At 43.9% G+C, this 60,948-nt stretch overlaps 2 protein-coding genes across 11 annotated transcripts; one reads left to right on the forward strand and one right to left on the reverse strand.

Moving 5' to 3' along the window:
* The first annotated feature begins 7,160 nt into the window (after positions 1 to 7,160).
* On the forward strand, positions 7,161 to 35,143 carry CAP1 (cyclase associated actin cytoskeleton regulatory protein 1). Of its 10 annotated transcripts, none has more exons than XM_047793499.1 (13): positions 7,161 to 7,315; positions 21,064 to 21,188; positions 22,085 to 22,188; positions 23,919 to 23,996; positions 26,298 to 26,441; positions 26,543 to 26,628; positions 28,499 to 28,604; positions 29,917 to 30,094; positions 31,912 to 32,096; positions 32,286 to 32,409; positions 32,552 to 32,634; positions 32,951 to 33,094; positions 33,969 to 35,143. In XM_047793499.1, the coding sequence occupies exons 2-13, from the start codon at positions 21,077 to 21,079 to the stop codon at positions 34,050 to 34,052; spliced, it is 1,428 nt and encodes a 475-aa protein (XP_047649455.1). In that variant the 5' UTR covers positions 7,161 to 7,315; positions 21,064 to 21,076; the 3' UTR covers positions 34,053 to 35,143. The 10 variants fall into 10 exon arrangements, with proteins under 10 accessions (XP_047649455.1, XP_047649463.1, XP_047649461.1 ...); XM_047793507.1 differs by having other exon boundaries at positions 23,919 to 23,990; XM_047793505.1 differs by having other exon boundaries at positions 22,088 to 22,188.
* Positions 35,144 to 35,475: 332 nt separating this feature from the next.
* Positions 35,476 to 55,681, reverse strand: PPT1 (palmitoyl-protein thioesterase 1). The gene is made up of 9 exons (XM_047793510.1): positions 55,528 to 55,681; positions 48,446 to 48,555; positions 48,138 to 48,265; positions 47,187 to 47,257; positions 43,955 to 44,057; positions 42,397 to 42,487; positions 40,536 to 40,634; positions 38,399 to 38,470; positions 35,476 to 36,871 (listed from the first exon to the last, which is right to left on the reverse strand). Exons 1-9 carry the CDS (start codon positions 55,649 to 55,651, stop codon positions 36,749 to 36,751), a joined length of 921 nt encoding a protein of 306 aa, XP_047649466.1. The 5' UTR covers positions 55,652 to 55,681; the 3' UTR covers positions 35,476 to 36,748.
* Between the last annotated feature and the right edge of the window lie 5,267 nt (positions 55,682 to 60,948).

Below are 60,948 nucleotides of genomic sequence, written 5' to 3' on the forward strand. Positions count from 1 at the left end.
CTTCTTCCTCCCTCTCTCTCTCTCTTTTTCTCTTTTTAGGGCCACATTCGTGGCATATGGAAGTTCCAGGGATAGGGGTGGAATCGGAGCTGCAGCTGCCGGCCTACGCTATAGCCACAGCAACGCCTGATCCGAGTCGCATCTGTGTCCTATGCAGCCGCAGCTTGTGGCAACACCGGATCCTTAACCCGCTGAGCGAGGCCAGGAATCAAACCCGCATCCTTACAGAGAGTGTGTCGGGTTCTTAACCCACTGAACCACGACAGGAACTCTTGCTTCTCTCTTTCTCTTATAAGGATCTATGTGATTGTATTTGGCCTACCCTGATGATCCAGGATAATCTCCCCGCATCAAGATCCTAATTTAATCACATCTTCAAAATCCCTTTTGCCACATAAGGTAGCATATTCACAGGTTCCAAAGATTTGGATGTGGACACCTTTGGAGGGCCACGAGTCCACACACCACAGTACATTTTTCTCCAGTAGTACAATATTTGTAGCTTAAAATTGGCTATGGTGGGAGTGTTTTCAATTCAGAAATTGGCAAGTGCTACAAATCAGGAGTTCCCATCATAGCTTAGCAGAAATGAATCTGACGAGTATCCATGAGGATGCAGGTTCGATCCCTGGCCTCACTTAGTGGGTTAAGGATCTGTCATTGCCATGAGCTGGGGTGTAGGTCGCAGATGAGGCTTGGATCTGGCGGTTGCTGTGGCTGCAGTGTAGGCCAGTGACTACAGCTCTGATTCGACCCCTAGCCTGGGAACCTCTGTATGCTGCGGGGGGAACCCTAAAAAAGACCAAAAAAACAAAAAAGCTACAAATAGCTATTTTACCCCTGGAGGGCATATTATTAAAGTTTACCTGCATAGCTCTGACTATGATTGTTGATTGGGGTGAATGAGCCATTATTAAGACAAAAGAGAATTGTCACAATGCAACAGAGGGAGGGAGGATTGTGATATAATCCAGAGGATACCCGGCCACCTCCTAGTTCTGCCATGCCTAGTGCAAAAAATTGTGGGAATATTATTATATAGGCAGGAACACCCAGGTCCTCAACCTTTCAAGAAAAAAGGTTTGCGTGATCTATAGAAAATCAGTGATAGCCCCAACTAGAAGCTATGTGATTAAGTTCCAGTCAATGCAGTGGAAGTGACATATGCCACTTCTGGACCAGAGTCTTTAAGACAGCAGCAGGCTTCCTCCATGTCCTCTTTCTTTTCCCATCACTATGACCCTGATGAACCTAGGTGTTGGTTGACAACAAAGAGTATACAGAATGGGTAGTAGATATGTGACGTCAAAACTACCAACTAAGGCCTTGTGATCAGTTACAGAAAGGTTTCTTGTCAAGTCAGCTCAATAGTTACCTAGTTTTTTTCTCCCCACCCTCCAATATATATCGGGTGTGATATGTTATAGTGGTTGAATTTCAAATTCCATCCATAGGCTGAAGAACATTGAAGAAGGGTCCCTATGGAACTGGAGGAAAATGGACATTATTCTGAGATCCTGGACTCGAGAGAGGGATGAAGTAACTGATGGGTACTTGAGTTGATTCCTTTTTGGGGGTTGGGGGAATGAGTGTAGTGATGACAATTTAGGTTATAAAAGAGAGCATTGTTTTAGTTAGGAGTTTGGTTTAGCTTCTTTCTTTTTTTGTCTTTTGTCTTTTTCGGGCTGCACTCACGGCATATGGTTCCCAGGCTAGCGGTCAAATCAGAGCTGGAGCCGCTGGCCTGCACCGCAGCCACAGCAACGCGGGATCTGAGCCACATCTGCAACCTACACCACAGCTCACGGCCATGCTGAACCCTTAACCCACTGAGCCAGCCCAGGGATCAAACCTGAGTCCTCATGGATGCTAGTCGGGTTTGTTAACCACTGAGCCATGATGGGAGCCCCTGGTTTCATTTTTTGAAGTGTAAGTATAGAAAGAAGGATATGTGTCTCAGTATCAGCATCCCCGCCATATATTTGGGCAAAATCCCAAAACAAAGAGAGAGTGCACTTTATACCATCAAAGCTGAGGAGCTCACTGTCACTTTCTTAGTGTAGCTGACAAGCCAACTCCATTCTCTTTTGTTAGGGTTCTCTGAGATAAGTGAGTTGGGGAAAGGAGAAAAGCCAATTAAGGGTTCATTCGTGAATGGATCTCTACTGTGGGCATGGAGTTCAATCCCTCTGGGGACTCTTGAAAATGCTGCTTAAACTCTTACCTTGAAAGTTTCCCTTCAGAGGGACAAGGAAGCTGTTCCCAGACCAGGGATAAAATCCAAGGCACAGCTGTGACCCATGCTATAGTTCCAACAATACCAGATCCTTAACCCACTGCTCCAGGCCAGGTTCTGAACCAGCACCTCCACAGAGACAAGCTGGGTCACTAACCCACTGTACCATAGCATGAACTCCCAAAGCCAGATCTTTATCACTGTATTTATTTTACTGCCAATATCTTTTTTGCCAACTTGTAAGTTTTGGACCTGAGAAATTAACTCAGGTTGCAATCTGGAGCTCTCTCCTAGGAGCAGGGAAAAGATAGGCTCACGTAGATTGTTGTCTGTCATCAGCCCCTTCTGGCAGGGGGATACAGGATCTGCTCAAATGTAGACAGGCTCCGGGCCAGGCAGCATGATGCAGGCACATCTCTGAGCCAGGATGAGAAACACTCCAGATGAACCACCAGACTTCTGTGTCTGAAACTCTGAGAAGGAAGAATCTTGCATGGCACCCTCAAAGACAAAGCGATTCTGCAGGTTTAGAATGTGCCGAAATCCAGGCAAAATAAGAAAGTGGCAATATACGTAAAGAAGGGGTGTGTGTGAGAATTAACTCTCTATTAGCAATTCTTGTTTGAAAAATGACTATCTGGAGTTCCCGTCGTGGCTCAGTGGTTAACGAATCCGACTAGGAACCATGAGGTTGTGGATTCGGTCCCTGGCCTTTCTCAGTGGGTTGACGATCGGCGTTGCCGTGAGCTGTGGTGCAGGTCGCAGACTCGGCTCGGATCCCATGTTGCTGTGCCTCTGATGTAGGCCGGCGGCTACAGCTCCGATTCGACCCCTAGCCTGGGAATCTCCATATGCCGAGGGAGCGGCTCAAGAAAAGACAAAAAGGCAAAAACAAAACAAAACAAAAACAAACAAAAAAAAAATCCAAAGATTTAAAAAAAAAAAGAAAGAAAAATGACTATCTGAACTTTTTCTCCCTTCTTTTTCCCAGTCTGGATTTTGATGGTCAGAAACTCAAAACCCCAAAACCCTGGTCCAGTCTTCCTCCCACCCACCATTTGCCCATTTCCACATCCCAGAGCCACCTTGGCCTCTCGAACCCTTTTCATTTAGTCACAATTTCCCATAAATATCAATTGAGTATCAATTTTGTGCCAGAGAGGCAAGAACTCTAAACTCAAGGTACTTAGAAAGAAAATATTAAAAAATAATTGCAGGAGTTCCTGTCGTAATGCAGTGGTTAACGAATCCGACTAGGAACCATGAGGTTGCAGGTTCGATTCCTGGCCTTGCTCAGTGGGTTAATGATCCGGCGTTGCTGTGAGCTGTGGTATATGTCACAGATGTGGCTCGGATCCTGCGTTGCTCTGGCTCTGGCATAGGATGGCAGCTACAGCTCCTATTAGACCCCTAGCCTGGGAACCTCCATATGCCGCGGGAGCAGCCCTAGAAAAGGCAAAAAAAAACAAACAAAACAAAAAGATGGTAAAAAAAAATTGCGCAAATAATTTTTTAATTAAGATTATGAAACCTGCCAAGAAGGAAAAATAATATTCAACAGGAGATCTAGTCTGAAGGCTCGTGTTCAAATCACCCCTTTGCCATCTGTCTCCCTCCTGTCATCCTCCTCCTCATTATCCCCTTTCTAAGAATGGTATCTCCTGCATTAACCCCTTCATTGCATCACCAGAGCACAGCCTTGATTCAGACCTCACTATATCTTTGTATCTGTTTTTCTAAAAGGTCTCCCTGCCTCTTTTTTTACTGACTCAAGCCCATGCCCTATACCGCAGCTAGAGCTGTATTTCTAAAATATAACTCCCTGGTGGCTCAGTGGGTTAAGGATCTGGCACTGTCACTGCGTTGGCTCAGGTCGATGCTGTGGCATGGGTTTGACCCTGGCCCTGGAATTTCCTCATGCCTCCTGCATGGCCAAATTAAATAAATAAATTAAATGTGATTTGACCAGCTCCTTCTTGCTTTCACATTAGGGTTTTACCTCTCCTGCCTTGCTTGGCCTCTTTTTTTCACCCTTATCCCCCTTTCCTCTGCTACAGGAACCTCTCACCTCATCCAGGCACAGATTCCCATTCTCCACTACTTTTTGCTCATGTTTGCTCTACAAAGTTCTATCCATCCATCTCAACCCAGGAAATGGCTGTTCTGAATTCAAGGGTCTCACTGAACACGGGCTTGATGAGAGCCCACCGTGGATGAGGCACTGAGTGCCGGGCACTGAGCAAGGTCAGAGAGGAGGAAAAAAACTAGAAGCCAAAAGTCAGCACATCTTCTGATGATGACCTCCCCAGATTGCAATACCTGTTTCCACAATAGATTATAATAAGTTCCATGAGGGCAGTGACAGGATCTGACTTGTCCACTGCTGTACCACTAGATGTGCCTGGTACAAAGTAACATGGTGCTTAGTACAGAAGAACTCGGGTTTTTTCCAGTGTATAAATAAATGAATAAAGGAGTTTGTGTTGTGGCTCGGCAGCAAAGAAACTGACTAGTATCCATGAGGACACTGGTTCGATACCTGGCCTTGCTCAGTGGCTTAAGGATCCAGCATTGCCGTGAGCTGTGGTGTAGATCACAGACATGATTTGGATCTCAAGTTGCTGTGGCTGTGGTGTAGACCGGCAGCTACAGCTGATCTGACCCCTAAGCTGGGAAATTCCATATGCCGCAGTTTTGTCCATAAAAAGAAAAAAAAAAGAATAAATAAATTCCCTCCCAGTGGAGTTATAAGTGCATGTGTTCAGACCCCTTAAAAGTTTAGAAGTTTTGGCGCTATGACATGTGTGCACTCTTTATAAAGAATCACTTTATTAAATGGTTTCACACCCATTATTGTTTGTTTCTCATTATAATCCCATTAATTATCACCAATTTATTTATTTATCTATTTATGTATTTTGCTTTTTAGGGCTGCACCTGTGGCATATGGAGGTTCCCAGGCTAGGGGTTGAATTAGAGCTGTAACCACCAGCCTACACCACAGCCACAGCAATGGGAGATCCGAGCCGAGTCTGCGACTTAGACCACAGCTCAAGGCAATGCCAGATACTTAACCCGCTGAGTGAGGCCAGGGATTGAACCCACGACCTCATGGTTCCTAGTCGGATTCGTTTCCGCTGCACCACGATGGAAACTGCCCCAATTTATAGATGGGGAAATTTTCTTCCTTCTCTTCCTTCCCTTTTCAGTTTCCTTCTTTTTCTCCCCTTCCTCTACGTTGCACATATAGTCTAGGTATTTCTTGTCTCTAACCCAAAAAAAGATTTGGAAGGGCTAAATGTAGAGCTGATTGCAATGAAGGCCAGGAGGCTATTTACCCTGGGCTTCACATATATGAAGCATCAAATAGAACTTTTTCGTATTATGGCTGAGTAGAGTTTCTGTGCAGGTGAGTGTGTGTGTGAGAGTGTTGTTTTTGTTAAATCTAAATATTTTAAAAATGCTACAGTTTGTATACCACATTTTGTCATATGGTCACTTGCTTTTAAACATCCTGGGAGTCATTACATTTAGAAGAGGCCCAGGTTCAGAGAAGTCAGGTAACTGGACCAAAGTCTGCCCCCTAGTAAGGTGCCAAAGCCAGGACTGGAACTCAGGATGTCTCTCTACCCAAACGCATGACTGCCTCCAAATTGCTGCAGACGATTCCAGAATGGTCTAGCATAAGGTTTAAGCTCCGGGATTTAGTCAGATAGATATGTTCCCTTCAAAATTCTGACAGTTACTTTGTGAACTTGGCAAGTAATTCAACTCCATTTAAAAACTAGAAGCCATAATGGTACCTACAACAGAGAGTTCCTATTAGAATTAAATGAAAATGCACAAGCATTCAGCATAGCCCTGGCATATAGTCAGCGCGCAGTAAATGGAAACTGTTATTACAAGAACTGTATTTATTGAATGAGTGACTCTATATAACGCCTGCATTCAATTTGAGGATTGGAACTGACAGAGGCGTTCAGCTGAACGGGTGGGACCTGTAGCACTTGCCAATTTTTTTCTGGAAATAAATCTTTGTGGGAGGATAATCACTGGTTGGAAAGTGTGAACCTTGAGGGAACAAAGCTCTGATCTCCAGGCCTGAGGGGCACGGAAGCGAAGTCTTCCCTGCGTGCAGCGGCCGCGGTGCGGAACGTCCCCCCAACTGAGCGGCATCCGACTAGGGCAGGATCTCTTCTAATTCCGCTCATCTTAATCTTGCGGACCACACCCTTCGCACGGAGAAGTAGGACTCCCAAACCGCGGGGCGGAGGCTGCTGCGCGGCATCAGACCTGACCATCTATGGTCACAGAGCGCACCGAACAAACAGGAAGTGGGGCAAGCTTCCACCTTCCCAGCCGGGGGCAGAAAGAGCAGGGTGGCGGCGGCACGCCCAGAAACCCCGGGCTGGGCCAGAGCGCCCTCGTGGACCCCCTCCCCACACCCAGCCCCCGGAGGTCCTCCAGGCACAACGTCCAGATCAATGGCCTCCTCACGTCACAAACGGGGAAATCGAGGTCTGCACGCCCAGAGGGAGGCGGGGTTTAGCTTTCATCCCCACGGAGAATGGACGGCCACCCAGAATAGCCGCCCTCAGAGAATCCTCCCCTCTAGTCCCTAGACCCCTTTCGGAATACTGCGAAAGGGCCCGGCCTTTGCTATTAAAGCCAAACTGATGGGAGAATTAGCCACTCATTAGTCCTCCTTCTCCGGGGGTGGAGTCAGTAACTTCGGTCCTTCATTGGCCCTGGCGCTTCCGGCTTCTACGGTTGATAGAGGGGCGTGGCTTAGCCTTAAGTACGCCGGCCTGCCCCTCCCTCAATGGGGCGGGGCTTTTTCCCCTGCCTAGAGGGGATTCTCTCTCTTAGGCGTGGCGGATAGGGGGCGGAGTCACGAACGGGGCGGCCAGACATCCTCCCCGGTCCCTCCTCCGGCCAGGCGTTTCAGCCGGCCGTTCATTTCCGGTGGGGGTGCCGCGCCCAGTGAGGGCCCGGAAGTGGGTCGCGCGAAGATTGCTGGGCGGTTCTTGCCGGAAGTGGAGAGCGGCTGATCGCAGTCCCGAGGTGAGGAACTCTGAGGTGAGTGTGCGCGTCCATGTACGGACTGGGGTCCCCTCCGAGGCCCACTGGCCCCTGGCTTTGTTAATGGTTTTTCTGGCCTAGGCGCGTGCGGTGAGCCCTCCTGAGGGGCTCCGCGGCGAGGCCCTCAGGCCGACCTGAGAGCCTGGGCGCGGTCTCGTGAGGTGAGGCCGGGGTGACCAGCTGAGCTAGGCTCTCCTGGGGAGGCCCCCTCCGCTGGACCTCGCAGTTCTGACCATCAGCTTCAGCGGAGGCCTGGTTTCTGAGGTGCTCGTCCTGACTGAAAGGAACCTTTGAGATCTGTTTAGTCTTCCTTATCCCTGGTCTTGTCCCATTGCTCGGATGGGTAAATCGATCCCCGGAGAGACGGGCTGGTCTAAGATCTTACAGCGAGTGAGGGAAACAATCGGAATCTAGACCGTAGTTTTTCAGATTATCAGCCTCAGATCCTTCCCGCGTTCATTTCCCAGGACCTTCTCTCTCTACCTTGGAGTGGTCTTCCAGGAGGTGTCGTCTCGTGGACTATTGCAGGTTAAAGGTTCTCCGATGCGTGCAGCCTGTTTGGATTGCCTGGGGAATTGTTTTTTTTTTTTTTTAAGAGAGGGGCAGATCTTTGTATTTGTGATCAGATAACCTCCCGTTTCTCCTAGTCTATAGCGCTTATCCGAAAAAGCCCAGTTAACTCTGTCAAAGGTGTTGCATACTTCTGGACTTGAAACCCTTTGGCTCGTGTTTGGTCTGGCCCCACTGCTAAGCATCGGTAGCCATAGGTGCTTGATTTACCTTTGAGCCTCGTTTTTCTCATCCTTTAAGTGGGGATCTCTGTACCTCAGGGGATGAAATTCAGTGCAACAAATTGTGTTTATTCCGTGTCAGGCACTCTGCCACGTGCAGAGAATGCAGAAACAAAACAAGGTAGACCCTGCCATCATGGAGCTGACAGTGTTTGCAGAGAGTTTAACAAGTAACTATAAATATGATGAGTGTTAGGGAAGAAGAACAGGGTGCTTTAGAAGTATGCCACAGGGGCGCAGGAAAATCCCTTCTGCAGAAGCAGAGTTTAAGATGAATTTTGAACAATGAAAAGTTCTTTGAAAAGAGAGTGAGAAACTTAAGGCAGAGGTTAGTATCAGAATGGTGTCGGTTGAAGCTCTTTATAGGGATCCCTGTCCAAGTAAAAACCAGGGACAGCCCAGCACTTTCATCATTCACCAGTCATTTATTGAGCCCTTAATAGGTGTGAAACACATATTAAATGGGGGACTTGGCGCTGGTGGCTAAGAATTCAGACGTTCTCATGGAGTGGAGGAGGGGGCAGACAAATCAGAGGTGACTTTCAGTGTCATGGTGCACTGTGTGAGCGCAAGGCTCACACAGAGGAAGAATACTTGAGCCAGGTTTCCAGCTTTGGGGAGGAAGTTGGAATTGTTTAGCCATATAGTGAATTTATTTAGGATTTATTCAGATTTATTTAACCATATAGTGAATCTGGAGAGTCCAAATGCAAGGACATGAAGATCCGGACATGCGGAAAACCATGACAGGAATTCCAGTAATGTTTGGAGAAACCGAGGAAGTGGGTAGTGGTGGGAATTTATATGAAGACCCTTGTAAGCCATGCTAAGGAATTTGGAGCTCACCCTGAAAGCTGTGGGGAGGCTTAGAAGGCTCTATGGAGGCAAATAATGTGGTTAGATTGATGTTTTAGTTCAGCCTGTCAAGTGGGAAGAAACATAATGGGGAAGTAGACCAGTGTTTTGGAAGCTTGAACATGACTTGAACCAAGACAATGAGAATGGGAAAGAGAGGAGGGATCAGATTTGAGCAGTATTAAAGTGATGGAATCCATAGAGTTGGAGGCTGATTGTTTATGGGAATGAAAAAAAAATTGGAATAGTCTAGAACAATTATCTGTTTTTCTGGTTTAGAGAACTGGGTAGTACCATTCATCAAGATAAGAGAGAGGAGGGTTAAGTGGGAGAGGTGACATGAAAAGAAAATGAATTTTGGACATACTTAGTTTGAAGAGTTTACAGCATGTTTAAGAAAAGATATCTAATAAGGTATCCCAACTAGAAGAAACCACAAGAACAACGATGTGGAGGCAGGAGAGGATTTATACTGTTCATGGAAGTAACGGAGCCTGGAGTTTATAGGAGAAGATAAGGCCGAAAAAAAAAAAAAATAGATGCTGCCAGATTGTGAAAGGCTTTTGATGACTTGTTTGATGCATTTGGATTTTATTCTGTAGTTAACTGTTCGCTACTTGTTTTAGTTGCTGTGGTCTAGTATAAAGAAATTTCTGCAGAAATTTCCCACCTTTTTCTTCCCCAGAAATACTTCATCAATCAGATGGACATAACTTATGTTTTGGAGGAGTTTAAATAAAAGTACGTTCCTGTTGTGGCTCAACAATAATGAACCCAACTAGAATCCATGAGGATGCAGGTTCAATCCCTGGCCCTGCACAGTGGGTTAAGGATCTGGCATTGTTGTGAGCTGCCATGTAGGTCAAAGATGTGGCTGGGATCTGGCGTTGCTGTGGCTGTGGCGTAGGCTGGCAGCTGCAGCTCCGATTTCCAATTGGACCCCTAGCCTGAGGACTTTCATATGCCTCGAGTTTGGCCCTAAAAAGCCAAAAAAAAAAAAAAGAAGGAAAAAAAAAGTATTTTGTCAAATATAACCTACCTTGAAAACCAAAAGTAGTGGTATTGTTAAGATGCAGTGTATTTTTGCTTTGAGGAGGTTAGCTGCTTAGTTTATAAGAATGTTTCATTTCCAACCTGAACAGTGATCTTTTTTCCCCACTCCTTTTCTTGCTTATACATAACATTTGTTTATTTGCAGTTATTTTTTTTAAATCAGGGACTAAGCCTTTAAAAAGCGACTTCCTCCTTTCAGTTTTCTGTGAAGCATGGTGAATCAAAGATTCATTTTACTTAAGCAAACGCTATGTCATTGGAAGTTGAACCCTCTGGTTTGAAATTTAATCCTGAGATTTGAAATTTGAGGATGCTCAAGCTATATCTTAGCCAATCCTAATGATTATTTATTCCCGTGACTTATCATCAATTTCTTTCTTTATTTTCTACTGAGCTGGCTTTCTTACCTGTACTTTAGCTTCTCTACCACAACTAGACTATATTTTGAAAAGAACCATTTCATTTTGGTTAACCCTTCACTGGCTTCATTTTCCCAAAGAATCAAGTCTAAACTCTGTTGTCCAATTTAAAAGTTCTCCACAGTCAGACTCTTATCTTAGTTTTGGGTGGTAAAGATTGACATTCTAATTTAGAAAGCCCTAAACTATTACATTAGTATTTTATTTGTCCCTCTCAAACTTACCTTTTGCTCGTTATTACATTAGAACAGGGTTTTTCAACCTCGGCATAATTGGCATTCTGGGCCAGATACTTCTTCATTTTGTGGGGTTGTCCTATACATTGTAGGATTTCAGGAATATCCCTAGCCCCTACTCATTATTTGCCAGTGGTACTCCCTCAGTTGTGACAACCAAAAATGTCTTCAGACCTTGCCAAATGTGTCCTGGAGGACAAAACTGCCTTATTGAGCACAGTGCATTAGGAAGTATCATGTCTATGATTGTGTAGTGTCTTATCTCTCCAGCTCAATTATGTGAGGGCAAGCTCCATGGCAATAGTTAGTTAACACAGTGTATGGTACACGATAAGCACTGGGCACCCTGCAATGAATGAACCATGGGTTTCATTGAGGCATCAAGAATTGTTCATAATGTTAGTGTTAGTTGACAGCACAAGTCAGCAGATTTATATTTCCCCTGTATTGGAGATCTATAAACTCCTGTTTTGTTTACCTGCATTTAGACAGCTTGGTTTAGTGGACATGGATTACCATTTATTTTATTTTATTTTGTTTTGTTTATTTTTTTTTTTTTTGTCTTTTTGCTATTTCTTGGGCTGCTCCCGCAGCATGTGGAGATTCCCAGGCTAGGGGTCCAATCAGAGCTGTAGTCACCGGCCTACGCCAGAGCCACAGCAATGCGGGATCCGAGCCGCGTCTGCAACCTACACCACAGCTCACGGCAATGCCAGATCGTTAACCCACTGAGCAAGGGCAGGGACCGAACCCGCAACCTCATGGTTCCTAGTCGGATTCGTTAACCACTCCGCCACGACGGGAACTCCTTATCATTTATTTTAAATAGCATATATATATGATGTTGGTATTCAACATTTATTTTGACTGGTAAAACTGTTACACAGTTGGCTCTTTAAGAGGAGTTTGAACTGAGTGGGTCCACTTAATACGGGCGGATAAGGAGGGTTGACCGTAAATTTATTCTGGGATTTCCCACTGCACTGAGGGCTGGTGCACATATATTTCCCCCCCCCCCCCCCCCCCCGTTGTTCAAGGGTTAACTTTAGTTTCATCATCTTTAATGAATGCAGCTATAGTACTCATCATGAACTTATTTCTTCTTGATATACCACCATGTAAACCTAATAAAAACTATCACAGCTCTAAAAATACTTCTCAGCTACAATGCAGCTTTGTTTGCCTTGTGTTACCAGACCTTTTGTATCAAATTTTTCCATTTGACTGGAAAATAGTTATAGTTGAAATGTTTAATGGTAAGAGTAAGCTTACTTGCTTGCTTTTTTTTTTGTCTTTTTGTCTTTTTGCCTTTTCCTAGGGCCGCTCCCGTGGCATATGGAGGTTCCCAGGCTAGAGGTCTAATCAGAGCTGTAGCTGCTGGCCTACATCAGAGCCACAGCAACGCAGGATCCGAGCCACATCTGCGACCTACACCACAGCTCATCAGCAATGCCAGATCCTTAACCCACTGAGCAAGACCAGGAATTGAACCTGCAACCTCATGGCTCCTAGTCGGATTCGTTAACCACTGAACCACAACGGGAACTCCTGAGCTTGCTTTTTTTGTTTTTTGTTTTGTTTTGTTTTTTCTTCCTCCAGAGGTCATTAAAATTCCTATACTTAAGTTAATTATAGACTTACAGTCACAGATCTTTTCATATCCCTAGCTGTAACTGAATCATGGCTAGGGACAAGTGGCATCCTTGAATCTGTCTTTATGCATGAGAATGGGAAATGCTGTTCTGTTTAAAGCAGCTACCAGTTAAAATCAGCCAATGCAGTTTTTCCTTATACAGTGTAAAAGCTACCTGCTAAATGTTCTTATGCTGTTAGTCTTCGTAATATTCCTTGAATGTAAGCAAGAGGGGAACCTATGACCACACAAAGTTATCTATTTGCCCTAGAGCATTGAAGCAGCTAGTTCCCAAGTCTGACTTCAGCTTGTACACTATTACTAGCTTTACTCACTCCTGGAGTTTCAGATAGAGGACCATGTTTAAGGAGGAAACAGGAGACATGTGCTGATAGTGGGTTGGATTCTCTCCCCCTCCCCAGAAGATAAGCCTTTCTTTCTTTCTCTTTTAGTCAAAACCTCAGGTAGCGGTGACTCAGGCACTAAATGTCATTGGTTTCATCAGCGAAACCAGACACTTGGGGAAGAACAGTGGCTCCTGATTTGGGTTAGATTTAGATGGCATCTTTACTGGGGCAAAGTGGTGTCTCTTCTTTGGTTTCTGGGTTAAATCAGCCAACTTGTACGAATCCCATTAGCATGTCTAGGTCTTACTTTGTAACATGTTAGAGCCTATGATGAACATTTCTATATTGTTAGGAATAGAATTAACTAATGCCTTAGAGTTTAGTGGTGCCTTAGAGTTTTGGGATGGGGAGATATCCAAGTGGAACTGTTTTATTTGTTTTATTATAAAGAAATTACATAACTACTGTGTTTTTTAAAAGTTTAGAAAACAGGGAAATTGTCCAAAACTCCATCTCTCAAATGTGACTAAATATTGTGAATTTTGTGTTCCTTTCAAATCTGTTTTCACATTGCACTTAGATATTCCCCTATTGTTAGAAGTCGGTGCTAACGTTGCAGTGAACATCTTCATGCCTATCACTTTCCTGCGTTAGGATTACTTTCTCAGGATATCATCTCAGGAACAGAATTATAAAGTAAAGGCCAACAGGAGCGTTTTGAAGCAGATCAGTTAGGTTACCACAGTGTACAGGGTGACTTGTGTAGTTGTTTTTCTTTTCAACTTTATTTAAGGGCATGACTTGGAGGAACAGCTATCAAAGTAGAAAACATTTTAAGCATAGCATTTTCCTACAAGTAGAAATTCATTCCACTGCCTTAATTGCCTGGTGAGATGAGGCAAGAACTGCAGAAGTAACCTGGTTCCATTTACTTCTGAATGACAGGCAGAAGGAATTGGGTTGTTTGAATTGTTAGAGTGATGAAAGTATGAAGCAGCTTTGGCAGGAATCACTGACCATTTCTGATTTTTCTTTCAAATCACAAAAGAAATTGCTGGAGAATCAAGCTTACGGTTTCTTTTTGCTTTGCATGATATCCCTTCAAAAACCTATCCATTCTCATGACTTTCTGACATTTCTTGCTGATGACTTGTGAACATTGATCTCCAGCTTTGATCCTTCCCCGAGCTTTATTTCTAACTAATTACTGGACATTTCCACTTGGAGGCTTCATCTTCTATTCAAACTGTGTATCCAAAATTGAACTCATCTTCTTACCTTAACTAGAACGTGCCAGAAACCTGTTTTTGCCTATAGTGTCATCATTCTCTTATGCCCCTGGATTTGTAACTCTAGAGTCGTCTTTGACTCCCATCTCTGAATGCTACTGTACTCAGTAGTCAGTACCACACAGTTAATACTTGTTCTCTGTTTAATGCTCACTTGTTCTATGTGACCTCCAAGGGCAGAACCAAGATCAGTGGGTGGAAATTGCAGGGAGACTGATTTTGCCTCCATATAAGGAAGAACTTTTAAATACTTTGAGCTGTGTGAATGGAATGGGCTGCCTCCACCAGTCTTGAGTTCTCCACACTGAAGTTATTTGAACAGAGGCTATCTGACTAATTAATTGCTGAGAATGTTGAAAGGTCTGTTCTCTGATCAGATTGTGTTTCTACAAGGTGATTTTCTAGACTCCCTCTTAATCCTGAGAGCCCGTGATTTGGTGGAAAGTAGCTTTGTTGCTCCAGCTAGACTACCTCAGGGCAGAAAAACTATTTTACCGTTATACCATTAATTCGGGTGCTGGTCACTTAGTTGCCTAAAAGTGATTCTTTTTTTCCTTTGTAATATCAAAAATATTTTTTGCAATAGCACTTTTATTTTACACCTAGATGAACAGCTTTCAACCTAACTAACCTAGACTGTAATTTCTCTCCTGATCCCATTCTATAAACAGTCTTATAAAACTTTTACTTTCCTTCACCCAGAACCTTTGAATGGGTTCACATTTATCACAACATCAAATTCAAATACTGCTTGGCTCTCATTGCTCTCCATAACCTAGCTCAACTTGCTTATGATACTAAGTGGGCTGACTCACTCATGCTTTCTGTATATAGCCTTCTTGGTCTTTTTTGGTTTTCATTGCTCTGGATGTCTTCCTTTTTCCTTTTACTTTTTCCCTCCTGCGACTATCTCTAGTCCTCACTGATCTCTTCTGAATTCTCCACGTATTCATTTATACCATATAATTCAGGACTGTACAACATTCTACAAAGAAAGGCTCCAATATATGGATTGACTTTTAACTTTTCCCAATCCAAATGAAATTATATTATCTCTCACAGAACTTCAAAAATATAGTCTTCAATATTTATTCCCCTGGCCTATTTCATTTGTGTTGTCCTTCCCCAAAAGAATGAAAGCTTCTGGAGGGCAGAGACCGTGGGTCTTCCATTTCTTCAGTAGCTGCCATAAAACTAAGCACTTTCATTTTATGAGTGTCTTCTGTGTGCCAGGTTGTTCTAGGTGCTGCACATTGTGTATAGGGTTGGGAAGAGTGGTTGGGAGATTGAGGGTGGAAAGAACGGATAAATTCTTATGCTTCTGGAGCCTGTATTGTAGCACACAGTATGCAGTGATAACATTTCACATTCGAACTGCATTTTAAGGCTCCTAAAGGGACTACTCATCTATAAAATGATCCTTTGATCCTTACATCTCTGTGTGCTAAGTGAGGATCCATTAAATGACTGTCCTTAAGTTACACAATTAATACATAACAGAATTGGTATTCCTGAATCCTAGTTTTATTTAAACTTGTGTAATTAGAACTGCTTCTCCTTCTGAAGCTTTTATGACAAATGCTTAAATAAGTGGGAATCCATGCATTCATTTATACAGGCTTACGTGTTGTTCTTGGCTATTGTCATTCAGAAATCATAGATAGCAAGATTAGGCAGAGCTATAGTTTTCTGCTCTGGCAGTTCCATATTCTTGGGAAAAAACCTTATTTTAAATATTTGCCTTTAAAGTATGCCTAAGCTATATTGAATGTGAAAAAAATACTGGCCTTCATGGAGGAAACTGAAATCAGAGAAATTGAAAGCTGCTAGTAATGTGACTAAAAACACCATAAAGAGGCCTTGAACCCACAGTGCTGTAAAAATAACTGGGGCTGGATGCTGTGATGAATGGACTACTTAGTCACTTAATTGTGGAGTGGTGGGAAGAGCCTCAGAATTTCTGCTCAAGGCTTAGGTTCTGTCCTCACTGGTTGTTTAATATCTGGCAAGCTTTTTAACTTCCGTCAGTTTCTTCATTCAAAAGATGGGGATCAATAACTTTATAACATAACTCACAAAATTATTTTAAGTCTCAAAAGAAGCAACAGTTTGATGATGTAAAGCATGTACAACTATAAGGGAGTTTTGTTTTTAGTTAATATTATATCATCTAATAAACAAGGTTATCAAGGTACTTGGTTTGAAGATCTCTATATCAGTGAATGTAACTTGTGCCTAAGAAGGCAACATTTATTTGAAAGATGAGAATGTTAGCATCTACAAATAACCCCCCCCAATTACTTTAAGAAAGGGAGGAAAAAAAAAAAAAACAACCCATACTACTTCCTAGATCTGACAGAGTGGAGGCAGCCAGACTTGTGTTGAGGAGAGAGAGGGTAAAGGCCCTTATTAATTTATTTTTTCAAGGACCCTTATTAACCTACTATATTTATATTGCCTACCACATTTAGAGTACTGGAATTACAAAGGGAAGCCATGGTCTCTTCTGTATGGTGACTCATTGCCTCTCGATTATTAAATAACTTTAAACCAGTGTTTTAAATGTGTGGTAGAAATAAGTGCACAATGAGATGTGGGAACACATACTGGAAATGCTTCTTGTGTGGTGATAGCTCATCTAAGATTCAATGGACAATAGGAATTCTGGAGAAGGGGGCAGATTGAAAAGGGAAAACATACCAAGCCGGAAAAGCTTCCTAGAGGAGGCAACACCTTAGCTAAATCTGAAAAAGGCAGTACGAGTTATGAGACGTGGAACAGATTGAGAAGAGGAAGGAACTGAGCAGAGTGGATAGCATTATAAAGGCTCAGAAGTGAGAGAAAGCATAAAATCCTTATGGAAAATACAAGTAGTATATTCTTTTTCTTTTCTTTTCTTTCTTTTCTTTTCTTTTCTAGGGTCGCACCCGTGGCATATGGAGGTTCCGAGGCTAGGGGTCTAATTGGAGCTGTTGCTGCCGACCTACACCAGAGCCATAGCAACACGGGATCCGAGCTGCATCTGTGACCTACACCACAGCTCATAGCAATGCCAGATCACTGAGCAAGGCCAGGGATCAAACCCACAACCTCAGGGTTCCTAGTCGGATTGTTAACACTGAACCACTCCAAATATAAGTAGTTCTGGGTTGCTGTAGAATGTTGAGGAAAGGTGTGGCAGGAGATAAACTACCAGAGTGGTAGGAGATAAAACAGGGCCAGATTATGGCAACCCTTATTTGGAGTTTACTCTGAATCACTGTGGATAAAGAGGGTGTGATACTGGAATTAGAGAAGACTAGCAAAGATGTTATTGCAGTAATCTAGGCAAAGTGATGATAACCAAATTTTAATCAGTCAGGATGAAGACAAGGGGCATTTATTTATGAGATATATAAGATAGAGCCTTTGAATTTTGATGACTGATGAGATTAGTAAGAAGATAATTTAGGTAGTGTTTGTGGAATCCTAACCATTTTTCAGTGAATCAAGTACTTCTTTGTGTATTTCCTCATTTATTTCTTACTACAGCCCTTTAGTTTTTATACTGTTGTTATCCCAGTTTATAGATATGGAAGCTGAGGTTCAGAAAATTTGGTAGCACTTTCACAGAGCCAGTTGAGTGCCATTATTCAAACTCCCAATCTATCTAACTTCTCTAAAGAGCAACATTCTTTTTTTTGTTTGTTTTTTGTCTTTTGTCTTTTTAGGCCCGAACTCGAGGCATATAGGCATATGGAGGTTCCCAGGCTAGGGGTTGAATCTGAGCTATAGCTGCCAGCCTACACAAAGCCACAGCAGCTCGGGATCTGAGCCGCCTCTGTGACCCACACCACAGCTCACAGCAACACTGGATCTTTAACCCAGTGAGCTGTGCCACGGATCGAACCCACGTCCTCATGGATATTAGTTGGGTTTGTTAACCACTGAGCCACAAAAGGAACACTCTTAACCACTGTACTGTACTGCTTAACAGTTTCCAGGTAACTGTCTTGATCAATCACGTGATTGCTGATGGTGATGGGTTACTGAGACAGTAAGAGTGGGGTCTGGGGGAGCAGTGTTAGGGAAGATGATGAGTTTTACACATTTCAGATGTCCTCTGGGACATCCAGGTGAAGATGTCTAGGTAGAAGCTAGATCTAAAATTCTGAATCCCAGAAGGATGGCTTGAGCTGGATACACTGCTCTGGGAGTTGTTAGTTATAGCTGATTGTGGTGATATCACAAGTGAGCTAGATGGTAATGTCGTAATGGTAGTTGACAGCTTTGGAGTGGACATGACCACCTACAGAATGAATGTATATACATAGGAAATAAGACAAGCTGTATCTTTGATTCTGGACATTCTTTTCCATAACATCTCTTTTTTTTTTTTTTGTCTTTTTTATTTAGGGGGCGGCGCCTGCAGTATATGGAGGTTCCCAGGCTAGGGGTATAATCAGAGCTGTTGCTGCCGGCCTATACCAGAGCCACAGCAACGTGGGATCGAAGCCGCGTCTGTGAACCACAGCTCACGGCAACGCCAGATCCTTAACCCACTGAGTGAGGCCAGGGATCAAACTCGCAACCTCGTGGTTCATTTCCACTGTGCCACAACGGGAACTCCCATAACATCTCAGATTTCACTCCGCTCCCACCAAAACCAAAAAACTAGGTACTGTTATCCTATATTTGATTAGTGGTAGAATGAGATTAGCTATAATAATGTTTGTATTGTCCTTTTTCATTCTGCTTAAGTCAAACAGCTTGTTTAGCCATTGAAAGCTTTCAGGTACAAGTGAAAGAGGGAAAGAAGGAAGCAAAATCCCATGAAGCTATATTATTAAGCTTTTAAGATTGGTAAGTATTCACCAACCCTGGCAGCCTTTAGAGACACTTGTACTGTGTTACCATTTAACACTGGCCTCAAACTGTAGCATCCATTATGTATGAAGGAACATGTTTTATAACAGAATGGGTGGTGTCTATTAATGGAAGGTGGCTTGGGAGTTTATTGCGTTCACTACTGTTTCCCTTGGGATTTACAGTGTGTGGTGGATTATATGTGAGTCCCTGTTAGTACCCAGAATGAACAGGGCAGCAATTTGGATACTTGGGTGATTGTGCCATAACCTAAGGGAGAGTATTTTGGATGCTTCTAGTCTGCTCCGTAGTCTCTTCCGTTTGTGTGTGGGGTAGAGATTTGGAGGCTTCTGCTACCTCTCCAACCCAGGGAGTTTATTTGGTTCACATTCTCATTTTTTTATCTTTGATTCTTTTCTAAATAACATTCTCTGGCAAATCACTGGGCCCTGAGAGATCAGAGCCTATATCCAGAAAACAATGGGATTATATTTTCTTCCTTAGTTTATCTTGTAAGTTGCTTATCTCTTCAACAGGGAAGACAATATGTTAAATTGAGATATTCTGGCATGTCGTCATCTTTGGGAGATTTGTAATTGCTATGTTCAGTTTAGGTGGCTTCAAGGGAGCTGAGTTCATTCGGCTTCAGTTATCTGAACTAATTAATGCTTTGAAATGGGATCTCTCCAAGTCAAGTCTTTGATTGAAATTTCACTGGCTGATTCTCCCCCTACCCTGACTCCCGAACCCATGGCATGTGGAAATTCCTGGGCCAGGGATCGAATCCACGCCACAGCAGTGACCCTAATCGCAGCATAACAACACCAGATCCTTAACACACTGAGCCACAGAGGAACTCCTTCACTGATTGATTTTTAGGAGATCACTCACAGTCTCAAGCACCTTATGTCAATGTATATTGATAACATTAACATTTATTTATGTGTATTTGTGGGTAACTTTCAGACCCTTGTCCCTCTGGAGTCCTGGGATATTATACTTCAGGTTCACCATAACTTCACAAATATATTGAACACCTTCTACCTGCCAGGTGGTGGTCTGGATGGTAGAGTATAAACTTGTTTAGGGAACAAGTCAGAGAGAAGGTCCCTTCGACTTTGGAGTGTACTTTCTTTAGGATAGTAGACATTGCTTTTTTTTTTTTTTTTTTTTGGTCTTTTTAGGGCCATACCTGTGGCAAATGGAGGTTCCCAGGCTAGGGATGGAATCAGAGCTACAGCTGCTGGCCTGCACCACAGCCACAGCAACGTGGGATCCAAGCCGCGTCTACTACCTATACCACAGCTCACAGCAATGCTGGATCCTTAACCCACTGAGTGAGGCCAGGGATCAAACCCGCAACCTCGTGGTTCCTAGTCGGATTCATTTCTGCTGCACCATGACGGGAACTCCAGATATTAGACATTGAATGAGACTAGTTCGATAAGTTAATACTTGTGAGAGAGCTATAACAAGCTCTTCTGGATGTGTCTGTTCTCCTCCCCCACTGCACATCCAGATCCTGCCCACCCTCATTTGAAGCCTGGCTCAGTTGGCAACTTTTCCGTGATGTCCTTATCTGATCCTTCTAGCTGACATATTCTTTCTCTGAAATCTTATGTAATTCTGTCTGTGACTTACGTCACCTTAAATTTTTTTCTATTTATTTTATAGTTGTTAGTGCACATGTAAAGTTTCCTCTATTAGACCAAGTTATTGGGGGCAGGATAAATAGCTTATTCATCTTGGTTTTGGGCACTCCACATGCAGGCAGCAGGATGTTCTAGGAAAAAAAAAAAAAACACTGGACTTGAATTTGAATACTGGCTTCTTTACAAGCTAACTGTGTGACTAGAAGCAAGTCATTTAACTTCACTGAAATTTTTTCCTATCTCTGAGAGTATAGTAATTATCCTTCTATTCCTAAATAGTTGTTGAGGGGCTCAAACTGAGATAATATATGTGACTGTACTTTGTAAAATCTGAATTCTTACACAAATATTTATTTGGTGATATCATAGTAAATATTCAATAAGTATTTGAATGAGCAAGCCTTTGCTTTCAGTGAACACTCTTTCCTGGGTAGTTCTTTTGCTTAATGAGGTCTCTGTGTTTTTGCAAATATGTTAGACTATTTTCCATCTCATTTTAATATAAAATGATTCTGTTCCTCAGAACTAGCATCCCCTTCACACCCAGGGTATTCAGGGTTTTTTTTTTTCCTCCCTAGGTCTTATGTAATACTAAAACAATAAATGACATTTGATCTTTTTTCAGCAGGTGGTACATTATGGCTGACATGCAAAATCTGGTAGAAAGATTGGAGAGAGCAGTGGGCCGCCTGGAGGCAGTCTCCCATGCCTCTGACACACACTGTGGATATGGAGACAGTGCTGCAAAAGGTAAGCAGTATACAGTCTAGCAGAATACTTTGAGTGAAGACTTGGTGTCTTGGCCTGAAATTTTTCTATCACACTTATTATCTCCTTTGGCGCTAACTTCCAAAAACACTTACTTAATCTAAGAGGTTCATCGCCTTTCATTTGTGTTGCTATGTACAGATAAGGGAAGAAGTGACTTGTGCAAAGAGGCCTGTGGTTAAGTTATTTTAATGCAAGAACTTCCTGCTTCTGTGAGATTTCCTGTTCTTTCTTTAGCAAAATGACTCCAGTATAACTCAAGTGACAAGTGGTATTAAAAATTTCCTCTCTCCAGGGAGTTCCTGTTGTGGCGCAGCAGAAACGAATCCCGACTAGTATCCGACTAGGATACAGGTTCAATCCCTGGCCTTGATCAGTGGGTTCAGGATCTGGCATTGCTGTGAGCTGCAGCGTAGGTCACAGACGCGGCTCAGATCTGGCATTGCTATGGCTGTGGTGTAGGCAGGCGCTACAGCTTCGATTAGACCCCTAGCCTGGGAACCTCCATATACTGTGGGTGTGGCCCTAAAAAGCAAAAAAAAAAAAAAATTTTCCTCTCTTCACATAATTGGCAAATTGGCCATTTTGCACATGTACCAATTGAATCATAGAATGTTAGCATTAAAAGGAACCATAGGGGATCATTTTGTTTATTTTCATTCTATTGATGAAGAAAATTAAGCTCGGAGAGGAAAGGTGACTTAGCCAGGGTCACACAAGCTGTTATGGTGGTCCTGGAACTAGAACAGAGGCTCCTGACTCATGCTCCAGCCTTATGTTTACTGTGTTACTTTGCCTTTCCAAGTTCGTATGGAAGTGCTTTTAACAAAACCTCTCTCTGATGTGTGACTGATTCTTCCTGGTGTGTCTGTCTTCAGCAGGAGCAGCTCCGTATGTGCAAGCATTTGACTCACTGCTGGCCGGTCCTGTGGCGGAATACCTCAAGATCAGTAAAGAGATCGGGGGAGATGTGCAGAAACATGTAAGGAGCTTTTGCCCTTTTTTTTCCCTCTTAATGGATTGGTGACTTAATCCTACTCTTCCATGGATTAAGAGCCCCTTGAGAGGCTCCTGGCAACTGTTCTTGTATCTTCACTGAGGAGCTCAGTCTGTGCACTAGAATGGTTTCTCCGAATTTTCCAGGCTCCCTGCTTTTTAGCACATATTCTCTATGGGCTTCTTTTATACATATAGCTTGTTTGGTGCATAAAACATGGCTCAGATCATCTTTGTAATGAGAACATGCTACCAGTCTGATCCCAACATATTATATAACCAAGCCTGGGTTGGCTTATTCAAAGGAGTCATTATCATGACTTAATATTTATAAAACTGTGCTTGGTAGTTAGGCTAAAGCTATGCTAATGTGAGTTATTTTCATTTAGCCCACAGTAAGAATAGGAAGTAGGCAATGACAGGTGCCTCTCCACCCACCTTCCTTCATGTGCTGCTACCCACATTGTCACCATCACCCCACACTCTCACTCTCTCTTTGAGACCCAAAATCTTCCTGCAAGTCTTCTCAGTGATCCTTTGTAAGCAGTAACCATATTGACTCTTCAGCAAAACTGGTTGTTTGATCTTTGGAAGATCTATTTGGAGCCTCTTAACATACCATCTGTTGGCAGTGGTGTTAACTCTAGAGAGTGGGACTGGGACTTAGATGGAGTGTGGGGGCTTGCATTTTTACTTTCTACAGTATGTAACATTTGAAAAGGTTTGAAACATGTATCACTTTTATGTTTAAAAAATACAAATCCAGAAAAAAACATATGACATCAATTTGAATTTTTGCATTTGATAATACTTATATAGCCTCATATTTCTTAAACTTTTTTGACCATGACCCTCAGTAAGAAATACTTTGTAACTAAGATATATTCTACTTCACTTAATAAAGTGCTGGTTATGGGTTGCAAAGTTGATTTAATTATCTTTGATGGGTCATGGTCCAACATTTGAAAAATAGCTTTAACCTGAAGGAGTAAACAACTTGAGAATTTGAGGCATAACTTTAGGCTTTTGCTTTTCTTCTTACCTCTAGTTTTTTGTTTTTGTTTTATCTCTAGTTTTTTGAGAACAGATTTTTGTTGGGGGGGATAACGCAGTGTCAGAGGGACTTTTCAGTGCACTTGATATCACTGCATGTGCAGTTGCTAACTTGATATTGAAAGCTATCCCCGGAGTTCCCGTCGTGGCACAGTGGTTAACGAATCCGACTAGGAACCATGAGGTTGCGGGTTCGGTCCCTGCCCCTGCTCAGTGGGTTAACGATCCGGCGTTGCCATGAGCTGTGGTGTAGGTTGCAGACGCGGCTCGGATCCCGCGTTGCTGTGACTCTGGCGTAGGCCGGTGGCTACAGCTCCGATTCGACCCCTAGCCTGGGAACCTCCATATGCCGCGGGAGCGGCCCAAGAAATAGCAACAACAACAACAACAAAAAAAAAAGACAAAGAAAAAAGAAAGCTATCCCCGATTATTTTCATTTCCAACTCTGGATATATACCCCTGATTAGTCCCAACAGGAACAATGATATATATAATTCTCCTGTCAGTCCCTAGAATCTGGAATGCTTGAGAAAATCAACATGAAGTGCCTGGGTTGCTACCAGAGTACACGAAAGTGGCGGTTTTCGGGTTATTCTTCTTGGGATCTCTCCAGTTGTAAAGTATCATCGATAGCTGATTCTTCTCCTTTCCTCTCTTTTTCAGGCGGAAATGGTCCATACAGGTCTGAAGTTGGAGCAAGCTCTCTTGGTTACAGCCTCTCAGTGCCAGCAGCCTGTAGGTGTAAGTTCACTACTAATTGGTTTGGTTTTGGTTTGATGCACAGAACAAGTTGAGAGCTTTCTGCTAAGCTCTCACAACATGTTAAGATAGGGTAGACCTATTGTGGAGTCCCCTGGTGGCCTAGCAGTTAAGGATCCAGCGTTGTTACTGCTGTGGTGCAGGACCTACCAGGCTCATGTACATTCATATCAAGTCCTACAGAGAGTCAGATTTTAAGCCCTGCTATGGGAATATGCCATTGAGTATATATTGGACTCTACTGGCTTTTTTTTTTTTTTTTTTTTTCCCTGTCCGTTTACTTAGGCCTGTAGTTACACCTGGGACTTTGCTAGTCCCAGTCTTTTTTAGCCTCCTGGCTTTGGCCAAATTCATCATATTGTCCGCTAAACTCTCTGGGTCATAGAAAGTGGTTCTCCTGCTTCACCGTGCGTGGGCTTGGTAAGGCTGTTGTGGAGATCTAAAATTCCTGAAGGGAGTTCCCATTGTGGCTCTAGAGTGTGTTAAGAACCCAACTAGTATCCATGAGGATGCGAGTTTGATCCCTGGTCTTGTTCAGTGGGTTAAGGATCCAGCATTGCTGTGGCTGTGACTCCAATTCGACCCCTAGCCTGGGAATCTCCGTATGCCACAAGGGCAGCCCTAAAAAGAAAAAACAAGAAATTGCTAAAGTACTACTTCTCCCCTCACTCTTCGGTGGTTGGGCATCTCTTTATTTCTACCTCAAAATTTTATGCTGCTAAAATGTGAAAATAAAGAAAATTTAGAAATATCTTAGAGCCAAAACATTTTGTTTTGTTTCTTCATTTTACATTTGGCTCTTTTTTTTTTTTTGGTCTTTTTGCCTTTTCTAGGGCCACTCCCGCTGCATAAGGAGGTTCCCAGGCTAGAGGTCAAACTGGAGCTGTAGCTGCTGGCCTCCACCAGAACCACTGCAACTCGGGATCCGAGCCGCATCTGCAACCTACACCACAGCTCACGGCAACGCCGGACCCTTAACCCACTGAGCGAGGTCAGGGATGGAACCCGCAACCTCATTGTTCCTAATCGGATTCATTAACCACTGAGCCACAATGGGAACTCCTACATTTGGCTTTTATAGGCAGAGGGATAATTAAATAAGTCTTCCTGCTAATGCCATATTAAAACCTGTGAACCCTCGGCATGCCTAAATAATGTTAAAATAGCATAAGGTAATGTTAAATATGTTAGACTCTAGTTCTTAGTCTTAAATGGTTAAAGCATTTTGTCTAAACCTTTTTTCCAGCCTCACACTTTCCACGAGAAATCAGGAAGCTGACACACAATTATATTTCCCTTGCTTTGGTTCCAGGATTGGCAGGCTACAGTCTGCAGGCCAAATCTGGCCCACCACCTATTTTAAACGAACTTTTTGTGGAACATAGCCATGTCCGTTCTTTTACGTATTATCTATTGCTGCTCTGTGCACTATAGCAGCCGAGCTGAGGAATAGCAGCAGACCGTATGGCCTGTAAAGCCTAAAATATTTTGGTCTGGCTCTTTGCAGAAAGTTTGCCGACTCCTGCTTTAGTCTGTTTTCATGCTAAGATCTGAGGGTTGAGATGTTTAGGAAACTGAGCTTTGGAGAAAGGATGAAAATACAGAAACACAAGATTCATCCATTTTGCTAAGCTGCCTGCTCAAATGCCAAGCCCTCTAATTGTATTTGATTCAACAGATCTCTTCTCAGCCGCTGCTGTATAACTAGCAGTGTGTTGAAGGCTTTAAGGATTATAAAAGAGGGCTAAGACAAAGCCTTTGAAGAATGAATGAGAAAGAAAAACATGTCCACACATGGGTCCATTAATAAATTGTGCTGATGTGTGAAAAGGTGCCGGAATTGGTTATGCTGATGATAGATGCTGTGAGAGGCCAGTGAGGCTGGAGTGGGGGGCTTTTCCTCCTGAAGCAAAGACGCACATGGATAGCTGGAAAAGGAAGAGCCCATCATGAGTGAAGGCCCAGAAACGGGCTAGTGTTTCCTGTGGGACAGAAAAGAGACAAGTGGGAGAAATGATAGAATTTTGTAGTACAGCTGGAGTATGAATGGGTCCTGATCATGAAGGAACACGAAATCCAGCCTGAGGAGTTGGAACTCTGTGGGGAGTGTGAGATGATGAGCAGTATTGTATCCATATGAATTTGTGCAGAGTGAATACAGAGCTTATTTGTGTGCTCATTGTAGTTAGTGAAGAATTCTTGCCTTCAGGATAAGAGTTGAGTAACATGTAAAGCTTTTATAAAAAGACACTAAGCTCAGTTTTTTCCTACATCTTTTTCTAGAATAAGCTTTCTGAATTGTTGGCACCCATCTCCGAGCAGATCCAAGAAGTAATAACCTTTCGGGAGAAGAACCGAGGCAGCAAGTTGTTCAATCACCTGTCAGCTGTCAGTGAAAGCATCCAGGCCCTGGGTTGGGTGGCTATGGTGAGCAGCACCGTTTCCAGGGGAGAGAAGGGGCAGAATGAAGGAGGTAAGGAGATGTGGCTAGAGAAGCGCTGAGTCACTGACAGCTTCTCTTTTTCTAGGCTCCCAAGCCTGGTCCCTATGTGAAGGAAATGAATGATGCTGCCATGTTTTATACAAACCGAGTCCTCAAGGAGTACAAAGATGTGTAAGTCTAGCCTGTCCTCGGGGGTAAAGGACAAACCTAGCTGGTTATTTACTGGAGTAGTGCTTTTGGTTAAATTAAGGCTGCCTTTGGCTGCCATGTTGGTTTTCTTATCTCAGGGCTGCTTTTTGGAAAGTTTGATAGATATTGGCTCATAGAAGCTGTATTTGGAAGTTCCCATCGTGGCTCAGCAGAAATGAATCTGACTAGCATCCATGAGGACGCAGGTTCCATCCCTGGCCTTGCTCAGTGGGTTAAGGATACGACATTACCATGAGCTGTGGCATAGGTCGCAGCTCGGATCTGATGTTGCTGTGGCTGTGGTGCAGCTCCAATTTGCCACCTAGCCTGGGAACCTCCATATGCCACTGGTGCGGCCCTAAAATAAAATTTTTTAAAAAGACCAAAAAGGAGTTCCCATCATGGCGCAGTGGTTAACGAATCCGACTAGGAACCATGAGGTTGCGGGTTCGGTCCCTGCCCTTGCTCAGTGGGTTAAGGATCCGGCGTTGCCGTGAGCTATGGTATAGGTTGCAGACGCGGCTTGGATCCCGCGTTGCTGTGGCTGTGGTATAGGCTGGCGGCTACAGCTCCGATTGGACCCCTAGCCTGGGAACCTCCATATGCCGAGGGAGCGGCCCAAGAAATAGCAAAAAGACAAAAAAAAAAAAAGGACCCCCCCCCCCAAAAAAAAGATGGAAGCTGAATTTGCAAGAAGGAAGTGTTTCTGCTTCCTCTTCTGCTTTTTCTTCAGGGTTTGTAAAGACATTTTGAGTCTTCTAATCCTTATCCTTCCAGGTTTAGGAGGTTTTGCTGGAGGTAATAATAGACTAATACCCTTTTATTTGCCTATGTAGACAAGATTTTGTTTCTTTGTTGAAAACTTCTAACTGGCACAGTGGCAGAAGGTTCAATAAAATTTACTAGAAGATAACCCTGACTATTCATGTGGTCAGATAAAGTGAGAGGAGGGCTGCTGACCAATGTGGGTATTGCATAAGGGGAGTCACTGTATATCCAACCACAAATGTCCACCAGTGCTGACTTCTCCATGGCTGGTTTTGAGCTTGAGTGACTGTAGGCAGCTGTTACTCAGCTGCGTAACTGTCCAAACCCTTCTTTTCTTCCGTCTGTCATTAGTTAACTCACGTCTGTTGAGTAACTGCTTTGTGAAGGAATAAGCCTTCATGTGGGTGAAATATGTCCCAGAATACTGGGCAGCTCCCTGAATTCTTCTAGCAACCTGGAATTAAGCATCACAGTGTTTTGTTATACCTCACCATTGTACTCCACAATTTACAGTTGAGGAAATTAGGTTTTATGTTAAATAGTCATAAGAAGAGAGGAGACTTGAACTAGAGTGCAGTGCTATTTCTATAAATTAATATGATTATTTCCTCCTAAAGGGAAGTTTTTTATTTTTTGTTATTTTGGGGGAGGGCATATTTTGACATAAGGCACTTGAGTTGTGTGAGGTCCTGGCAATCCACAGTGACGCTCGAGAGCTCTCTCTACCATGGCTTCATACACAGAATGTTTGCTTTTAGCAGTTTTAGATATTAGGTTCTGCCTAAGGTCTAGTTTGGAAAAACAGTTTTGCTACTTTTAAAAAGTTCGAGGAATCCTGCTATGAGAGATAAAGATATAATCTGGAAAGTCCCCATCCGCATGGACTTTGGTCTAATTAGGGTGAGAATCCGTTAACCAAAAGGACACAAAAAAAGCTCAGTTATGATTTTTAAAAAAAGCTGCCACTGAGCAAAGCCTGAGAAATGCCACAGGCAGGAGGATGTGAACTCAGATAGGAGGGCTTCTGGAATCACTGTTGTTAACACACCCCGGCTGTCTGTGATGAGCTCTTTAATTCTCCCAGGGATAAGAAGCACGTGGACTGGGTCAAAGCTTACTTGAGTATATGGACAGAGCTGCAGGCTTACATTAAGGAGTTCCATACGACTGGACTGGCCTGGAGCAAAACGGTTAGTAAATCCTCCTTCCCTCCTTTCATCCCTTCATTCCTCCAGGACTAGATCTACAGGCTTCTTAGACCTTAGCATTGCCAAGGTCCAAGAAGGAATGCTAGTCTTTTCAGTGGAGGGTAGAAAAAGAACAGAAGCAAAGGGGGAAAAAAGAGTAGGAGTTCCCGTCATGGCTCAGCGGAAACAAATCTGACTAGCATCCATGAGGACGCAGGTTTGACCCCTGGCCTCACTCAGTGGGTTAAAGATCTGGTGTTGCTGTGAGCTGTGGTGTAGGTCACAGATGCGGCTCAGAGCAAGCATGGCTGTGGCATAGGCCAGCTGCAGCTCCAGTGTGGGAACCTCCATATACCATAGGTGCGGCTGTAAAAAGAAAAATTGTTAAAAATGAAGCTTGAAAATATAGATACAAAACCCCAATACAAATCACCCAGCTAAGTGCTATAATAAAGATACGGACACACTACAGAGCATGAGGAGGAGAAATGATTCTCATTAGGACAGACTGTACGTTCAAGAGGTTTACTCTGATCTGAGGCTTTTCAAGTATAGGACAGAAGTGGAAGAACAGGGGATACTAGCAAATAGCAAAGCTTAAAGTAAATGCAGGTAAGTGTGGAGCTTGGTCATCTGGCTTTAATAAGGAGAGGTACTCATTTTTAGAAGGAAAGGCTGGAAAGGAAGATAGTTGAGACTTTTAGACCTTATAATAGGTGATAAGTAACTATAAATATATGAGCAAGACAGTGATCATAATCAGATTTGTCCTTAAAAGAGTCTTAGTATTTAGTATATAGGTTAGGGGTAAGGGCTTATGCCAGACTATGGAAGTGCTTATGGTGCTAGGGCCTGGTACAAAAGAATTTACAGGATGTCGTAGGATAATAAAAAGATTTAATGAGTTTGAGGGATTTAGAAAACTCAAAGAAGATTGAATAGTCAAGCTTGGTTGGTAATGTCTTTCACTGAAGTAGAAACATGGGGATTGTACAGCAGGGGAGATGGTGAAATCAGTCGTGGCCTTTATGAAGCTGAGATACTGGTGACACCCTAAGTTAATTTTCAGAAATACAGGTTTAGAGCTGGAATTAGGTAGAGGCAGATGGAAAAAAGTGAGGGTCGAAAAATGGAGCTGAGTTAGATCTCAGGAAAGGGGGAGAAGGAATAAAGCCACATTGGGTTTGGGTCGGGAGCCTTAACCATTGTATGGAGGGCTCCAGTGGGTATCCTGTGTATCCTGGACACACAGAGACCCTGTTGGAGATGGTACAGAGGGGAAGAGAGGCTGTGTTACCTGTGCTTACTGTTCCAGGGGCCCGTGGCTAAAGAACTGAGTGGATTGCCATCTGGACCCTCTGCTGGATCGGGTCCTCCTCCTCCTCCACCAGGCCCACCTCCGCCCCCAGTCCCCACCAGTTCAGGCTCAGATGAGTCTGCCTCACGCTCAGCACTGTTTGCGCAGATTAATCAAGGGGAGAGCATCACACACGGTAAGCAAATACTTTGGCAAGAAGAGTTGGTGCGGTAAGTTGTTTTGGCAAGAACTTAACAACTAAAGACCTGACAGCCTGTAAACCAGAACTGTGGTTTGTGTATGGGAGAATTCATCTGGACTGCCATGTTCCTTCCGGTTGCCAAAAGGGACAGCAAAGCTGGCTTAAATGGAAATTGAAAAATGGGTCATTATAGCTGGGGAAGGCCCTCTCCCCATAGGAAATAATTTAATATTAAGGAGCTTATACAGAGTACCCTATGGTACCAAGGCTTGGTGCCGGCAGTTTTCCCCAAAGCTTTCTTCATGTTACCAGATGGTCTCTTTGGGCAGTCATCATCGGGGGTGGGAGTTAACTTCCTCCGAGGATATATATTAGTCATGTGGAGACTCTGCATAAGAATGACCTAATGTTAGAGTTCCCTGGTGGCTCAACAAGTTAAGGATCATCTGGCATTGTCACTACTGTGGTTGGGGTTGCAGCTGTGTCTCCGGTTCGATCCTTGGCCTGGGAACTTTGGTATGCCATGGGCATGGCCAAAAACAAAAACAAACAAACAAACAAAAAAGAATAACCTAATGTGGGTATAGAGAAAGTGGATACCCTTATACACAGTGGGTGAAAGTCTAAATTATACCGCATCACTCTTCTAGGAATCTACCTATAAAAATATTGAAAGAACAAGTTTTAGACATTGTTATTTATAGTAGCTAAAAATGTTATTTATAGTAGCTAAAAATACTGTAACAACCTATACATCCAACTGTAAGAAAAATGGTTAGCTGGCAGGTTCTTCTTGATGGAATATTATGCAGCCATTAAGCCTTTTTCTGCAGTGAACCATCCAGTGTTTTGGAGGGAACAAAAACTATAACCACAAGGACTGGCGGAGCTAAAAGGCTAGTATTGGTTATATAGATTGTGCCATGTTCAAGAATAAGGCATGTGTTAGCCTGTCGAGGGTGATTAAAAAAGACATTTTTAGAAACTGTAGGTTAACATGAGAAAATGTTTAATTGGTTAAACCAAATTTCTTAAACAGTGTGTATGCTTATATCTAAATAAAAAACAACTATGAATAGAAAAATTATTGAAAGAGTTTCAGATTTTAACTGACTGGGATGGTAGGTTTGCTGTGGGTGAGGGTTTTTTTTTCTTTTACCAAATTTTCTTTATTATCACATTATTTTTTCTTCCCTGTTTTAAAAACGACATTATGAGTAAATATTTGGTGTGCATCTTTCTTTCTAGATCTTTTTCTTGTACTCACATACTCATCGCCCAATACACACACATTCCATGTTTCATTTTATTTTTTTAGTGGTACTTTCTAATTTAACCTTGGGGTAGAAGAGGAATCATAAAAGTGCTTCTCCAAAGCAGCATGTGAGAGAACATGTTTTGTTTGTTTGTTTGTTTTGTCTTTTTGCTATTTCTTGGGCCGTTCCGGCAGCATATGGAAGTTCCCAGGCTAAGGATCCAATCAGAGCTTGTAGCCACCGGCCTACGCCAGAGCCACAGCAATGCAGGATCCAAGCCGCGTCTGCAACCTACACCACAGCTCACAGCAACGCCGGATCCTTAACCCACTGAGCAAGGCCAGAGATCGAACCCACAGCCTCATGGTTCCTAGTCGGATTCTTTAACCACTGTGCCACGACGGGAACTCCTGAGAGAACATCTTAAAGGCTCTGATTTTGGCTTTGTGTATTCTGTTCAAGATCAGCTTAACTTCTGATAGCAGTAGTTGGTTATTGGCTCAGCCCAGAGCCCTGGTAGGAAGGACAGGAGCAAGGCAGCTCTTGTTCTTACAGCCCTGAAACACGTATCCGATGACATGAAGACTCACAAGAACCCTGCTTTGAAGGCTCAGAGTGGGCCCGTACGAACTGGCCCCAAACCATTCTCTGCATCTAAACCTGGAATCAGCCCATCCCCCAAACCAGTCACAAAGAAGGAGCCAGCTCTACTTGAACTGGAGGGCAAGAAGTGGAGAGTGGTGAGTTAAAAATGCCAGGACTGGGGGAGGACAAGAAGTGGGGACAGAGCACAGAGTGGGTTAAATGGAGCACAGCCAAACGAGTGCAGGGTTCTGGCTCAGACGGCAAGAATGAAAGTTTGGGAGAGTCTGTTTTTGAGGGTGTAGTGTGTGCTTAGTGATGAGATTCCTAAATTTTCTCTTTAACAGGAAAATCAGGAGAATGTTTCCAACCTGGTGATAGATGACACAGAGCTGAAACAGGTGGCTTACATATTCAAATGCGTCAACTCGACATTGCAAATCAAGGGCAAAATTAACTCCATTACAGTAGGTGAGTTCTTGTTCTTGGCCTAGGCAGGCTCTGTCCTAGAGCTTGAGAGGACTGTACCCATACCTACCCTATTTCTAGAGATTCTTAAATACAGGGCTTTCCTTTCAAGTTGCACTGTTAACAGCTCCCTTTCTTCTCCTAGATAACTGTAAGAAACTTGGTCTGGTGTTCGATGACGTGGTGGGCATTGTGGAGATAATCAATAGTCGGGATGTCAAAGTTCAGGTAACTTGATGTCTTGGCTCCTTCCTTTGATCCCTGAGGAATTAATTGAAAGAGACCCAGCCAACCCACAGATGTCACTGTGGTGGGAATCTGACTCTCCAGAGTGCGTAAACTGAGCTGCTTTGGATGTGGCAGGAAAGGAGTTGGCCCTTATTGAGAGCCCTTTCCCAGCACCCAGTTCCCACCCACCTCTAGTATCTGGTATCTGTTGTACACCTGTGAAGTTTTCGTGTAGTTGCCGAATCTTGAGCAGCAGCGAAAGCTTATTGTTGTTGTCCCGGCTGCTGAGACTCAGTGCTCTCGATTTCCCCTGCAGGTAATGGGTAAAGTGCCAACCATTTCGATCAACAAAACAGACGGCTGCCACGTTTACCTGAGCAAGAATTCCCTGGATTGTGAGATAGTCAGTGCCAAATCTTCTGAGATGAATGTCCTCATTCCTACAGAAGGCGGTGACTTCGTAAGTTTCGTGATCACTTGAGTAGCACGACCTAAAAACAGAAGGGAAGGAGTTCCTGTCCTGGCTCAGTGGTTAACGAACCCGACTAGGAACCATGAGGTTTCGGGTTCGAGCCCTGGCCTCGTTCAGTGGGTTAAGGATCTGGCGTTGCTGTGAGCCGTGGTGTAGGCTGCAGATGCAGCTCAGATCCCACATTGCTGTGGCTCTGGTGCAGGCCGGCGGCTACAGCTCCAATTAGACCCCTAGCCTAGGAACCTCCATATGCTGTGAGTGCAGCCCTAAAAAGACAAAAGACAAACAAAAACAAAAACAAAACCCATTAAAAACAGAAGGGAAAAGAAAGAAAGCTAGTTGATGGAGTGTGCACCCAACTGGGTCCAGCCCAGCAGTGCACACTCAAGCCCACAGAAGCGTGAGGCCATCCCACAAAGTAGACCCCCAAAGGACAATGGTTTCTGTCATTCTTGGGCTGGGCAGATGCTCAGGGTAGTAAAGAGGAGTGAGATTGAGTCACAGCACCCTGTTGAGCTGATGCCAGGAAGCCATACACATTCCCATCTACACTTCATAGGTTCAATTCTGTCCAAGGTCACTGAACAGTAGGAAACACATTCAGACCTCCCTCTGTCCAGCTTTGGAGCCTCGGTTCTCATTCCTGCATTGTGATGCTCCTTCTTCACTGTATCCATGGTGGCGGAGGTGGCTGCCAGTTCCGTAGCCGTGCTTTCACAGCTGGGTTCCAGTTTCTCTCTTGTTACGTCCTGCTTGTTCTCAGAGTGCAGTATGAGCAAGTGTTGGGAGAAAAGCATAAGATTTAATTAACCCCAGCATATTGTTTAGCTCTGATTTAAATCTGTTGTTTCTTTATTTGCAGAATGAGTTCCCAGTCCCTGAGCAGTTCAAGACCATATGGAATGGGCAGAAGTTGGTCACCACAGTGACAGAAATTGCTGGATAAGCGAAGTGCCACTGGGTTCTTTGCCCTCTCCCTCACACCGTGGGATAAATCTGTATCAAGATGGTTCTTTTCTAGGATTTCCTCTACCTTTCTGCTCTTAAATGCTTCTCTGCTTTGAGAAGCACAGCTACCTGCCTTCACTGAAATATACCTCAGGCTGAGATTTGGGGTGGGATAGCAGGTCATTTGATCTTCAGCAGGAAGGGGCAGCTTTTCCTTGTCAGCTCAACCACACCGCCCGTCCATTCTTAAGGAACCGTAGACCAGGACCGGGTATGTTTTAGCTTTCGGCCTTTGGGGTTATTTGACCAACAAAGTCTTTTGGGAAGAAAAAAAAACAGTCCCCAGGAATTAACAGATCAGAACATTCACACCAAGTTAATCTTTCTAACAGTGAGCATGAAGGTAGCAGAAGCTGGTGTGATTCTAGCTGGTTCTTTTTACTTAAACTAATTTTCACTGTTGACAAGGCGAGGGTTGCACAGGACCAAAGGCTGAAGCTTGGCCATCTAGCATTCCAAGCAAAACGATTTTCTACAAGCATTCCTTTCCTTCTGCATTCCATCCTGCGTCTGCCCGAAGCCCAGATCATAGGTTCTCCTGTGTTAGCTGCTGTGGCAGTGCCCTGTACACAGGCCAGCTAAAGGAGTCTTGGACCCTCTCTCTCTCTGGGGCCCCTGCCTAGCACCTTCCTACAGAGATGATTTTAAAGGAGAGAGAGAGAAAAAACCACACCATTCCCAGGAATCTGGCTTCCCTTTTCCTTCATGCTAGGTGCCCTTCCTCCATCTTCGCTGCCTCCTTTGCCCCGTCATGCTCAACAGCTTTTGGCTTCTGTCTGGGCACCTCAACAGAGGACTAAAATCTCCATTGCAGGCTGGTTTTAGGTCTTATGTAAGAATCTTGCACAGCACTGCTAATGTAAATTTCAGCTTTTCCTCTAGGACAAACACTTTACCAAAATATGCAACTTTTTTTGATGGGAAGAGAGACTGTCCTGTGACTTCTACCCATTTCCTGAGGCCTGTGGAAATAAACCTTTATGTACTTAAAGTTATACAGAAAATAGAATAAAATTAATACCAAACTCACTTCATATTTGCCTATGATATTTGCTGTACAGCGATGTAAAAATATTGAAAAGAAAAATGGGAGTTCTGGAGTTCCCCTTGAGGCACAGCAGAAACACATCTGACTAGTATTAATGATGAAGGGTCCGTCCCTGGCCTCGCTCAGTGAGTTAAGGATCCTGCATTGCCATGAGCTGTGGTGTAGGTCACAGATCTGGCTCAGATCCCATGTTGCTGTGGCTGTGGTGTAGGTTGGCAGCTGCAGCTCCGATTCGATCCCTTGCCTGGGAACCTCCATATGCCACAGGTGCAGCCCTAAAAAGCAAAAAAGCAGAGAAAAATGACACCAAGGGTAAGAAACTACTTTTTATTTTAAACAACTTCATAAAATTATTTTCACACACCCCCACTTCGTGCCTTTCATCCTCTTTTATTTGAAAAATAAGTTTTGAGAAAGATGAAGGAAAAAACAGGATAAACTTAGCATCACTAATAAGGTGCTTCCCTCAAACACAGCTAATCATTTCCTCAAACTGGCATCCTGCAGAACAGTCATGCAAAGTGTTGCTAGGTTCTCACAAGGTGAGGGAGTGCGGGCTAAGACATCCATGCTCAAATAGTGTGGGAAACAGTAGCTTAAGGTTAGTTTTCTTCAGTGTAACAGGAATTCTCAGAGACCTTAATATTCTAATGTGGGTTTATCTCCAAGAGGAGAAAAGGGATCTCCTAAGCTTTTTGAGCAACCAGTCTTTTTCACAGAATACATCAGACGTAGTTTGGAATGTGCTGGTAAGAATTTTTGAGACAAAAGTTAGAAAGCCTGATACAGTATTTTTCCTACCATTCTTTCTAATGCCAGCAATAAATAGCTAGGATCCAGACCACTTGCCCCATTAAGAAAGGACAGGTCATCAAGGATGGAATGGAAAGAATCCACTACATTTTTCTTTAACCCTCCTTCCCCCATCTGAATTCAGCAATACCATTTGGGTGCTACTTCCCTCCTGCCTTCTTTTGCAACAGAGCAACTAATTCACCACCACCCGAGGAGACTGCTACCGAGGCAAGACGGTGAGCTGGTCTAATAATAGCTACGATGCCACAGAAGGCAACATACTCAATGGGGCGGGCAGCCTCAAGGAATCAGGTGGACACATTCTCCAAGCAATACTTTCCCAAGCCCTAGTCAAATCACCAGCACAACTGAGAATACATCAGGCCTGGGTATTGGCCTCCTGGCTTGAGATGTGGCTAAATTTTCCTGAGAAAGGCATCTGACTTACAATCTATCTCACTGGTTTCCTTTGTTCAGTCTCTTCCAGGGCTGGACGCAGTTCTGCCACCGACCTGCAGTAAACTCCTGAGCCCCAAGTTTGACCACATCAAAGGGCTGTAAAACAATCTCTGTGGTTATTAGCTAATTAAACTTGCATTCAACACCGTATGCAGATAGGATGAGACAAAGGATAAGATTGGTATCTTAGTTCTTTCCGAGCAGGGCATGTTAGATGAAGACAAGGGAGAAGGATTAGTTGCTGGCTGGATCTGAGCTCGGGTTTGGGCACGGAGGAAACTGGCTTGGAAGTGTGAGGGGTTTCCTGAGCTCTAGTGCCAATTACAAGGGCTTCACTCAAGGAAGGGTATGATGTGGGCATAAAACCATTCCTCAGGCAGTTGAAGATGGTCCCCTTCTAGACCAAGGAACACCAGCCGTCCTGCCTTGTCCATTTCCCTTAGCCCAAGACGGTCCTGCAGAGAGAAAGGCCATAATCAGGAGGCTTAATGAAAAGTTTCACAGTAAAATCATAAAGAAATCAATCATTTTGATATATTCTCAAAATGCAATCTTTTCTCTGAGTATTAAAATTCAGATGTAGGAGTTCCCCTCGTGGCTCAGCGGAAATAAATCTGACTAGCATCCATAAGGACACAGGTTTGGTCCCTGGCCTTGCCCAGTGAGTTAAAGATCCAGCTTTGCAATGGCTATGGCATTGGCCAGTGGCTACAGCTCTGATTTGACCCCTAGTCTGGGAACCTCCATATGCTGAGGGTGCAGCCCTAAAAAAGAAAAAAAAAAAAAAGACAAAAAAGATTAAAAAAATAAAATTCAGGTGTATTGTTGAAAATGCTAAAAAAGGATATTTCCCTCCAAACATTAAAAATGTATTTGTAATTGAAGGGTTCCGTACAAAGTTATATTCTGCTTTCTGAAAAGTTTCCCAAAGCTTCTGGAGGATCATGTAGGGGTAGACCTGGGCAAGCCACAGACAAAAACTGCCCTAGAATGTCAGGTTACGTAGGACTGAACCAAAAACAGGAGAACATTAGTTAGATAACTTAAAATATATCCAACCCTCAGATAACAAAACTCAGCCACTTTCATAGCCTGCAGTTGAAAAAGACATTACGCACAGCCAGGGTGCTGTAGAACAAATACAGTTGAGAAGAGAAGGTGCAATGGTGCCAGAATGTTGCTTCTGCTGTAGCTGCCTTCGGTTTGAGTTTTATGAGACGTTCTTAGTTGTAATTTGCAAACTCTAGCTTCCCTTTCCCTTTACCTCACCAAAGATGGGGTGCCAGATGCAGGAGAAAAGTCAAGAGGTGACAACTGGCTTCTGAAATTACTTGGAGGAATTCCAGTAGGTGAGTGGTTCAGATGTAGCACTTGTGCACGGGGAAGAGCATCTCCCATATACACTGCTTAAGAGTGTGGGGGGCCCTGGAACTGCAGGTGGTGAAACGCTGCCACTTCTACTTGAGAAACAGGACCTACTGCTGAGCAAAAAAGTCACAGCCCTGTTCCTCCCAGTCTTCTGCAGGAGGAGCTCCCTTGTCAGTGCCTGGTTTAAAAATAGGACTTCCGCATCTATTGTTTTAAAGTAACAGCCGTAAAAAAAAAAAAAAAAAAGTAATAGCCCTCTCTGTTTTTCCCTTGTGTTGAGGGCTTCTTGGATTTGTAGTGGACTGTCCCTCAGCAGAGAAAGCCAGTTCTAAACCTTGTTATCAGAGGGAAGGAGTTAGATATGTGCCTTGTACATGCCAGAAAACCACGAGGTTCAAGTCCTTCAACCTTCAGGACAGAGACTTTGGTAAACTAGGGCTTGATATGCTAATGCCACAATCAGCAGCCTAACAAGCCTCTCCCGGATCAGACCCAAGTCAGACGCCTCCTGAGCACCTGCTGTGCTGGGGTGCACAGGACCAGGTTTATCACCAAAGCACTAGCAGCTTCTGCAACCAGGAGCCCCAAAGGATGGCACCTTTCTCCCCCATTACCTGTGTGTACAGGGTACTCTCCTGTAAGGGAATGGTTTCCTTGGCTTGGCCACTTCTGTAAAATCCAAACCACTGCAGGAGAGGAGGAAGAAATGAGGTCAGATCAGACACGTGGCACACACTGCCAAACTGATTCAAGGCTGGCTAGTAGCTAAGACTGCCAACAAACTAAACACCCTGATACTGCAGCAAAGGAGGGAAAATGGAGCATGTCTTGAGTCACCTCTTTTTAAGGGGGGACCCCGAGGAATGAGTTCATCATTCCGAAGAGCTCTCCAACTCCCCAGAATTGCTGCTTCCTACAATTATTTGGCACCTACTCTGACAAATCCTTGTGCTGAATTCTAGACATTCAAAGATGAAAATGTATACAGTCCCTGTTTTCAAGAAGCTCTAGTCTAATGCACAGAAATAACTCATTGCTTGGCGTAGGGGTCAGCTAACTCTTCTGTAAAGACCAGGCACAAAATATTTTAGGCTTAAACACATGGTTGCAATTACTAAATACTGCCCTGTAACGCAAAAGCAGACATACACAATATTTTTTAAATGAATATGTCTGCATTCTAACAAAACTTTATTTACAGACATTGAAATTTGAATTTCATGTTAACTCAGACATCACCAAGTATTCTTTTGACTTTCTTCTACCATTTAAAAATGTAAAAACCATTTTTAGTTTGTGGGCCATACAAAAGCAGGTGGCAGGCTGGATATGACCCACAGGCTGTAGTTTGCTAGTTTCTGGGGCTCTGACACAATGTGATGAATGCTGAAAAAAACAAAGGATGATTATTCTTTAAAAGAGGGAGCAGGATTTTCCACTGTGATGCAATAGGATTGGCAGTCTCTTGGGAGCACTGGGATGCAGGTTCGATTCCCAGCCTGGCACAGTGGGTTAAGGATATGGCATTGCCACAGCTGTGGGGCAGGTCCCCCATTGCAGTTCAGATCTGATCCCTGGCCAGGGAACTCCGTATGCCAAGGGGCAGTAAAAAATAAATAAATAAATAAAGGAAGGAAGGAAGCAGGGGAGGAAAGGGAAAGAGGGGAAAAAGAAAAGGGAGGAAGGGAGGAGGGGAGGGAAGGGGGAAAAGGAGGGAGGAAGGAAGGAAGAAAGGAAGGAAGGAAGGAAAGAAAAAAAAAGAGGGAGCAAATTCTACTTGGAGTAGGTGTAGCATCCTGGATGGAGGAAGAGACATTTGAGATTGGCCTTGACAGCTGAATAGGAGTTTGTCAGCTGAAGAAGCCCAGGGATGGGATTTTAGAGACTGAAAAGCATGAACGAAGATGCACAAAAGGAGTTCCCGTCGTGGCTCAGTGGTTAACGAATCCCACTAGGAACCATGAGGCTGCGGGTTCAATCCCTGGCCTTGCTCAGTGGGTTAACGATCCGGCGTTGCCGTGAGCTGTGGTGTAGGTCGCAGACGAGGCTCGGATCCCACGTTGCTGTGGCTGTGGTGTAGGCCAGCGGCTACAGCTCCAATTCGACCCCTAGCCTGGGAACTTCCATATGCCACAGGAGCAGCCCTAGAAATGGCAAAAAAAAAAAAAAAAAGACACACAAAAGAAAAAGCACATGCCAGGCTCAGGGCACTTCGAGTAGTACAATGTGATTTGATCAGAGGGTATGAAGAGCTCCTGAAATGAGATTAGGTTGGAAAGAAGCCAGGTCATGGCAGGCCTTGAATATGAACCTCAAGGATTTATACAGACTGGACTGGTGGTTGTGAACCTTTTTTGGATCAGATTTCTGAAAATCTGATAAAAAATTATAGACCCTCCCTCAGAGAATGCAACTATAGTTGACCGTTGAACAACACAGATTTGAACTGCTCAGGTCCACTTATACTCACATTTTTTTCAATAGTGTGGATGCTGAGGAGTCAAATCTAAGTTACATAAAAATTTTTTCTGTGCAGAGGGTCGGCATCCCTAACTCCTGTGTAGTTCAAGAGTTAATCGTAACAAGTTTGCATACAATTCTGGGCAGTGGAGGTTACAACCCTCAGTGTCCTACTGACAGACCTCAAGCAAAGAGCCCCCGCTCTACAAACAGGTCAGCGCAGGCAGCTATGTTTTAATGCTACTGATTCCTCCCCTCTCCTTGAATCATGTGGCCTGAACTGTGTCTCACCTCAGAATCTACGGGGTCCACAATGGAATCATTGAGAAATTTCACCATCACAAACTTCTTCAGGGCCATCAGGTTCTTCTTGTAGGACTCGTTGATACTCTGGAGGACAGGCCAGCAGTCAGTACCTCAGAGACATTGCATTAGGTTCCAGCAGGGGAATTAAAGTCTTTCAGTGCTCTCGTCTCCCTGGCCCTTCTCCATGGTAATGGGCTGCTTTTCTAGCTTTCTGCCTAGAATGTGCCTGGTCCAGCCTTTTCTTACCATCCCATCTGACTGACAAAGCCCCCACCAACCATGGCATACAGATGCCACCTTGAATCTGTCACTGCATTCCACAGGCCTCCATCGCAAAGGTTAAAAGTTTCTAGCCAGAGAAAAGCCATGGCAAAATAAGAAACTGCAAATTCTGGGAGTTCCCGTCATGGCTCAGTGGAAAAGAATCTGAGTGGGATCCATGAGGATGCGGGTTAGATCCCTGGTATCATTAAGTGGGTTAAGGATCTGGAGTTGCTGTGAGCTGTGGTATAGGTCGCAGATGTGGCTGGGATCTGGTGCTGCTGTGGCTGTGGCATAGGCCAGCAGCTGTAGCTCCAATTTGATCCCTAGTCTGGGAACCTCCATGTGCTGCAGGTGTGGCCCTAAAAAGACAAAAAAAAAAAAAAAAGAAGAAAAAAAGAAAAGAAACTGCAAATTCTGGAGCTCCCAATGTGCCACAGTGGGTTAAGAATCTGACTGCATGGGAGTTCCCGTCGTGGCGCAGTGGTTAACGAATCCGACTAGGAACCGTGAGGTTGCGGGTTCGGTCCCTGGCCTTGCTCAGTGGGTTAACGATCCGGCGTTGCAGTGAGCTGTGGTGTAGGTTGCAGACGCAGCTCGGATCCCGCGTTGCTGTGGCCCTGGCGTAGGCCGGTGGCTACAGCTCCGATTTGACCCCTAGCCTGGGAACCTCCATATGCCGCGGCAGCGGCCCAAGAAATAGCAAAAAGACCAAAAAAAAAAGAATCTGACTGCAGGAGTTCCCATTGTTGCTTAGCGGTAATGAATCTGATCAGTATCCATGAGGATTCGGGTTCAATCCCTGGCGGGTTAAGGATCCAACGTTGCCATGAGCTGTGGTGTAGGTCATAGTTGCTGTGACTATGGCGCAGGCAGCAGCTGTAGTTCCAATTAGACCCCTAGCCTGGGAACTTCCATATGCTGCGGGTTCAACCCTAAAAAGGAAAAAATAAATAAAAATAAAAATCCGACTGCAGCTGCTCAAGTCACTGTGGAGACGAAGGTTTGTTCCCTGGCCTAGGAACTTCCTTATGCACAGGTGTGGCGAAAAAGGAAAAAACGAAAGGAAACTTTGAATTCTGAGTGGTTCTGCTATACTATTTTGTTCCTACTCCATACTCCTTCAAATTTTATTTTTGATTTTTTAAAACCTCCAGATAAGCCCATATATATTAAGCCATCTAGTCTACCAGAATCTCTCCAAACTGTGCTCATCTTTAGGACACACTCTGTCCCTTCTACAGTCTCTCTTCTAAGTAAATGGCTCTTCTGAGAAAATATGACCCCAAAGGGATCCACTGGGAAGGTAGCAGCACAAGTTCCATGTAAGCCAGCGAGCAACTTACTGAGCTCACCCCACTGCTTTAACCCCAGCAAAGGGTAAGAAACTAAGGGAAGAAAGCCGAAGGAATCCAGCCTTCCTGAAAAGAACTGAATCTCATGCACCACCTCCCAAGAAACAAAACTTCTGGTTTCTTGCAGTCTGCCTGGGGTATCTGGGATTAGCAGTTATTGCTAATCTGTTTATAATGCCCCAAACAGAAAAATGAATGCACGACTATGGTAGCCCAGGTTGGATGCTTACTCTCTCCTGATTAATATCTGCCAGGAAGATGCTGTGGTTGCGGTAAACATCCTCCTTTATGGGATCATGCCAGTATTCCGCTTGCACCAGGCTGCAGGAGAAAAAGAAAGACAGGTGACCGGGTCGGTCAGCACGCCCAGGGAAGGCTCCTGTGCACCCGCCATAGGGACTCAACAGAGCCTTCTGTTCCCTCTGCCTGATCCCTTTTTTCTTAATACCTCCTGTGCTCCTCCTCATCCTTGAGAACCCAATTTAAATAAATATCTTTTCTTCAGGAGTTCCCGTTGTGACTTAGCAGTCATGAACCCGACTAGTATCTGTGAGGATGCAGGTTTGATCCCTGGCTTTGCTCCATGGGTTAAGGATCCGGTGTTGCCATGAGCTGTGGTTAGATTGCAGACCCAGATCGGATCCTATGTTGCTGTGGCCGAAATGTTGACCAGAAGCTACAGCTTTGATTCGACCCCAGCCTTGGAACTTCCATATGCTGCGAGTGCAGCCCTAAAAAGAAAAAGAAAAAAAAAATTCTTCAAAGGCCACTCTATCCAAAGTAGACACTTCTAGCGATTGAGGATCTGGCCTTATCACTGCTGTAGTGCGGGTTAGATCCCTGGCCCAAGAACTTCCAAATGCCACAGGCATGGCCAAAAAAAAAAAACGAAAGACAAGAATTATGCACCTGGAAGACCCAAAGGATAGATATTATGATATTAGATGATCCCAAATCTCATTATCATTCAGAATGCTCCAGAACTACTGAATCCAAATTTCTAAGGATGGAGCCCTGGAATTCATTTTTAATGAATTTCCCAGGGGTTTGATGTATAATTTTAGTTTAGAAACAACTGAAGGAAAATATATTCTGCAAAGTAATTCCGTATATTTTTAAAAACCCAAACACATTTGAGTAGCTGAGGACATGCATGTGGGATGCTAAGCCTTCCTGTTGTCCTGCTGGCGACATAAAAAAAGTCTGTCTGCCAAATATTAACAGTAATTCCTTGGGCTTAGTACTCGCTAAGGGATTTTTTGTTGTTTTTTAAAGATGAGATTTATTGTTGTACTTACTTTCTTCTTATATAGAAAAATGTCCTTTTCCTTAAATTAATATTAGTTTTATGTTTACAATAAAATGAAGCAGATGATATAGAGTATATTTTTACAAATATCTATAAAACTATTTTATAAAAATATTTCAGGAGTTCCTGTCATGGCTCAGAAGAAATGAATCTTACTAGTATCCATGAGGACACAGGTTCGATCCCTGGCTCGTTCAGTGGGTTAAGGATCTGGTGTTGCCATGAGCTGTGGTGTGGGTAGCAGACGTGGCTCGGATCCCACATTGCTGTGGCTGTGGTGTAGGCCGGCAGCTGTATTTGACCCCCAGCCTGGGAACCTCCATGTGCCCCAGGTATGGCCCTAAAAAGACAAAAAAAAAAAAAAATTTCATTTGAGTATCAAAAGCAACTACCTCTAGAATCATGGTTAGCATGAAAGTCAGCATGTTTTCACGCAGTGCAGTGACAGTTCTGTTTCCTTCTCAGTTAACCATACATACCGTTCTTGTATAGCTTTGTTGTAAGCCCCAGCATTCAGAGTTTTTCTGATAAAGTCACAGATGTGAGAGCTCTCTCCTGGGCACCGAGGGAATCCAAAAACACCTAGAGTAGTAGAAGACAAATATCCCTGCCTTAGATAATCATGTACTGAATATCTACTATGTGCAGGGCATTGTGAGAAACAAAAACCAGAGCTAGACCCTGATATCATTCACTTATTCCTCAAGAACATAATGTATTCAGAATTTTGAGGAGTTCCCGTCGTGGCGAAGCAGAAATGAATCCAACTAGGAACCATGAGGTTGCGGGTTCGATACCTGGCCTCGCTCAGTGGGTTAAGGATCCGACGTTGCCATGAGCTATGGTGTAGGTTGCAGACAGGGCTTGGATCTGGCTTTGCTATGGCTCTGGCGTAGGCCAGCAGCAACAGCTCCGATTAGACCCCTAGCCTGGGGACCTCCATATGCCAAGGGTACGGCCCTAAAAGGACAAAAGACCATAAAAAAAGAATTTTGAAAAAGGTATTAAGAATACTATAACCAGCTTCCACCTGGTACTCCCACACTCTTCTGCCTCAGGACCTTTGAACCTGCTGGTCTCTGGAGAAGGTACTTTTTTTTTTTTTTTTTTGCCATTTCTTGGGCCACTCCTGCAGCATATTGAGGTTCCCAGGCTAGTGGTCGAATTGGAGCTGTAGCCGCCGGCCTACACCAGAGCCACAGCAACACGGGATCTGAGCTACGTCTGCGACCTACACCGCAGCTCACGGCAATGCCGAATCCTTAACCCACTGAGCAAGGTCAGGGATCGAACCCGAAACCTCATGGTTCCTAGTCGGATTCATTAACCACTTCACCACGACGGGAACTTCTGGAGAATGTACTTCTTTTCTTACTGCTTCAATGGCTGGCCTCCTTCTCATCCCTTGAGTCTTAGCTTAGAGAAGTCACATCTGAGTACCCTAACTCAAGCAGTGCCCAATCCCATTTCCTTCCTTTCCCCCAGTTAGACTTGCATCCTCATCATCCTCATCAATAATAATGCGGGGAGGGGCATACCCAACATACCAGTTCTAAGCATATATTGGCAATAAATCATTTAATCCTAACAACCACCCTGTGGAGTAGAAATCATTATTTGCACCATATTACAGATGGGGAACTTTCAAACAGAGAGTTTAGACACCTTGTCTACGGTTAGACAGTAAGTCACCAAGCCAGGATATAACCTGGACAGTTGAGCTCCAGAGCCCACACCTTTCACCAATATTACCACAATTCTTTTTTTTTTTCTTCTTCTTTTCTTTTTATGGCTATACCTATAGCATATAGAAGTTCCCAGGCTAGGGGTTGAATCGGAGCTGTGGCTGCTGGCCTACAGCACAGCCACAGCAACACAGGATCCGAGCCACATCTGGGACCTATGCCACAGCTTATGGCAACAATGGATCCTTAACCCACTGAGGTTGCAGGTTCCATCCCTGGCCTCATTCATGCACACTATATCAGGTTGGTAACCCACTGAGCCATGACGGGAACTCATTTTTCTTTATCATAGTTACCACTATCTGAATTTATTTTCTTTGTTTACTGTTTCATGTCTATTCTCCCTCTGCTAGAATGGAAATTTCATGAAGGCAGAAACCTTGTCTGTCTTGTTTCGAGGTTTTCAATAAACATTTGTAGAATCAGGAGTTCCCATCTTGGCACAGTGGAAACGAATCCGACTAGGATCCATGAGGTTATAGGTTCCATCCCTGGCCTCACTCAGTGGGTTAAGGATCCGGCATTGCCGTGAGCTATGGTGTAGGTCGCAGACACAACTCAGATCCCGAGTTGCTGTGGCTGTGGTGTAGGCTGGCAGCTACAGCTCCAATTCAACCCCCAGCCTGGGAACCTCCACATGCTGCAGGTACAGTCCTAAAAAGCAAAAGATTGAAAAAAAATTTTTTTTATAGAATCAATGAATGAATGATAAAGCTGTTTTTATCAACTTGCATTTGAAAATGTGTACTTTTAAAAAGCATTTTCCTACCTAGTATTTCATTCCATCCTCTGAAAAAGTCCTATAAGATCAGCAGGGTCTTATTTTATTTATTTTTGTCCTTTTAGTGCCACACCCAAAGCATATGGAAGTTCCCAGGCTGGGGGTCAAATCAGAGCTGCAGCTGCTAGCCTACACCACAGCCACAGCAACTCGGGATCCGAGCCACATCTCCGACCTACACACAGCTCATGACAACAGGGGATCCTTAGCCCACTGAGCGAAGCCAGGGGTCAAACCCAAGTCCTCATGGACACTAGTTGGGTTTGTTACCGCTGAGCCAAGATGAGAACTCTGGGGGGGGGTCTTATTTTAGTTTCCCTCATCCACGAAGGGCACCTATGATACCAAACTACCTGCCCTTCAGTAACAGTTAACTGGGTAGATCCAGCTTCCTGATTATAAGGAGCATCCCCTACACTATACCAACCAATAGCTGCATCCATCAGAACACAAATAAAGTTCTCTTTTTTTTGTCTTTTTCTAGGGCCGAACCCACGGCACATGGAGGTTCCCAGGCTGGGGGTCCAATCGGAGCTATAGCCGCCGGCCTATACCACAGCCACAGCAACACTGGATCCGAGCCATGTCTGCAACCTACACCACAGCTCACGGCAACGCCAGATCCTTAACCCACTGATCGAGGCCAGGGATCAAACCCGAAACCTCATGGTTCCTAGTCGGATTTGTTAACCACTGAGCCACGACAGGAACTCCCATAACACAGATAAAGTTCTATCCCAAAGACACTTCTTCCCCCAAAGAACATCATTCTGTTTAAATAGCAAACCTTTTGTGGTTTTTTTCCTGAAGGATTTAATCTTTCCTGTTAATTTTATAGACCAAAAAAAGGCTAGACACTATTCTCTGCCTCAGTCTAAATTCAATAGGACATCACCCTATTTTCCGTATCAGAAAACAGGAAAGGTTGTTGGACTTTCCTAACTCCTGAACCACCATCTGCTGCAACCCATCTCACCTCCAGGAAATCATGTCAATTAAATTGGAAAGAACTTTATAAATGGTCATCTAATGATTCACCTGTGTTGCAGGCCTCTGGAATCCTATTTCTTCATCATTGCTGGCTAGCTGGTTATAAACTAGAAAAACAGGATTTTTGCAAGGATGGCTGACTTCTTGTACAAATAGAGCTGACAGAATTTTTTTAGGTAAAGAGGACCGAGTTACCTTGATGTTGTCCCCCAATTGAGATGAGATTGATCATGGGAGGTATGGGGCATCTCTGAGCCACTGCCCTCCTGGGAGGAAAAAAAAGGATTATCAGTTCCAGCTGTCAGAGGAAATGCATCATCAAGAATCAACTTCCCAGATTAAAGTACTTAATCCTTTGTGGTTTCCCAAAGCCACAGTTTCAGGATTTTCCTCTGATATGGCAAAACTCAAAACTTTATTCTTTTTTTTGTCTTTTTTTTTTTTTTGTTGTTGTTGTTGTTGTTGTTGCTATTTCTTGGGCCGCTCTCGCGGCATATGGAGGTTCCCAGGCTAGGGGTTGAATCGGAGCTGTAGCCACCGGCCTACGCCAGAGCCACAGCAACGCGGGATCCGAGCCGCGTCTGCAACCTACACCACAGCTCACGGCAACGCCGGATCGTTAACCCACTGAGCAAGGGCAGGGATCGAACCCGCAACCTCATGGTTCCTAGTCGGATTCGTTAACCACTGCGCCATGACGGGAACTCCTCAAAACTTTATTCTTTCACAGAAAATAAATTAAGCTCCATAGAGCTTCTGATATGGGGACTTTTTTTTTTGCTTTTTGGGGCTACAGGTGCAGCATATGGAGGTTCCCAGGCTAGGGATCGAATCAGAGTTACAGCTGCCCACCACAGCCACAGCAATGCAAGATCCTAGCCGTGTCTTTGATCTACACCACAGCTCCTGGCAACGCCAGGTCCTTAATCCACTAAGCGAGGCCAGGGATCAAACCCACATCCTCATCGATACTAGTTGGGTTTGTTGCCACTAAGTCACAATGGGAACTCCCAACGTGGGGACATTTTAGAATAGTTTCCTGTCCAAGATAGATTCCGAAAAAACTGGAAGAGTGGATCTCTCTGAGTCAAAGGAACAAAATATCAATTCCATGTAAGGGGTATGATATAACAGAAAGGGACTTACAGAAATTGGCCACCCTGGGAGAATCCCATAGCATTGTAGCCTTGCTGTAACTTAGGATCTTTAGCAAGAATCTGACACACTGTTGTTACCTGGGAGTTGACATTCAAAAAGAAGCTGTTCTCCACATCCTGAAAAAGGAGCCACAGAGAGGTAAAAGGATTTTAGCCACAGAGTGGTAAAAGCCACTCAAGAATTAAAGTATCACTGTATGATTTGCTGCTAAAAACACAAGGTTAAGCATTTTAATAGTATATCCCATAAAATCAGTTAGCAAACCTTCAAAGGAAGAGAGCTATGAAGGACCTCACCTCTACCAGGGTCTTCCCAATCTCTAAAGATAAGACGTAAATTCCAGGTATTTTCTTCTCGACCATTTTCTTAATAGCACCCATGCTTAAGGGATTACAACAGCTGTCTCCTAGACAACAAAGACAAGCATGGAAACTCATGAGCAAAAACAACATTATTTTTTAAAAAACTTTTGTGCTGCAAAGGGCATTACTGAAAATGTGAAAACATACAGGGAGTTCCCACTGAGGCTCAGTGGATTACAAACCCAACTAGGATCCATGAGGATGAGGGTTCAATCCCTGGCCTCGATCAGTGGGTTAAGAATCCAGCGTTGCCATGAGCTGTGGTGTAGGTCACAGACAGCTTGGATCTGGCTTTGCTGTGGCTGTGGTGTAGGCCGGCAGCTGCAGCTCTGATTCAACCCCTAGCCCAGGAACTTCCTTGGAAAAAAAGAAAAAAATAAATAAAACATACAGAATGGGAGAATACATTTGCAAAACCCATATACCTGATAAAGGTTTAATATCTGGAATATACAAGGAACTCTCACAATTCAACAAGATGATAATCTAACTAAAATGGGGAAAGAAACTGGACAGACATCTCTCCAAAGAAGATATACAAATTGCCAACAAGGACATGAAAAGTTGATCAACATCAGTGGCTACTAAGGAAATGAACATCAAAATCATGAGATACCACTGCACACTGACTAGGATGGGTTTATTTTTTTAATTTAAAAAATGGAAAATAAGAAGTATTGGCACGGATGTTGAGAAATAGGAATGCTTTATAGTGCTGGTGGAAATGTAACATGATGCAATCACTGTGGAAACAGTTTGATGGTTCCTCAAAAAGTTAAACATATAATGATCATAAGACCTTGTGATTTCACATCTAGATATACATGCAAGAGAAATGAAAACATTCCCCCACAAAAACTCATACATGAATTTATTTATTTATTCTTTGCTGCACCCACAGCATATGAAATCAAATCCCATGCCACAGCAGTGACAATGCCAAACCCTTAACCCAATAAGCCACCAAAATTCCACATATATGAATGTTTAAGAAGTATTATTTATAATTGACAAAAGGGGAGTTCCCGTCGTGGCGCAGTGGTTAACGAATCCGACTAGGAACCATGAGGTTGCGGGTTCGGTCCCTGCCCTTGCTCAGTGGGTTAATGATTCGGCGTTGCCGTGAGCTGTGGTGTAGGTCACAGACGCGGCTCGGATCCCACGTTGCTGTGGCTCCGGCGTAGGCCGGTGGCTACAGCTCCGATTCGCCCCCTAGCCTGGGAACCTCCATATGCCGCAGGTGCGGCCCAAAGAAATAGCAAAAAGACAAAAAAATAAAAACAGTTATAATTGACAAAAGGTAGAAAATACCCAAAGGTCCATCAATGGTTGAATGGACAAATTGTCATACATACATACAATGGAATATTATTCAGCCATAAAAAGAACAAAGCAGGAGTTCCTATGGTGGCACAGCAGTAACGAACCTGACTAATATCCAAGAAAACGTGGGCCGCCTGGCCTTGCTCAGTGGGTTAAGGATCCGGTGTTGCTGTGAACTGTGGTGTAGGTCTCAGATGCAGCTCAGATCCTGCATTGATGTGGCCTTGCTGTAGGCTGGCAGGTGCAGCTCTGATTCGACCCCTAGCCTGGGAAACTTCCACGTGCCATAGGTGCAGCCCTAAAAAGACCAAAACAACAACAACAAAAAAAGAACAAAGCATTGACACATGCAGCATTTTGGATGAACCTTGAAAACATTATTATAAGTGAAATAAGCCAGGAACAATAGGTCACATATTGTATAATTCCTTTTATATGATATACCCAGAAGAGGCAAATCCATAGTGACAGAAAGCAGACGAAACACTTCCTGGGGGTGATGGGAACAGGGAATGAAGAGCGATTACTTAAGTGGGACATGCGTCTTCTGGAGTGATGAAAATGTTTTGAAACTAGAGAGAAGTGGTAGTTGCACAATGTGACTATACTAAATGCTATTAGTTGAAATATTTTAATATGGTTAATATATGAATTTCACCTCAAAAAAAGAGAACTTTTTTTGCTCAACTCATGTTTATCAAATAATAAAAACTTCAGCAGCCCATACAACAAAATTGGGACACCAAATTCACCACTTAAAATAACCAGAGGTGAGGGACTCTCATCGTGGTGCAGCGGAAACGAATCTGACTACGAACCATGTGGTTGCAAGGGGTTTGATCCCTGGCCTCACTTAGTGAGTTAAGGATCTGGTGTGGCTGTGGCTGTGGCTGTGGTGTAGGCCAGCAGCTGTAGCTCTGATTTGACCCCTAACCTGGGAACCTCCACATGCTGCGGATGCGGCCCTAAAAAGCAAAAAAATAAAATAAAAAATAACCAGAGGTGTATTCACCCCTTCCTTATCACCTAGAACATTTGGGGTTGTCGACTAAAAAAATACAATCTGAAACTTGAGAGTTAAGTTTTATTGGGGGTGAGATTAGGACTTAAGCCCAGAGATGGCATCTCAGGTAGCTCCAAGGAGGGGAGAAGCTAGGATATACTGGTTTTTGCAACAAAGGGGAGGTAGTAGGAACAAAAGATTTACAGATAACCAGACTTACAGAAAACTCCTTTCTATGGGAAGACCTAGAGATGTGGGCTTACTGGAATCACTCCTTTGATGTTTTCCCGAGTTCCCTCAGGGCTCACTGGCCCACCCTTGGGAGTGGCCGTTCTCACAGATGACCATGACATCTTTTGTTTTGCCCACTAACTACAGCCCAGGAGGCAATATTTCAGGTAACTCTGAAATAAATACTGCCCCAAAGCAGAAAGGGGGAAATACCAAGGTGTAAGTCACAAAGGTGAAGGGGGAAAATGCACACATTTCGCAGAAGTTTGCTGCTTTGTGGTCTCACAAAGGTGACTACTAGTCACAGACATTAGTCATCACTGATGGATTTTAGTGTTTTCCTAGATATGAGGAAATGCAGAATTGCTATTTTTGCTTCTCCTAAAAATACCTACCTATCTGAAGACCTGTTTGTCCAGTTTTCCCAGAGCACAGAGGGCCTCACTGCTGGTCTCCAGCCTGAGCTCTGCTCAGAGGGTGCTGTGGGTTGGCAGCTGCAGTGGCTCATGTTTTACTCCGTGTAGAAGCTGATGGCAGGTGCCAAACTTCAGTTCCCAGGATTAACAGACCCAAAAGCACTTTGGAATCGGATTTCTCTTTAGGGCCCAGGCTAGGGTAAGACAAGTAAAGCACCTAGGACACAATTTGAGGAGGTGCTCACGCTCAGGTCATGCAAGTGCTGACCTTGAGCTTACATTTTGCACACTCAAAGCTTCCTTGTGTCATCCTAGTCCCAGCTCTGCTTTTTTTTTTTTTTTTTTCCTTCCCTGTTTCAAGAAACTAGAACTAAGAACAGGAAGAAACATGACTGGCCACTGGGTAGGAGAAGTGGGCTTAAATCATTTTCCGCTTTGAACTTAATCATCCATTTTCAACCTGACACTAAGCTTAAGAATCTGTTGGGTCTTGTCTGTTTGCTTGCTGCTTTTTAGGGCCAAACCCAAGGCATATGGAAGTTCCCAGACCGGGGTCAAATCGGAGCCATGGCCTACTGGCCTACACTACAGCCACAGCAACTTGGGATCTGAGCTGCATCTGCAGCCTACACCACAGCTCATGGAAACGCTGGGTCCTTAACCCACTGAGTGAGGCCAGGGATTGAACCCGCAACCTCACAGATCCTAGTCATGTTCATTAACCACTGAGCCACGAAGGGAACTCCAAGAATCTGTTTTTATTTTTATTTATTTATTTGCTTTGTTTTTCTTTTTAGGGCCACACCCTCAGCACATGGAGGTTCCCAGGCTAGGGGTCTAATCAGAGCTACAGCTGCCAGCCTACACCACAGCCAGAGCAACATCAGATCCGAGCTGCAGCTCATGGCAATGCCGGATCCTTAACCCACTGAGCAAGGCCAGGGATCGAACCCCCAACCTCATAGTTCCTGGTCGGATTCATTTCCACTGCACCACAACAGGAACTCCCCAAGAATCTGTTTTTAAAGAATGAAAAGGCCTTGAACATCTATTTCTCACACTGAACTACAACTGTGGGTTATAGAACTGCCTCCCCTATGGACTGACTGTGCCCTGGGAGGGCCTGGGGCTCTCCTGTTCTCTTTTAACTCCACTGCAGTAGTCCCAGGGCCTGGCACAGAGACTTCAAAGAGCTGTCTTAGTGACTCTAATTCCTCTCTGGCCTTTTCTCTAACCCATTCCAATTAGACTCTCACTCTCACCACTCCCTTAAAAGTGCTATGTCAAGGTCATTAGTGGTCTTCCTAATGCTAAATCCAAGAACCCCAGCTACACAGCGGCAGGGGAAGGCAAACTCCCTGGCAGTGAAGGGCTCCCTCAGATCGCAAGCACATAAAGGAAAACAGTCTGCTCTGTTAGACTTTTGGAAACCGGTGATTTAACCGGTGCCTCAGTTTCTTTGGAAACTGGAAGTCTCATTTTTAAGGTCTGTAGACCAACGGAAACACAGTTTCTCAGCATTTCTCAGGGCCACTGGATACAAATTTCTCAATTTTCCAGTACCCAAAGTAATGAAATGACCGAGGCAGAAATGGCCAGACTTCTGAGCCAAACGAGGCGGAAAATGTTCGATGACAAGTGGCTACAGAATCTCCTGCTATTTGAGGCTTTGATACCACATTCAACCAGAAACTCTCAAGGCCTCCAGCACCAGATCACTATTAATTCCATTATCAGCCTTCTACTCTTCCTAAGACTAATTTCTTCTTTGTCAAGAAGTACCCTTCAGTTTCCTCAAAGGTAGGGGGTTAATCATGACCTAGCCAAACTGATACTAAAAACAAAACAAAAAAAAACCCTCTACCTAACCTTGGCTCAAATGGCTACTCTTCCAAAAAAGCAAGACCTCAAACAGTGTCTCATATTTTGAGAAACCAGTTTGGGGAGGGAGGTTTGCTGCAGGAAAGAACAACAAAAGGTGAGTTTGCTTGCCTCACTTTCAGTTTTACTACATCTTCCTCAAATGACAAAACTTAAGTCATAAAAATAAATTCTACCCTTGGAGTTCCCATTGCGGCGGTGCAGAAACAAATCCCACTAGGAACCATGAGTTTGTGGGTTTGATTCCTGGCCTTGCTCAGTGGGTTAAGGATTTGGCGTTGCCATGAGCTGTGGTGTAGGTCAAAGACTTGGCTTGGATCCTGCGTTGTAGTGGCTGTTGGTGTAGGCTGGCAGCTGTAGCTCTAATTCAACCCCTAGCCTGGAAACTTCCATATGCCTCAGGCGCAGCCTTAAAAAGGAAAAAAAAAATTATTGCAAAAGCTTCCTAACTTTTTGGCTGTAGAGGTCCATGACCCCTACAATCTAGCAACTGGAGTGCTTTTTTCTTTTTTTCCTTTTTTTTTTTTTTTTTTAGGGCTGCACCTGTGGCATATGGAGGTTCCCAGGCTAGGGGGTCAAATAGGAGCTGTAGCTGCCAGCCTACACCACAGCCACTGCAACACAGGATCCAAGCCTCATCTGTGACCTACACCCACTCACGGCAACACCAGATCCTTAACCCACTGAGCGAGGCCAGGGATCACACCTGCGTTCTCATAGATGCTGGTCAGAATCGTTAACCACTGAGCCATGACAGAAGCCCCGCAACTAGAGTGCTTTTATTTATTTTTATTTCATAATGATTTTTATTTTTTCCATTATAGAGTGTTTTTAAAAGGCAAATCACATGAGGATGCAGGTTCGATCCCTGGTCTTGCTCAGTGGGTTAAGGATCTGGCATTGCTGTGAGCTGTGGTGTAGGTCACAGACGTGCCTCGGATCTGTCGTGGCTGTGGCTGTGGCATAGGCCCGCAGCTGTAGCTCCGATTAGACCCCCAGCCTGGGAACCTCCATGTGCGGTGGGTGCAGCCCTAAAAAAAAGACAGAAGACATAAATAAATAAATAATAAAAGGCAAATCAGACCATGTCACTCATCTGCTCAAAACCCCCGCAATAACTTTCCATCTCATTCTAGCCAAAGTTCCTACAGTTGCCTTAGTAGGCCCAACATCAGCAGGCTACCTCCCATACCCCCTCCTACCCCTGAACTAAACTTCCCTTTTCTTCTCCTTGCTTACTTAGTTCCTGCTACAATGATCGGAATGCTGTTCCTTGAACATACCTGCATACCAGACATATTTCCAGAGCTTTTGCATTTTCTGTTCCTTTGGTCAGATATCCACATGGCATCTTCCCTAATGGATTTCAGGTCTTTGTTCAGATATCACTTTCTCAGTGACTCCTTTCCAGACTTTGGTCTATAAAACTCCAAGTCCCCACTTCCAGTCCCTATCCACCTCCCTGCTTTATTTTTCTCCATTGCACTCATCACCATTTGACATACATGTTTTACTTATGTATTTATAGTCTGTTTCTCCCACTGAAAAGTTCTTTTTATTTTTTTCATTACTCAATGAATTTATTGCATTTATAGTTGGACAATGATCATCACAATCCAGTTTTATAGTATTTCCATCCCACACCCCCAGCGCATCCCCCCACCCCCCGCCTCTCTCCTTTGGAAAGGAAAGTAAGTTCTTAAAGAGCAAAGAATTTAGTATGTTTATTTTACTGCTGTATCCTCAGTATCCAGTAGGTGCTCAATAACGATGTGTTAAATGTAGGTGCCTAACAAATCTTTGTTCAATGTGTGGATGAACGCCAAGGATAGATGCCGCGGTCATGAAGCCACAGCCCAGCCCTCCTGAGCAAGCGTCAGATGCGGCACCCTGACGCCACTACCGTGGGCATTAAACCACACCACCACGTAAAACCCTGCCGCAGTGCATAGCCCTCTGTAAGTGCTCACCAAAAGACAGCTCTTTCTCCATTTCCCTTTCCAATACAGAGCAACCCCCAAATCCTAAAACGTAGGACCAGCCAGGTGCTATGAGACCACAGTCCTCGCCCTCCACACTCGCACTTTGCAGACGAGAACCTAGGCTAGGAGAGAGAGTCGCCAAACCCATTTAGCCCTCTTCTCCCTCCCTCCCCCACTCACCCATCCCATGCCAGATCACGAGCGGCAGCGGCGCTGGAGGGTCGACATGCCCCAACGCCAAGGCTAAGCAGGACCCCGGCAGGAAAGCAAGAGCCAAGAGCCACAAGGAGCTGGCCGACGCCATCTTGATCGATCACATGATCGCCCCCCTCCTCGCCCGGATCTGGAGTAGGCGGCCCGGCCCGCACCCTCCACACCTCCTCGGGGGCAGCTAGGCGTGAACTCTGGCTTCTTACCCCAGTAGACCGCCAATCACCAGGAATCAAGTTAGTTTTATTTGTTTACTCCGCGCTTACTAGGCATCAAACACTATTTTAAGTGGTGTAAGGCTGTTAACTGATTTAATCCTCATACAAGACGGAATACACGTCTCACTTTACAGATTAGGACACTGAGGCACTGAGGATTTGGGTTAGAAATCAAGGTCACAGAGATAGGAAATTGTTGGATCCAAAGTTGTTGCTCCTTGGGGAGTGTCTGTTGTGGCTCAGCATAAAGGAACCCAACTAGTATCTATGAAGTTGTGTGGAATCCCTGGCCCTCGCTCAGTGGATTAAGGATCCAGCACAGCCATGAGCTGTGGTGTAGGTCTCAGATTCAGCTTGGATCTGGTGTGATTGTGGCCAGACAGCTGCAGCTCCAATTCCACCCCTGGCCTCGGAACTTACATGTGCCACAGGTGTGGCCCTAAAAAGCAAAGCAAAAAAAAAAAAGCCCCACCGAAGACTTTGCTCCTAACCTCTGCTTTGTACTGCCTTTAGAAGAAGGGTACTTTGGGGAAAGAAGGAGAAAGGAAGGACAGCTCATCACATATGGAAGGGGAGGGAGCGCCTGTTGTGGCGCAGCAGAAGTGAATCCAACTAGTATCCATGAGGATTCAGATTCCATCCCGGGCCTCGCTCAGTGGGTCTGGTATCCAGCCAGCGTTGCCGTGAGCTGTGGTTGTAGGTGGCAGACACGGCTTGGATCCCATGTTGCTGGGGCCGTGGAGCAGGCCAGCAGCTGTAGCTCGGATTGGACCCCTAGATTGGGAACTTCCATATGCCACAGGTGTGACCCTAAAAAGCAAAACAAGAGAAAGAAATGGTAGAGGAGGGATAATTTCCAGGGCTAATCATGGCAGTGTGTCATTTGTTCTGGATGGTGAAGGAAATGATTTCAACAGGCAAAGATGAAATACAGAAGAGTTGATATGAGCTATGGTAGAGGAGAAATATATGTTTTCTAGAAATGGCAGAGCTTCCAGACTGACAAGAACATCTGTTGGGTGCAAGAGTGATGGAACAAGCCACTCCCATTTTCTGGTCTAATCCAGAGCTGGATTATTGCAGGAACCTCTCAGCCACCATTTTCCCTTTAACATTCCATTCCAGATTCATCTTCTCAATCCACTTTCATCACATCAGTTCCTTGCTCAAAATTTTTTATTTTATGATTTTTATTTTTTCCATTATAGTTGACTTACAGTGTTCTGTCAATTTCTACTGTACAGCAAAGTGACCCAGTTGTAGATAGATAGATAGATAGATATTCTTTTTCTCACATTATCCTCCATCATGTTCCATTACGAGTGACCGGATATAGTTCCCTGTGCTTAAAGCAAGATTTCATTGTTTATCCACTCCAAAAGCAATAGTTTGCATCTATTAACCCCAGATTCCCAGTCCATCCCTCTCCCTCTCCCTCCCCCTCCCCTTTGGCAACCACAAGTCTGTCCTCCTAGCCCATGGGTTTATTTTTTGTGAAAAGATTCATTTGTGCCATATATAAGTGGCGTCATATGTATTTGTCTTTCTCTGACTTAACTTCACTTAGTTTAAGAGTCTCTAATTCCACCTATGTTGCTGCAAGTAGCATTATTTTGTTCTTTCTTATGGCTGAGTAATATTCCACTGTGTATATATACCACATCTTCTTAATCCATTCATCTGTCAATGGACATTTAGGTTGCTTCCAAGTCTTGGCTATTGTGAATAGTGCTGCCATGAACATAGGGGTGCATGTGTCTTTTTCGGTGAAAGTTTTTTGTCCAGTTATATGCCCAAAAGTGGACTGCTGGGTCATATGATAGTTCTATATTTAATTTTCATGGAGTTCCCATTGTGGCGCAGCAAAAACGAATCTGACTAGAAACTATGAGGTCGTGGGTTCCATCCCTGGCCTCACTCAGTGGGTTAAGGATCTGGCATTGCCATGAGCTGTGGTGTAGGTCGCAGACATGGCTCAGATCTGGCATTGCTGTGGCTGTGGCATAGGCCAGCAGCAACAGCTCCAATTAGACCCCTAGCCTCAGAACTTCCATATGCAGAGAGTGCAGCCCTAAAAGGTCAAAAGATAAAAAAATAATAATAATAATTTTCTGAGGAACCTCCATACTGTTTTCCATAGTGGTCATACAAATTTATATTTCCACCGACAGTGTAGGAGGGTTCCCTTTTCTCCACACCCTCTCCAGCATTTGTTATTTGTTGACTTGTTAATGATGGCTATTCTGACAAGTGTGAGGTGGTACCTCATAGTAGTTTTGATTTGCATTTCTCTAATGTCAGTGATGTTGAACATTTTTTCATGTGCTTTGTTGGCCATCTGTATATCTTCTTTGGAAAAATGTCTGTTCAGGTCTTTGCCCGTTTTTCAAGCAAGTTGTTAGTTTTTTTGCTGTTGAGTTGTATACATTGTTTGTATATTTTAGAGATTAAGCCCTTGTCAGTTGCATTATTTGAAACTATTTTCTCCCATTCCCTAGGTTGTTTTTTGGGTTTTTTTTATGGTTTCCTTTGTTGTGCAAAAGCTTGTCAGTTTGATTAGGTCCCATTGGTTTATTTTTGCTTTTATTTCTGTTGCCTTGGGAGGCTGATATAAGAAAACATTTGAGAGTTCCTGTCGTGGTGCAGTGGAAACAAATCCGACTAGGAACCATGAGATTTCGGGTTCAATCCCTGGCCTTGCTCAATGAGTTAAGGATCCAGCCTTGCCATGACCTGTGGTGTAGGTCGAAGGCACGGCTCAGATCCTGAATTGCTGTAGCTGTGGTGTAGGCTGGCAGCTGTAGCTTTGATTCGACCCCTAGCCTGGGAAATTCCATATGCCGCCGGTGCGTCCTTAAAAAAAAACCCAAAAAACATTTGTATGGTTGATGACAGAGGATGTTTTGCCTATGTTCTCTTCTAGAAGTTTTATGGTGTTTTGTCTTACCTTTAAGTCTTTAAGCCATTTTGAGTTTATTTTTGTGCATGATGTGAGGATGTGTTCCAGTTTCATTGATTTACATGAAGCTGCCCAGTTTTGCCAGCACCACTTGCTGAATAGACTATCTTTTCCCCATTTTATATTCTTGCCTCCTTTAAGATTAATCACTGTAGGTGTCTGGGTTTATTTCTGCGTTCTCTATTCTGCTCCATTGGTCTGTATGCCTGCTTTGGTACCAATATGACACTCTGGATTCTGTAGCTTTGTATATTGCCTGAAGTCTGGGAGAGTTATGCCTCCTGCTTTGTTTTTGTTCCTCAGGATTGCTTTGGTAATTCTGGGTCTTTTGTGGTGCCCTATAAATTTTTGGAATGTTTGTTGTAATTCTGTGAAAAATGTCATGGGTAATTTGATAGGGATTGCATTGAATCTGTAGATTGCTTTGGGTAGTATGGCCATTTTTAGGTTATTAATTCTTCCAACCCAGGAGCATAGAATATCTTTCCATTTCTTTGAGTCCTCTTTAATTTCCTTGATGTTTTATAGTTCTCAGCATATAAGTCTTTCACCTCCTTGGTCAGTTGTATTCCCAGGTATTTGATTTTTTGGGGTGCAATTTCAAAAGGTATTGTATTTTTGTATTCCTTTTCTAATATTTCATTGTTAGTATACAGAAATGTGACCAATTTCTGAATATTAATTTTGTATCCTGCTACTTTGCTGAATTCGTTGATCAGTTCCAGTAGTTTTTTGTGGCGTCCTTAGGGTTTTCTATATGTAGTATCATGTCATCTGTATACAGTGACAATTTTACCTCTTCTCTTCCACTTTGGGTGCCTTTTATTTCTTTTGTTTGTGTGATTGCTATGTCTAGGACTTCCAATACTATGTGGAAAAAAAGTGGTGAGAGTGAGCATTCTTGTCTTCTTCCAGATTTTAGTGGGAAGGCTTTCAGCTTTTCTCCATTGAGTATTATACTGGCTGTGGTTTTGTCATAAATGGTTTTATTATGTTAAGGTATGTTCCTTCTATACCCACTTTGGTAAGAGTTTTTATCTTGAATATATTTTGGACTTTGTTGAATGCTTTTTCTGCATCTATTGAGCTTTGCTCAAATTTTTTAAAGAAAAACATTGAAATTATTTAAATAGAGTATTTATTTATTTATTTTTGTCTTTTTGCTATTTCTTGGGCCGCTCCCGAGGTATATGGAGGTTCCCAGGATAGGGGTCAAATCGGAGCTGTAGTCACCGGCCTACGCCAGAGCCACAGCAATGCAGAATCCGAGCCGCGTCTGTGACCTGCACCACAGCTCACGGCAATGCTGGATCGTTAACCCACTGAGCAAGGGCAGGGACTGAACCCGCAACCTCATGGTTCCCAGTCGGATTCGTTAACCTCTGCGCCATGACGGGAACTCCTAAATAGAGAATTTAAGTGAATTAAAATGTATCCGCTATATAATGGAATATTGTGAGGTGTGTTTTACAAAGGATAAGGTAGATTTATATATAGTGACAGGAAAAATGTCTTCAATATATTGTAAAGGAAAAGCTAGTTATACACCTACTGGAAGCCCTTTTATCTGATACCGTTGGGACTGGTGGTTAGCTGTTAATTGAAAAAGCCAATTAAAATGAAGAATTGGGGAGTTCCCATCATGGCTCAATGGAAACAAATCTGACTATCATTCACAAGGACGCAGGTTCAATCCCTGGCCTTGCTCAGTGGGTTAAGGATCCAGCGTTGCTGAGAGCTATTGCATAGGTCGAAGATTTGGCCTGAATCTGCGTTGCTATGGCTGTGGCATAGGCGAGGGCTGCAGCTCCAATTTGACCCATGGCCTAGGAACCTCTGTATGCCATGGGTGTGGCCTTAAAAAGACAAAAGGAAAAAATAAGAAGAAAATGAAGAATTGGGAGTTCCTGTTGTGGTGCAGTGGAAATGCATGAAGATGTAGGTTTGATCACTGGCCTCGATCAGTGGGTTAGGGATCCTGCATTGCCATGAGCTGTGGTGTAGGTTACAGATGTGGCTCAGATTCCACATTGCTGTGCCTGTGGCATAGGCCAGGAGCTGTGGCTCCAGTTGGACCCCTAGCCTGGCAACTTTCATATGCCTCGAGTGTGTCCCTAAACTGCAAAAAAAAAAAAAAAAAAAAAAGTACATTTATTGTATAAGCTTTTTTTTTTCTTTTTCTTTCTTTCTCATTTTTTTATGGCCACACCCACA

This window comes from Phacochoerus africanus, chromosome 8 (assembly GCF_016906955.1).
Source record: "Phacochoerus africanus isolate WHEZ1 chromosome 8, ROS_Pafr_v1, whole genome shotgun sequence".
NCBI lineage: Eukaryota > Metazoa > Chordata > Mammalia > Artiodactyla > Suidae > Phacochoerus > Phacochoerus africanus.

Bases quoted from the DNA above. Each gene is read 5' to 3' on its own strand.
- CAP1 (XM_047793499.1), top strand. From the start codon at position 21,077: ATGGCTGACATGCAAAATCTGGTAGAAAGATTGGAGAGAGCAGTGGGC. The intron at 22,189-23,918 runs GTAAGGAGCTTT...TCTCTTTTTCAG, and splicing joins GGGGAGATGTGCAGAAACAT to GCGGAAATGGTCCATACAGG. The intron at 32,635-32,950 runs GTAACTTGATGT...TTTCCCCTGCAG, and splicing joins GTCGGGATGTCAAAGTTCAG to GTAATGGGTAAAGTGCCAAC.
- PPT1 (XM_047793510.1), bottom strand. From the start codon at position 55,651: ATGGCGTCGGCCAGCTCCTTGTGGCTCTTGGCTCTTGCTTTCCTGCCG. The intron at 48,556-55,527 runs GTGAGTGGGGGA...TTTGTTGTCTAG, and splicing joins CGTGATCTGGCATGGGATGG to GAGACAGCTGTTGTAATCCC. The intron at 38,471-40,535 runs GTGAGACACAGT...CCTCTCCTGCAG, and splicing joins TGGACCCCGTAGATTCTGAG to TGGTTTGGATTTTACAGAAG.